Source organism: Cupressus sempervirens, chromosome 9 (genome assembly GCF_028749045.1).
Source record: "Cupressus sempervirens isolate cs-2001-9-10 chromosome 9, ASM2874904v1, whole genome shotgun sequence".
Taxonomy (NCBI): Eukaryota; Viridiplantae; Streptophyta; class Pinopsida; order Cupressales; family Cupressaceae; genus Cupressus; species Cupressus sempervirens.
In genome coordinates this window covers 427,204,727-427,276,815 of record NC_143126.1, presented here as the reverse complement: position 1 = coordinate 427,276,815, position 72,089 = coordinate 427,204,727, and positions in this window count along the sequence as shown.

The window sequence follows — 72,089 nt, the reverse complement described above, 5'->3', positions numbered from 1 at the left end:
CAAAACAAAATATTGCAGAGAGTGCATTAGGCTAGTATTACAAAATACTATTGTTAGACTAGACTGAATATTGATGGCAATGGTGGATAATATACATAAAATACATATCCTTATTAAAACCAAATTGATACAAGTTTGAGATTCTATTTCAATCATTGTTTTTTCACTGAGGTCAAACCTGTTACTTGGTTTCAATCATTGTTTTGGCATTAGTGTCAAACCTATTACTTGGTGATAAGACAACTACTTAGTTGATTTGAGTACTATCATTTGTTTGATTGATGAAGAAGATTTGATCAAAGAGGTAACAAAAGCACCTAGAGAAAAGGTTGAGTTATGGTATGTAATAAGGAGTACAAAAATTAGTTAAGACAATGATGATGTAGTGTATTCATTATCTACTTAAGGTTGCAAATATTGGATACACTTAAAAAGTATAGAAGATCAAGTAAGAAGAATTGAGTTTGCCAAGCTTGACTGAGTGGAGAGTAGTTGCTAAAAAAGGTTTACTTGAGGTCAAGCACAAGTTAACTTTAGTGTTTGTTGAGTGATCTAGTTGAAGATGAGTGGAAGAATAGTATAGAAGCTAAGTGGTATCATATTGATGCCAAGTACTAGTATTCATGTTAAATCATGGATTCAACTAATCTTAGCCAACTATTTTGTTTTCTTGAATTTTGTGAAGCATGTAGAAGATAACTATGATGATTTGGTGGCACAAAATTCATGTTAAACCATTTTGAGGAGAATTCAAAGAGGATTGAAGGAAAATTTTCTATAAGGGACTAAAGTGAAAAAAGGGGTAGATTCATTGAATCCTATGTAATCCTACCTAACCCTAAAAAGGATGATAGAGCATGTTAAAAAAAGGTCTTAATTTTTTACTTATAGAGATGGTCGGTGAGAAGCAAGGTTGGTCAATATTCGAGAACCTAAGTTAGAAAAGAGATCTAAGGTATTGCTTCATTCAAAGACCAATCAAAAAAGACGACAATTGGCAAGAAAAGCAAGAAGGATTCAAAGTTTGAATGCTTGAAGGGTGAACAAGATATCAAAGATAGAGTGTGTTAAAGCCAAGAAGAATAGAGAACATACATAGAGATCTATAACCTAAAAGTGAGTTGTAATTTGTTATCAGATCAAGCCTTATTGTTACTTTCTAATCATTGTACAAGTCTAGGGTAAATCCTTTAGATTAAGGTTGACTTAACAATCATTTGTCAATACTTTAACTAGGTGGCATTCCAAGTGAATAATCTAAATTCCTCTAACAAAGCTCTCTCCTAATAGGGTGATTGAAATCCTCTATCTATATCACATTTAATAGTTTGTATTGTAACCTTTAATAGGGTTATCCTTTCATAGGGCATCACTTGAGAAAAGTGAGAATGAATAGCATGTTACTGGTGGTTTTTTTCCAAATTAGGTTTCCATGTAAAAATTATTGTGTCAAATGTGTTATTGAATCTATTATATTTCATGCTTACATTTCTAAAAATTTGATTTGGTAGTAATCTACAAAGTTTAAGTGATTACATGATCTAATGGATGCATATTTCATGAATATGTTTTATGGATATGGGTTCACTAAGCTATGAAAAGTTTTATTTGTACATATAAACCTTGGATAACTAACTCACCCCCTCCCTGGTCTAAGTTATAATAAAGAATTCCAAAAATTTGTATTAGAGGCATCTGCTTAAGAGGAGTAGTTTAAAGGTACTAGAAGCAAAATATCAAGATATCAAAGGAAGAGGTACCCAAGCTTAATAGGGACAACTTTCCTGCATGAAATTTTTTTATGAATCTACATCTAGGAGGTCTTAGAGACCATGCACAATCTACCATCACCACTAAGCATGTTCATCCTACTACATCCCTAACTGTCAAATATCTAAAAAAGAAGAAAGAACACAATCGAGCAATGTTGGAGATTGCCATTGTCCTAAGTTATGCTAAGTTTGATGACATAAAGGGTTGTGATAGTACAAAGAAGATGTGGTATGCTCTTCACACCATATATGGAGGTGATGCAAATATTTTGAGAGTCAAATCTAAATGACTTAGAGGTAAGTTTGATGATATGAGGATGCAAGAAGGTGAGAATGTTGCTCATTTATTGCTTTAGGATAAAATATGTTGTTAATGCTATAAGAGGATCTATTAGTAAGATAGATGATGAGATTTTACTAAGAAAAGTTTTGAGAACACCATTGCCCATTAATGCTATTAGAGTTTTTGTACTACAATAACTAAGATGTATAATGTTGGATAAAATTGATTAATTGTGTATTGTTTTTGATGTTACACAAATGTCATATCATTATCAGTCAGTGTATGCCAAGCTCACTCAGGTAGTGAAGATAGTTTTTTGTGTCTACTAAGTGTTCTTGTGTTTGCCTACTTTACAAGTTATTGTCTACTGAGTTCACTTGGGCATCAAAGGAAAGTCTATAGAAGATGAGTGTTAACTAAGCTCACCTAGTTAATGAAGAAACCTTGGACGTAACTAGTGTTAACCAAGCTCACTTTATTACCAAAGGATCTTTGAAAGCTTACAGTGTTAACTAAGCTTTTGTTGGTTAACACAAGAAATCATTTCTAATTCAATGTCTACCGAGCTAGGTTAGCTAATGAAGAATTTTCTTGTTTTGATATATTAAGCTTAATTAATTTATCTATTGGTTCTAGCCAACTAAGATGATGAATATTAATTATTCTAAATTGTATATGAGCTGACTTGAAAATATGAAAGATGTAAGTATAAGGTCAAATTGTGGATTCAATGTAAGAAAAGAAGTTATGAATCAATTGAAGATTTAATGATGAAGAGAGGAAGTAAATTTGAAGGATAAGTAGAATATCCTTGTGGAGTACAAAAGATATACTCGATTAGGAAGGATCAAGTACAAGCTAGAAAAGAGTTTGTAATCAAAAATTTAGTTGCATTCAAATCAAGTCATTTGATTGTTTGTCTCTAATCATTATAACAGTGATCTAAATCTCTTAATAGAGTTGGCTTAATAGTTATTTGTAAATCCTCTAACAAGGTGACAGTTCTATTGAATTTTCTTAAGACCTCTAACATGACCACTCCTAACAGGGTGATTAAATAATTTAATAAGGTCACACCTAATAGTGTGTTTTGTAACCTTTAATAGGGTTAACTCCTAACAAGGCTCACTTCAAAAGAGTAAAAATAGTAACTAGTTGCAATTGGTGGTTTTTTCCAAATTTTGTTTTCCACATTAAATCTTGGTGTCAAATGTATTCATGCTATTTTATTTTATGTTTTTGCAACTAAGTTAAAATAAGGGTAATCATAGATAACATTTAAAGTTTTTCATAATCAATACTTAGCAAGTTACAACATTTTATGTATGTTTATCATGCATTAGTAGTATTCAATTTTCAAACTTTATTTTGTACTGACATCTAAAGGATATGGGATTTATTTTATTAGTAACTAATTCACCCCTCCCCTCTTAGTTATTTCTCTTATATTTCTAGCAATTGGTATCAAATCTTTTGGTGCTTATAGAGAAGGTCTCAAGGACCTAAACTAAAGATTAGGAGGTCTTACAGAAGAGAGATTCCCAAGTTGAATAGAGACAACTTTACAACATAGAAAGGACTTATGAGGTTACAATTGTTTGCTATCAATGATTCAAGGTGCAAATATCTTGATACTAAATACAAGACTCCCATTGGAACATTATTTTTTGAAGATATTGTTGAAAAGAAGAATCATAACATCATGATGAGTAATATTGCATCTACTCTTAGTTGTGTTGAATTTGATGAAGTCAAAGACTGCAAAAAAGCTCATGAGATGTGGACCAAAATAAAAGACATATATGGAGGAGATGAAAATGTAAGAATAGATAAGGATGAATTTTTTAGACATCATTTTGATTAGATGAAAATGAGAGAAGATGATAATATTGCAAAATATTTGGAAAGAATCAAAGCATCTAGAGGAGATGTTGAATAGAAAATAGTTGTAAGAAAGGTGATTATAACTCTTCTTCCTATCTATGCAATTATATTGAGTTCTATTCAAGATATGAGATGTGATCCAAATAATAAAATATCTTTGGATGCTCTAGTTGGAAGATTGATAGCTTTTGAGTTAGATAACTTTGATAACTATGTTCCTAGTTCAAAGGTTATAGAGTCTTCTTTTAAAGCTAAACTCTCACTCAAAGAAAAGGAGAAGAAATCAAAATTGAGTCAATTAGGAATTGAAGAAGAAGAGATAGAAGAAAGTTTAGATAGGGATCTTGATGTTGCTGAAGCCCTACTTGCAAGAAAGTATTCCAAAGGTAGAGGAAAGTACAAATGTAAGGTTCCTCTAATCTATTTCTCTTGTGAAGAAGTTGGTCACATTGATACAAGGTGTCCAAATAAAGAAATTAAGGATGAAATGAAAAGAAATAAGCACAAAGGCAAGAAGGATTCCAAGAACTAAAATAACTTCAAGGACAAAGGTAATAAATCTTGTTTTATAGCTAAATATTTTGATAATAGTGAAGATGAAATGGTGTATATTGTTGTAAAAGATGAATGTGATGATGAAGAGGATAAGATGGCATTTATCTCTCATGTTAGCATTAATGGTATATGGATTATTGATAGTGGTTGTTCACATTATATGACTAGAGATAAAACAAAAGTTGAGCACATGGAATATTATGATGGAGGTAGTGTGAGATATGAAAACAATGAACCTTATAATATAAAAGGAAAAGGATGTATTTAATTGACTAAGGAACTTGTATGTAACAATGCTTATTGGGTTGAAGGACTAAAGAATAATCTAGTAAGTGTGGCATATTTGAATAACATTAGATTCAAGGTAGAATTCATGAATGGACATGCTAAACTATTGGATGGAAAAGGAAATTTGGTTGTATCTGGCAAGAAAACAAACCATAATCTATTTTATCTTGATCTTAATGAATGCTCATGTTTTATTGCTTAATTAGAAGAAAGTTGGTTATGGCACAAAAGACTATGTCATGTAAACTTTGATAATCCAGTTAAAATAAGAAAATATTGAAAAGTAAGAGGTTTTCCTAGTTTGAAGAAACTTGATATGGGATTATGCAAGAATCACCAAATTGGTAAGATGGGAAAGACTAGTTTCAAAAGCAAAAACTATCAGTTAAAAGAAGTCTTACAAATTGTTCATACAAAATTATGTGGACCTATTAGAATAGAGAGTTACAATGGAGAAAAAATTTTCATTCTTTTTGTTGATGACTATTCTAGAATGATGACTGTAATGTATCTAAAAGAAAAATTAGAAGCCTTTCAAAAGTTCAAATGGTATCTAGCAAGACTAGAAAAAGAAACTAGAAAGAGGTTAAAATTTTTAAGATCAGAAAGAGGCAGTGAATTCATGTCCAATGAATTCAATAATTTCTACATTGAAAGAGGAATTAAAAGATAAGTATCTACCCCAGGTACACCACAACAGAATAGTATAGTTGAAAGGAAAAATAGATCCATCATGGATTGTGCAAGAACTCTTATGGTTGAAAAGAATGTTGCAATCAAATACTGGAACAAAGCTATTAGCACTGTAGTTGATATCTTGAATAGATCAAAGTTAAAGAAATATTCAAATAAAACTCCTTATCAACTATGGTATGGCTACAAACCTAATGTAAATTACTTGAAAGTATTTGGCAGCAAATGTGATACATTGAAAGAGTCTAGAAAAGAAAAATTTGATGTAAAAGGTGATGAAGGCATATTTCTAGGATTCTCCTATAGAAGTAAAGCATACAAATGTTTGAATTCGTCTACTCATAAAATAATAGAAAGTGCATATGTTAAAATTTTGGTGAGTTTGTAGAGAAGAGTGGAGAAGAAAGCAACAAAGAGCCAAAGGATTACATAAGATTTTTTTACTATGAACCTGATACCTTGGAAAACCTATCTGAAAGAAAGGATGCTTCATCTCTCGAGTCTCCAAAATCTCCAACAATTACCAAGTTGTAGACAATGCAACCCAAGTCATAGTTTGAAGGACCTAATTAATAGTCAGAGAGTACTGAGCTAGTCCAAATTAAATCTAATGGACTCAAGTCAAAGACATTGGGACCTGAGATTGATACTAAAATTCTTGATGAAAATAGTGGAACTCATTCAAAACCCAAAGAATCTGTGTTAGCAAGATAGATCAGAAGGCATCATGCACCTAATCGGATCATTGGAGACAAATATGATCAAATAATGACAAGAAGCAAATTATAAGGTACATGTTTACTTATTGAATTTGAACCAAGAAATATTAAATATGCATTAGATAATGAAATTTGTGTTGAAGCAATGAATGAAGAGATAAAATAGATATAAAAGAACAAAACTTGGACTCTTATTCTTAGACCCAAGGATAAAAATATAATTGGTACCAAGTGGATGTTTAGAAATAAGCTGAATGAAGATGGAAAAGTTTCTAGAAACAAGGCAAGGCTGGTATGTAAAGGTTATTCTCAAGAAGAAGGTATTGATTATGGTGAGACTTTTTCTCCTATTGCAAGATTAGAAGGTGTTATAACTTTACTAGCATATGCATCACATAGAGGATTTAAAGTATATCAAATGGATGTTAAATATGCATTCTTGGATGGAATTCTTGATGAGGAAGTCTACATTGAACAACTAGAAGTCTATGTAGATCCTAGAAAAAGAGACATGGTTTTCAAGTTACACAAAGCATTATATGGTCTGAAGCAACCTCCTAGATCTTGGTATGAAATACTTCATAATTAGTTGGTACATATTTGCTTTTAAGGAATAGATGATAATAGTAGTCTTTATATCAAAGAACGACAAGACAAGAATACCAAGTTGGCAGAAGTATTTATTGATGATAATTTATTCATAAGAAATTATGACTTGTGCAAAGCAGTTTTAGAAGAAATGAGTAAAGAATTTGAGATGTCCATATTTGGTGAGATAAAATTCTTTGTTGGGTTGTAGATACAATAGAACAAAAATTGTATCTACATCACTCAATCTAAGTATATCAAGGAGATATTAAAGAAGTTTAGAATGGAAGATTGAATACCAATTGGAACCCCTATGTCTATTGGACATAAGCTTTATAAGAATGATGATTCCAAAGAAGTAGATTAGACCACATACAAATAAATGATTGGAAAATTGCAGTATGTAGTACATGCAATGCTTGATATTGCACTAGTAGTTAGAATGGTGGCAAGATTCTCAGCAAATCCTAGAGAAAATCACATGATGGGAATCAAGAGAATCATGAGATATCTGAAAGGTACTGAAGACTATGGCTTACGATAAAAACTTGGAGGCAATTTCAACTTGAAGGTATTTACTAAGGATTATTGGTTAGGAAGTATTGATAATAGAAAAAGCACTAGTGTTGGAGTATTCTTTCTTGGTAAGAAACTAGTTTCTTGGAAAAGAAAGAAACAAAATTACATCTCTCAATCCACATCAGAGGTAAAATATGTGGTAGCAATAGTTAATTGTTCTAACATTAATTCATTAAAAAAATTATTGGATGGAATGAATATAGAGATCAAGGATCCAATAGTCATATACTGTGATAACACCAGTGTAATCAATATTTCAAAGAATCCAATGATGCATACCAAAAAAAGCACATTGCTATAAACTATCACTTCTTAAAAGAACTGGTGTAGGATAAAGAAGTTAGATTGGAATAAGTAAATACAAAATAATATATTGTGGACATATTCACCAATCCATTACCTAAGGATGAATTTTTATTTCTAAGATGTAACCTAGGGCTCATTCCCTTATCTAAAGCTCATTAAATAAAGTTTAGTGATGCATCAACCAGAGCAAGTTGAACATCAATCAATTGGTGCAAAATTGACAAGGGCATATTGCAAACAAATTAGTACTTAAGGTACATTGATATTAATATAATTTTTGTCCTTGACATGTGTTGTCAAAGAGGGATAAGTTTACTATCATATCTCATAGAAATTTTTGTCAATCCAAAGAAGAAAAAGTTTCCTGTAAGAGGGAGAAATTTGCTACCATAGAAACTTTATGAAAAATTATCTGTGAATGAACTTGGTAGAAATTGTGGCAGAAAGAGGGAGAAACCAATGAAAGAAAGAGCTCATACTGACATAGGGAATTTCTATGAATAAAACTAAGGATATTTTTCTTACTTTATTCTTGTTCAAAAATTTCATTGTGCTATGACATATTGTGTTTCCATCAGTGCCAAAGAGGGAGATTGTTGGATACAATTGATTACTTGTGTATTGTCTTTGATGTTACAAAAATTTCATATCATCATCAATCAATTTTCTATGTCTATTAAGTGTTCCTATGTTGCCCTAGTTCAAAAGGCAATGTATACTGAGTTCACTCGATGGTCAAAGAAAAGTCTGCAGAAGATGAGTGTTAACCAAACTCACACAGTTTATGAAGAAAAGTTGAATGGAACCAATGTTAAATGAGCTCACTTGGTTGACAAAGGATCTTTGCATGTTTTCAATGTTAAGTGAGCTTCTATTAGTTAACATAGTAAATTTTTTCTGAGTTAGTGTCTACTGAGTTTGTTTGGTTAATGAAGGATTTTCTTGTTTTGGCATATTAAGCTTAATTAATTTATCTATTGGTTCTAGTCAATTGAGATGATGAATATTAGTTATTCTAAGTTGTATATGAGCTGAATTGATAATATGAAAGATATAAGTATAAGGTCAAATTGTGTATTCAATGTAAGAAAAGAAGTTATGAATCAATTGAAGATTTAATGATGAAGAGAGAAAGAAAATTTGAAAGATAAGTAGAATATCCTTGTGGAGAAGAAAAGATATACTCAATTAGGAGGGATCAAGTACAAGCCAAAAAAAGGATCTATAATCATCAACTTAGTTGCATTCAAATCAGGTCATCTCATTGTTACTCTCTAACCATTGTAGCAGTGATCTAAATCTCTTAACTGAGTTGGCTTAATAGCTATTTTGAAATCCTCTAACAAGGTGATAGTTACATTGAATTTTCTTAAGACCTCTAACAAGGCCACTCCTAATAGAGTGATTAAATCCTTTAATAGGGTCACACCTAATAGTTTGTTTTGTAACCTTTAATAGGATTGGCTCCTAACAAGGCTCACTTCAAAAGAGTGAAAATAGTAACTAGTTGCAATTGGTGATTTTTCCCAAATTGGGTTTCCACATTAAATTTTGATGTAAAATATGTTCATGCTATTTTATTTTATGTGTTTGAAACTAATTTGAAATAAAGGTAAACATAGCTAACATTTAAAGTTTTTCATAATCATTACTTACCGAGTTACAACATTTTATGTGTGTTTATCGAGCATCAGTAGTATTTAGTTTTCAAACTTTATTTTCTACTAACATCTAAGGGATATAGGATTTATTTTAGCAGTAATTAATTCACCCCTCCCCTCTTAGTTACTCCTCTTATATTTCCAATAGTATACCAGGTTCTAATCTAACTCTTGGAGGTCTAGCACGTAGGCTCACTACTTTTGAGTTATCTAAATTTTACAACTTCAATTCTAACAATGTTGAATTTACTTTCAAAGCTAAGCTATCATTGAAGGAACCTAATGAGAAGAATAAAAAGGTAAAATATGTTTCTAGTGATAGTGATATAGATGAGGAGGATTGAGAAGAACTTGAAGCACTACTAGAAAGGAGATTTCATAGAGGTGAAATTAAATTCAAAGGTAAGTTAGCTATTATATGTTTTAATTGCAATCAGGTTAGTCATATTGTTGCTAGATGTCCAGAGAAGGAAAACTATAGAGGTGGAGACAAGTACAAAAGTTTATGAGATGAGAACAATAAAGATTAAAAAGATAAAGGAAAGAATTCTTACTACATTGTAGAAGAGGAAAACAAAGATGGATACAATGATCATGATGAAGAAGTGGTGTATGTTGCAATGAAGGATGATCCTAATGAGGGTGATGCAATTGCATTAGTGTCTTGTGTGAACAAGAATGATAGATGCATCATTTATGGTGGGGTGTTCACATCACATGACTAGAGATAAAAGTAAGTTCATTATGTTGAATTATTATGATGGAAAGAGTGTAAGGTTTGGTAATGATGCACCTTGTTTGATAAAAAGAAAAGGTTTTATCAAACTCATAGAAAAGGTTTTATGTGCCAATGCCTATTACTTTGGCTATAATTTGTCGAGTGTGTCACAACTGAATAGTTCAGGTTGCAAGGTTGAGTTTGAGAACATGAGTTCTAAGATATATGATACTGATGGAAAATTAATCAAAAAAGGTGATCAAACTAAAGGTAATATATTCTATCTTGATATGGATGATGCTACTTGTCTAGTTGTAGAATTTGATGATTTATGGTTATGGCACAAGAAGTTATGTCATGTTAATTTTTATGACTTGGTTAGTATCTATAAAATGAAAAGAGTCATAGGTTTTCCTAAGTTGAAGAAATATAACAATATAATTTGCAAGCAATGTTAGTTAGGAAAAATGAAAAAGTCTAGTAAGACTCACACCTCTAAAGGAATTTTGAGATTGTTTATACTAACTTGTGTGGACCAATTGATGTGCAAAGCTACAAAGGTGATAAGTAGATTATAATATTTTTTGATGGTTATTCTAGGATGATGATAGTTATGTTTTTGAAATAAAAATTTGATGCTTTTCAAACATTTAAGTAGTACTTAGCAAAAGTTGAGAAGGAAATAGGTAAAAGTATGTAATGTTTGAGATCTAATAGAGGAGGATAATTTTCATCAAATGAGTTTGAGATGTTTTGTAATGATAGAGGAATCAAACGACAAACATCTACACCTAGAACCCCTCTAATGAGGCTAATTATTGCCTCTATTTTATGATAATTTTAACACTCTATTTTAATACTACTAAGACATTTGTGGACTTATGTCTATCTGAATTGATGATTAAAACCCAGAATAGAACCATTAACCTATGGGTAGATAGTTTGTCATATTTTGCCAATATTATATTTATAATGTATTATTTCATATAACCATCAAAATGTGTGTTCTAATATTTGGATTTAATTTGATTATTCTTATTTTCAAATATCTCTACATTATAACTAACCTATTAGCAAGGGAAGTAGAAGATGCTTGAAAGAATTTAAGGGAGAATTTTGAGGATGGCCGATGGCATTAAAGGAGAAAACATTAAGGTTTAGCCATGGCAGAGTGAAAGAAGTCATAACGGTACCAAAAGACACAGTCACTACCAAAGAGGAGCTATGAAGAATGGCTATATTTTCTTTGCATTCACTATTATGTCAAATTAGTTGCTCAAACTTTATTACTCATACAGTGAACTATTTTCTTCTTTTTCTCTAATAGATTTGTAGTTAGTTTGATTTTATTTCCTATTTTGAATAAGTATTGATCCTCTATTAATAGGGATCAAATTAGTGGTGTTAGGAGGTTAGAAGAAAGTTTGTAAAAAGAATTTTTTGACTATTGCAATGAGTTGTTCTTATAGTTTTATGTATTGTTCTCATGTACAAAATTTTTGGAACATAATGAAATAGCTCTTGGTTTACACTCTTTGTTAGTATATTAGCAAAAGCTTACCAAGGGGGCCCACTTGAAGGTGGATTAGCTTAGAGTATTATAGATTTGTTTTTAGTATTTCTAGTATTGCAAGTAGAAGTTATAAGTTTCATCCTGTTATAAGTTCCTTCCTGTAGCATTATACTTTGTGAGTGTTCTTGCAGCATTTGTAAGAATAGTTATAGTGGATGAATTGAGTTGGAATATAGTTTAGCATTTAATTTTATTTCCAACATTATTTTTATTGAAAATTTAAGTGTGTTAGTTTCCTACAACACTAGTGTAGGTTCTTTCCATGCATTTTACTTTCCTATAGCATAAACATAATCACTAATTAAGAAACCTAGTACAAATATTGTGCCAACCATTTCAAGTATAGGTCCCTGGATTGAAAAATTAAATGTACCTCATGGTGGGAAAAATAGTCCTTAGATCAAATATATTATTCCTACGTTTGGCCTTGGGCATGATTATTATACACCTATTGTGAGGTAGATCATTTTTGACATTGCTGCCAAGGATGGTGTCAAGCTGGGAGCATTTTTGACTCATAGTTCTTAGTTTAATTTTTTTAAAGAATTTGTAGTCCTAAAATCTTCTTTACTAGTGTGAAAAATTCAAATGCATGCATCGAAGAGGAAGACAACAAGATGAATATGGTAGATTTCTTCTATGGGAGTCTATTAATTTGAATGAAGACATTGAAGAACAAGAAGTTGAGTTTCCTTTTGAGGAGGCAAGCCCTATTTTTTCTAAAAAATCATCCTCAAGAGTAGAACCTATAGATATAAGTGGTCTTCAACCTTTTTCTAAAATTTTGGCCAGTTTCCTTGATAGTACTGATCCAAATCCACCAGTTGTTAACAATCTAGTACTTAATGTTCCTTTTTAGCAGCAACCTCATAATATAATACTGCTAGTAATGGTACAACCTACTTTTCCATTTCCTCTTCCAAGCCTCATAAATAATGCTAATCTCAAGAATATACCCATAGCTGCTCTTCCAAAGTTCTATAGCCTTGCAATTTAAGACCTTGATACTTTCTTGTTTGAGTTTGACATACTTTGGCATAGCTTTGACTACAACACTAATGCCCATAACCTCAATTTGTTTCTAGTAATACTAAAAGAATTAGCTCTATGATGGTTCATGGGCTTAGTAGTTGACATAGCAGAAACTTGGGATAAAATGCATACTCTATTTTTGGATAAATACAACGAGTATTGCAAAGCATCTAGTTCATGACAAGATGAAATCTTCAAGATATCACAAAATGAGGAAGAAACAATGGAAGACTATGTTTCACATTTCTTTTATACACTGTAGAAGAACCCTCAACAAGTATTGTCTAAAGATTCACAAAAGCTAGTCTTTTTGAGAGGTGTGCATGATAATTGTCTACAATCACTAGACCTGATGGTTGGTGGTGATGTATATCAATCTTCCTTGCATGACCCCAAGAAAATATATCAAAACTATTCAAGGTCAACTATGAATAAAAGTCAAGGACCTCATTCCATAGTCACTAAAGGAACCAGTCAGAGTATTTCAAAGCTCAAGATATCTAACCTATTGTCAGATTTCAAGCATAGGTTACTCATGGATGGCTCAAGGACAACTCTCACAGTGTTACAACTTATAGATAGTTCAATTGTCACTCTATATGGTCTCATAGAAGATGTGATAGTGACTTTAGATTCATTGGAGTACCCTGTTGATTTTCTCATTCTATCACCCACAATCAAACTTACTGGCTATCATGTCATATTAAGAAGACCCTAGTTACCCACTGCTGATGAAAAAATTAGTTGTAGATTAGGCAATATGAAAATTTCAAATGGCCAAAATATAAGGACATTAAATCTATATCCACTTGCCCAACCCCAACCAATTTTGGGAGAACCTATTTGGATAGATTTAAAAGATGAAGAGGAAGAATTGAATTCTATAGCCCAGCTCATGATGTTGCATAAACAATCTTTTCTATAAATGTAGGAAGAAGATAATATAGTACAAAGCATTCTCACCAATGAGTGTATAGTGGCCAAAGATATTGATGGAAGTTCTATCTTACAACTATGTACCTATGAAGATTGTGTTTACCCAACAACTCCTAAAATAATTGACCAGCTATTGCCAAGAGAAATATCTACAAGACTAGTACCAAAAGTGTCAATGGTAGAATTAACAACTACTGTCGAACTTTCCCCTAGTCATAATCTTCGTGTAAACAATAAGTTGCCCATATCCCAATTGGAATTGTTAACCAAGCTCCTTAATCAACGTGAAAAAACATTTTCTTGCATTAATAAGGATATTGTAGGATCGAGTCCTAAACTTTGTACCCATAGTATATATGTCAATGAAGAAAGCTTGTCACTCCGACAACCTCATAGGAGAATAAACCCAGCATTGCACATAATAGTTAAGATAGAGTTGTAGAAATTGTTGGATGTTGGATTTATATATGCAATCTCTTATAGTAAATGGGTATCACCCTTAGTTATTGTACCTAAGAAAGGGGGGAAGTGGCAGATCTATGTAGACTACAAAGAATTAAATAATGCCACAAAGAAAGATTACTTTCCTTTTCCTTTTATTGATCAGGTTTTGGATAATGTGGCTAGAAATAAATATTTCTCATTTTTAGATGGATACAGTGGATACAACCAAATAAGAATTGTTCTACAAGATCAAGAGAAGACCACATTTACATGTCCTTGGGGTACTTATGCTTATTCTATATTACCATTTGTTTTATGTAATGCACCAACTACTTTCCAAAGAGTTATAATGAGCATCTTCACTGATATATCACATGACTACATGGAGATAAACATGGATGACTTCACTATATTTGGTGTCACATTTGTGGAAGCTTTGAAAAACTTGGAGAAGGTACTCATCAGATGTGAAGAGAACAATCTATCTCTCAACAATGAGAAATGTTTCTTGATGATGTAGGAAAGAATAATATCAAAAAAAATTATCTTTGAAGCTAGAATCCAAGTAGACCCCACAAAAGTAGAGGTAATTCTCCCACTCCCCACTCTTAAAAAAAAAAAGCATCAGATCTTTCTTAGGACATGCTGGTTATTATAGAAGATTCGTTAAGGATTTTATTTATATAGGTAGTCCTCTTTATACCCTACTAACCAAAGAGGCTAAATTTACCTAGACAATGGAATGCAACAACTCTTTTCAAAAGCTCAAATCATTGTTGACCACTACGCCAATACTTAGGGGTTCTAATTGGAATTTTCCCTTTCACATACATATAGATGCTTCTAACTATGCCATAGGTGTAGTCCTAGATCAAAAATCCCAACATCTAGAAAATGCAATCTACTATATTACCAAGAGCTTGCATGCACTATAATTAAACTACACAGTCACAAGAAAAGAACTCTTAGCAGTAGTTTATGCTCTGAACAAATTTTGGCATTACATAATTGGTTATCCCATATTTGTTCATACTGATCATGCAACAATTAAATACCTCATGAACAAACCTTCCATTATAGGTAGGTTAGCAAGATGACTACTATTATTTCAAGAATTTGATATCACCATCATTGATAGGCCTGGGAGAGCCAATGTGGTAGATGATTATCTATCAAGAATTCACCAGGATGAGAATGAAACTACTCTAATAGATGATGCATTTGCAAATTAGCATTTATTTCATATTAATGTCCAAACTCCATGGTATGAAAATATTGCTAACTATATTGCAGCTAATAAAATACCAGCATATTTCGCTTACAAGGAAAATAAGCTCCTAGTAGAGAAAAGTTTCCATTTCTCTTGGATTGATAACATCTTATTTTACACTAGACCTAATCAAGTTATGAGGAGATGTGTTAGAGAAGATGAAACATATGAAATTCTACATGCATGTCGTAATGAACCATGTCGAGGACACATTGAAGAAAAGCATTGAAAATTTTAACTAGTTAATATTGGCCTATGCTTCATAACAATGAAGCTAACTATACATGAAAGTGTGATAAATATCAAAGGATGGGTAGACCAATAAGAATAGATGAAATGCCTCTCAATCCACAACTAGTATTAACACCATTTGATAAATGGTGCATGGGCTTCATTGGTCCAATTGATCCTCCATCTAATGGGATATCATATATCCTTGTGTACACTGACAACCTAACAAAATGGGTTAAAGTCAAAGCAGTGAAGCATGCTCAAGATCACAAAGTTGTAGAATTTTGTATGACGAAATCAGTACTCACTATGGTGTACCTAAAGAACTTGTCACTAACCAAGGTCTATGCAGAATATGAGAACCTACCTTACTTTAGCTTTCAAAGAGCCATGGTTGGTGCTACAAGTAGGTGGTCTTGATTACCTAAGACACTCAAAATATTAGAGCCACATAGTCCTATCAATTTATAATTTTCCCTTCATCAAATTCCAAATTAGTATATACAGTTGGGGAAACAGGCTAGGCAAGAACTATGGTGCCCACTCACAATGAAACCTCCAATGCTCATGTGGCCCTTGTATGATATTAATGTTGATAGACTTCACAAGCTATAAGAGGATAATAGAAGGGAAGTTTGGGAGAGGACATGAGGATTCTACTACACCTTCAAAAGTAGTAGGAGAGGAAGGACTGATGTTGGAGAATTTAGATCACTGACCATGAAATGCAATGCTTGAGGAATAGCATCAGTTTACAAGAGGGAAAATGATAAGGCTAATTATACCTTATATTTAATGATAATTTTAATACTCTATTTTAATACCACCAAGATATTTATGGACTTATGTTTATCTAGAATGATGATTAAAACCCAAAATAGAACCATTAACCCATGGGTAGATAGTATATCATATTTTTTGAATATAAATATATAATGCACTATTTCATATAACCATCAAAATGTGTGTTCTAATATTTATTTTTAATTTGATTATGCTTATTTTCTAATATCTCTGCATTATAACTAACCTATTAGCAAGGGAAGTTGAAGATGGTTAGAAGCATTTAAGGGAGAACATTAAAGATGGCCAACAACATTAAAGGAGAAAATGTTGAGGATCAGCTACATTAGAGTGGAAGAAGTCATAATGGTACCAAAAGATACAACTACTACCAAGGAGGAGCTATGAAGAATTTCTATATTTTCTTTGCATTCGCTATTGTGTCAAATCTATTGCTCAAACTTTATTACTCATACTGTGAACTATTTCCCTCTTTCTCTCTGACAGATTCATAGTTTGTTTGTTTTGCTTTCCTATTTTGAATAAGTATTGATCCTCTATTTATAGGGATCAAATCAGTGGTGTTAGGAGGTTAGAATAAAGTTTGTAAAGAGAAGCTATTGACTCTTGCAGTGAGTTGTTCTTATATTTTTAAGTATCATTCTCATGTAAGGAATTTTCGGGACATAATGAAATAGCTCTTGGTTTACACTCTATGTTAGTATATTAGTAGAAGCCAACCAAGGGGGCCCACTTGGAATGTGGATTACATTAGAGTAGTATAGATTTGTTTTTAGTATTTCTATTATTGCAGTTATAAGTTATAAGTTCCTTTTTGTAGCATTATACTTTGGAAGTGTTCGTGCAACATTTGTAAGAACAATTATAGTGGATGAATTGAGTTAGAATTTAAGTTAGCATTTAATTGTATTTCTAGCATTAGTTTCAGTGAAGAGTTAAGTGAGTTAGTTTCCTATAGCACTAGTGTAGGTTCTTTCCTTGCATTTTACTTTCCTGTAGCATAAACCTAGTGACTCGTTAAGAAACCTAGTGCACATATTGTGTCGACCATTTCAAGTATAGGTCTCTAGGTTGATAAATTAAATGCACCTCATGGTGGAAAAAATAGTCCTTAGATTGAATATATCATTCCTAATTATGGCCATGGGCATTATTATTATACACCTATTGTGACACAGATCATTTTTAGCATTGTTGCCAATGATGGTGTCAATCTAGGAGCATTTTTGAGTCATAGTTCTTAGTTTAGTTTTTTTTAAAGGAATTTGTTTTCCTAAAACTTTCTTCACCACTGTGAAGAATTCAATTGCATGCATCAAAGAGGAAGACAATGAGATGAATATGGTAGATTTATTCCATGGGAGTCTATTAATTTGAATGAAGACATTGAAGAACAAGAAGTTGAGTTTCCTTTTGAGGATGCAAGCCCAATTTTTCCTACAAAATCATCCTCAAGAGAAGAACCTATAGGTACAAGTAGTTTTCAACCTTTTGCTAAAATTTTGGCTAGTTTCCTTGATAGTACTGATCTAAATCCATCAGTTGTTAACAATTTAGTACCCAACGTTCATTTTTAGCAGTAACTTCATAATCTAATACCTCTAGTGATCGCACAAGTGATGGCACAACCTACTTTTCTATTTCCTCTTCCAAGCCTCATAAATAATGCTAATCTTAATAATATATCCAAAGTTGCCATTCCAAAGTTCCATGGCCTTGCAACTAAAGACCCTAATACTTTCTCATTTGAGTTTGACATACTTTGTCATATCTTTGACTCCAACTCTAATGCCCATAAGCTTAAGTTGTTTCTAGAAACACTAAAAAATGAACTCTATGATGGTTCATGGGCTTAGGAGCAAATATAGTAGGAACTTGGGATGAAATGCAAAATCTATTTCTAAATAAATACAAAGAGTATTGCAAAGCATTTGGTTCAAGAGGAGATGACATCTTCAAAATATCACAAAAGGAGGAAGAAACATTCGAAGACTATGTTTCACATTTCTTGTATACACTGCACATGAACCCTCAACATGTATTATCTAAGGATTCACAAAAGCTAGTCTTTTTGAGAGGTGTCCATGATAATTATCTAGAAGCACTACACCTGATGGCTGGTGTTGATATATATTAATCTTCCTGGTATGACCTCAAGAAAATCTTTCAAAACTATTCAAGGTCAACTATGAAGAAAGGCCAAGGACCTTGTTCTACAGTCACTAAAGAAGTCAGTCAAGGTATTTCAAAGCTTGAGATATCTAACCTACTATCAAATTTTAAGTAGGACATCATAAATGATGTTGCTAGACATATCAAGACAATGATTGCAAAGAAGAAGCATGCAGAAGGTAAATCATGAATGGTTGAGTACTATCCTCATTGCTATAAATAGAAGCAATACTACACATGTAAACTGGTAGCCAACCTGGAGAACTAGTATTTTTTAACTGAGTACATGAAGATGGATGAGGACAATGATCAAGTTTTCTTTTTTGCTCAATGTCGACCATGGGCCTAGAGACAAGGTATGCCTCAAGACCCTCTACAATTTTAAAATCCTTTTAATAATCAATGGTAGAAGCAAAGCTATTAGAATCCCTCCCAGTACTCCCAACCTTCTTGGCCAAACTAGTATAATAACTAGTGGCCTAATCAGTACAATCACTAGTGGAAAAACCAACAAAACAATCAATGGTAAAACCAATAGAACAACTAGCAACCACCACAAGGAAATTGATAGCCTAATAATCAATGGAGGGGACCTTTATAATGACCTAACCAAAATCCTGGTAATCCACAACTACTACCTCCAGTTGTAACTCCTACAATAATTCCACCTCTTGTAGCAACTAATGTTAACCCTAAGCAAACTTAGTTGCCTATTTAGCCTCATCCAAATCCAAACAACAAGAAACCACAATAACAAATGCACATTATAGATACTCAACAATCCCCTACATATTCCTTAGAAGTATCTAATATACATGTAAGGTTGGGTAAAACTTTGTCTACACCAAAATACCCTATTATAAAAGAAGTTGTAGATACTCCTAAAGAACCCCTTCTAGAAGTGATACTACTAGATATCAACCTAAAAACTGATATATCTAGCAAGACTACTCACCATACCATAGTGAATTGTCCTTTTCCACAAAGGCTAGATAAAGAGAAATCTATACCCCAAAAGCAAGAGACATTTGATATTATTGAGAAGCTAAGAAACATGAATGTTCAAATTTTTCTATTTCAAGCTGTCAAGGATTTCCCTCTTTATGGAAAGACTATTAAGGAAGCATGTTTTAAGAAGCTAGGGTAGAAGAAGAAATATCCTAAAATAGTTCATGTTATCAAGAAACTAGAAAATATCATGTTAGGGAAGGTAGTAACACCAAAGTATTTAGACCCCGATAATCTAGTGGTTAACTTGAGCATAAATGGATAGGCTATGAAAAATGCTTTAGTTGATATTGGAGCAACAATAAATGTAATGAACAAAGATACAATGCATAGGTTATGCATGGAGGGCTTAAGGACAACTCCCATAGTGTTATAACTTGTAGATAGTTCAATTGTCACTCTAGATGGTCTCGTAGAAGATGTGATAGTGACTTTAGATTCATGGGAGTACCCTGTTGATTTTCTTATCCTATCACCCATAGTCAAAGTTGTTGGCTATCCTGTCATATTAGGAAGACCTTGGTTAGCCACTACTAATGCCAAAATTAGTTGTAGACCAACCAATATGACAATTTCAAATGGTCAAAATATAAGGAAGTTAGAACTATATCCACCTACATAACCCCAACTAGATTTGGAAGAACCTATTTGGAAAAATTTAGGAGATGAAGAGGAAGAATTGAATTTTATAACTAGCTGATGATGTTGCATAAACAATCTTTTCTAGAAATTTAGGAAGAAGATGATATAGTACAAAGAATTCTCACCAATGATTATATAGTGGACAAAGATATTGATGAAATTTTTGTCTTACAACTATGTACCTATGAGGATTGTGCTTACCTAACAACTAAAAAAATAATTGACTAGCTATTGCCAAGAGAAACATCTACAAGACTAGTACCAAAAGTGTCAATGGTAGTATTAATAACTACTATAGTACTTTCCCCTAGTCATAATCTTCATGTAAATAATTAGTTGTCCATATCCCAATTGGAGCTATTAACCAAGCTCCTCAATCAACATGAAAAAGCCTTTTCTTTGGATTATAAGGATATGGTAGGATTGAATCCTAATTTTTGCACCCATAGGATATATATCAATGAAGAGAGCTTGCCACTCTGATAGCCTCAAAGGAGAATAAACCCAACATTGTGTGAAATAGTTAGGACAAAGTTGCAGAAATTGTTGGATGCTAGATTTATCTATCCAGTCTCTGACAGTAAATGGGTATCACCTTTAGTTATTGTACCAAAGAAAGGAGAAAAGTGGTGGATCTATGTAGACTAAAGAGAATTGAATAATGCCACAAAGAAATATCACTTTCCTTTACCTTTAATTAATTAGGGTTTAGATAATCTGATAAGAAAGAAATATTTGTCATTTTTAGATGTATATAGTGGATAAAACCAAATAAGCATTTCTCCAAAAGATTAGGAGAAGACCACATTTACATGTCCTTGGGGTACTTATGCTATTTTGTATTACCATTTGGTTTATGTAATGCACTAGCTAGTTTCTAGAGAGCTGTAATCAACATCTTCACTGATATATCACATGACTACATTGAGATATATGTGGATGACTTCACTACATTTAGTGTCACATTTGACAAAGCTTTGGAAAACTTAGAGAAGGTACCCATTAGATGTAAAGAGAACAATCTATCTCTCAACAAAGAGAAATGCTTCTTGATGATGTGGGAAGGAATAGTATTGGGACATTTTATCTTTGAAGCTAGAATCCAAGTAGACGCTACAAAAGTAGAGGTAATTCTCACATTCCCCACTCCTACACAATATAAAGATGTCAGATATTTTTTAGGACATTCTAGTTATTATATAAGATTCATTAAGGATTTTAGTCAAATATCTAGTCCTCTTTATACCCTTCTTACCAAAGAGGCTAAATTTACCTAGACAATAGAATATGACAACTCCTTTCAAAATCTTAAATCATTGTTGACCACTGCACTAATACTTAGGGGTCGTGATTGGATTTTTCCTTTTTATGTACATACAAATTCTTCTAACTATGCCATAGGTGTAGTCCTAGGACAAAAATCCCAACATCTTGGAAATGCAATCTACTTACTATATTAGTAAGAGCCTGTATGGACAAGAATTAAACTACACAGTCATTGAAATAGAACTATTAGTAGTAATTTATGTTGTGAACAAATTTTGGCATTACATACCTCTTGAACAAACATGCCATGATAGGTAGGTTAGCAAGATGACTAGACTGTTGTTGTAGGAATTTGATATCACCATCATTGATAAGCCTGGGAGAGCTAATGTAGTAGCTGATTATCTATCAAAAATCCATCATGATGAGAATGAAACTACTTTGATAGATGATGCATTGGTGAGAAATTATTTCATATTTTTGTCTAAACTCCATGGTACGTAGATATTCCTAACTATATTGTAGCTAATAAAATACCAACACATTTCTCTTACAAGGAAAATAAGTTCCTAGTAGAGAAATGTTTCCATTTCTCTTGGATTGATAACATCTTATTTTACACTAGACCTGATCAAGTTATGAGGAGATGTGTGAGAGGAGATAAAACATATGATATTCTACATTCATGTCATAATGAACCACGTAGAGGACACTGTGCAACATAAAGAACAACATTGAAAATTTTAACAATTGGTTACTATTGTCCTACACTTCACAAAGATGCAGCTAACCATCCATGGAAGTGTGATAAATGTCAAACGATGGGTAGACCAACAAGAATAGATGAAATGCCTCTCAATCCATAACTTCCATTAAAACAATTTGATAAATGGGGCATGGACTTTGTTGGTCCAATTGATCCTCCATCCAATGAGAAATCATATATCCTTATATGCACTGACTAACTAACAAAATTGGTTGAATTCAAAGCAATGAAGCATGCTTGAGATCACAAAGTTTTAGAATTTCTATATGAAAATATCTTTACTCACTATGGTGTACCCAAAGAACTTGTCACTAACCAAGGTCTATGTAGACTATGAGAACTTACCTTACTTTAGCTTTTAGAAAGCTATGGTTGGTGCTAAAAGTAGGTGGGCTAGATTACTTGAGACATTCAAAATATTGGAATGACATAGTCCTATCAATTTAGAAGCCACCCTTCACTGAGTTCCAAATTATATATAGTTGGGGAAGCAAGCTAGGTTAAAACTGTGGTGCCCACTCACAATGCAACCTCCAATGCTCATGCAGCCCTTGTATGATATTAATGCTGACAAACTCAACAAGTTTTAGGAGAATAATGGAAGGGAAGTTTGGGAGATAACATGAGGATTCTATTACACATTAAAAAGTAGTAGGAGAGGAAGGACTAATGTTGAAGAATTCAGATCACTGACTAGAAAATGCAATATATAAGAAGTTTTATGGATTTGATTGTGTGTGTTTTCTTACCATCAACATTTCAGATCGTACTACATGATCCATCATTAGGATGAGAAAGATAAGGACAAGAAAATGCAATGCTTGAGGAAAAGCATCATTTCACAAAGGGTCAAATGATGAGGCTAATTATTGCCTCTATTTTATGATAATTATAATACTCTATTTTAATACCACCAAGAAATTTGTGGACTTGTGTTTATCTAAACTGATGATTAAAACCTAGAATAGAACTATTAACCCATGTGTAGATATTATGTCACATTTTGTTAGTATTATATATAATGTAGTATTTCATATAACCATCAAAAATTTTGTTCTAATATTTGGATTTAATTTTATTATGCTTATTTGCAAATATCTCTCCATTATAACTAACCTATTAGCAATGGAAGTTGAATATGGTAAAAAGCATTTAAGGGAAAATGTTGAAGATGGTCAATGGCATTAAAGGAGAAAATGTTAAGGTTTAGCTATGGTGGAGTGGAGGAAGTCATAATAGTACCAAAAGACATGGCCACTACCAAGGAGGAGCTATGAAGAATTGCTATATTTTCTATCCATTCACTATTGTGTCAAATCGGTTGCTTAGATTTTATTACTCATATAGTGAACTATTTCCTTCATTCTCTCTAATAGATTTGTAGTTACTTTTTTTTTTTCTTTCCTATTTTGAATAAGTGTCAATCCTCTATTTATAGGGATTAGATTAGTGGTGTTAGGAGGTTAGAAGAAAGTTTATAAAAAGAAGTTGTTGATTCTTGTAGTGAGTTGTTCTTATAGTTTTATGTATTGTTCTCATGTAAGGAATTTTTGGAACATAATAAATTAGCTCTTGGTTTACACTCTATGTTAGTAGATTAGCAGAAGCTAACTAAGGAGGCCAACTTGGAAGGTGGATTAGATTAGAGTAGTATAGATTTATTTTCAGTATTTCTAGTATTTCTAGTATTTCTAGCATTAGTTTTAGGGAAGACTTAAATGTGTTATTTTCATTGCAACACTAGCATAGATTCTTTCCTTCCATTTTACTTTCCTGCAGGATAAACATAATCTCATTAAGAAACATAGTGCACATATTGTGCTGACCATTTCAAGTATACATCCCTAGGTTGACAAATTAAATGCACCTCATGGTGGGGGAAATAGTCCTTGGATTGAATATACTATTCCTAAGTATGGCCTTGGGCATGATTATTATACACCTATTGTATGGTGGATCACCCTCCACAAAATGGAATTGGTGAAATGAGGAATATACCTATAATGGACCATGCTAGGGAACTTATAATGGTGGAAAATGTTTCTTCAAAATATTGGAAAGAGGTTGTAAGTACAACTATTTATACCTTGAACTATGTGCAAGTTAGGAAAGGTACTTGTTGAGCTATCATTTTGGATGATGCTTAATGATAGTAATCCTTTCTAACTCCTCTCTTGAAAAGATAATCTAGAATCAACTCCAAGTTTACAAGTGATCTTGCAACCTACAAGAATCTGCTCTCTTGAAGATAAATGTATTTGTTCATAGGGAGGCCTTTGTTGGTTTTGATTGATTTAAGATTTTGAATCTGCCTGCTATCTCAAAAGGAAAAACCACAGAAAAGGAAATATTTTTTTCTATTTTTATGTTTTTAATGAATGTAGCTTTAACTATGCAACTATATGGATTCCTAAATTAACGAAGTGTTTATAAAAGTAAATAACAAAGATAGGCTAACAAGAGGTTCAATTAAATAACTAGAAAAGTAAATTCCTAATAGATATAAGCTACAAAAATAACACGTCTATGAGTTAAGCCTTTGTATAGATCAGTACATATTCAATGAAAATAGGAGCAACACTTCCTTAATTCCACTAATGTAATCGTCAATGGGAATTTAGTAACTGTAATATGTTTCACTTTTCATCAAATCACAAGGCCACATAAAGTGCACTCATGTGAGACCAAAAGCTATGTAGGAAGAATAGGGTGATCACTTCTCAAACTAAGCACATCAATGGAATTTGTAAAACAATAGTAAACACCAAAATCAAAAGATCACTCAACCAAAATAATGTAATTAAACTATTGGCTTCATTACATTCCATGAACATACTGTTGATCTCATATTGGTTTTGACAAGTGAGCATCAACATACTTAAACAATTTATTTAGTTCATGTCAAGCTAGTAATGCATGTTGAGTACAACATGTAAATATTAGACCATGCCGAGTTGCAATGAGTGTCTAGTCACTCAAGTGCCAAACAAATAGAACATACTGAGTGATTCAAGTGTCGAGTGAACAATAGATGTCATGTATTTCAAGTATCAAGTTAGAATAGAATTATAGTGTATGTCGAGCATCAGAGACTTCATATGTTGAGTGACATAGATTGGACATATTTATTTGTAATGACATAAACAACTATGTAAACTATTTTCACGCCAACCTAAAGATAGATTTTGATCTTTTAGAGATAAGGATGAATCTATATGTGGATTCCCTAGGCAATTACATGTATCCAATCATAAAATGGGAAGGTTTAAGTAGAAAAATGAATAAATCTCAGCTATACATTCATACCTAACCCTAAGCCACCTAAGCCTTCTTAAGGGGGATGAAGCCCTAAATTTTTTAATGATGTTGAGAACATTGTAAAGGGGTGAATGATCAAATTTGAAGGGCAAAGAAGATAGTTTGTAGAGCATTTAAGGTGACTTAGTAGTAAGAATAAATTGTGGAATTAGTTAAGCAAAGAATAGAGGATAGAGGATGCAACATTGATACATTAGATCGTGAAGGATCAATTAGAGATTGGATAGAGATTATCTAGTTTTTGAGTAAGCAAGTACTGACTACAGGATCTATGTGAGACATTTTGATAGGTGATTTTAGTTAAATCTCTTAATAGAGTAATCTTAACAAGTTGTATTAAATCCTTTAAAATGGTGCTTACTTAATTGTAAGTTGAAGTCATCTAACAAGGCACACTTCTAACAGGGTGTTAAAATCCTCTAACAAGGTGGGACTTAACAATTCTTTGTAAGCTTTTAACAAGGTGGGCATTTCACAAGGTAGACCATGATTCATGGTAAAACCACTATAACCTTATTTAGATACACTTTATTACTGCAGTAATGAAGATTTGTGGGTGTCAACCCCACCCTAGTTTTACTTCTCGTTTGGAGGGTTTCTAGGTAATAATATCTAGTGTTAAATGTGTGTGTGTTTTATTACATGTTTATATGATTGATGCATATGCTTTATGTGTTATTTCATTATGTGCATGGTAAAAGTTTTATGGGTCCAATTTTAAACTCTTGATTCACCCCCCCTCAGAAGTTTACTCCTTTCCCACTTGTAATTCCAACAATTGGTATTAGAGACTAGTTCTCTCAAAGAGATGCTTTGTAGTTTAGAGGAAAGATCTTGAAATGGAAGTCTATAAATTGGGAAATAATATTGAGAACTAGGAGATTAAAATACATCTTATACTACATCAATTGAATGAAGCTAGAGATTCTTTAAAGAGTTCTTTGAAGAGAAGGAAAGAAATTTCTATTACAGAGAATGACACACTATACAAAGAGATAGACACCATCAAGCTATTTGCAAATGGTAACTCTAGTGAATTTGATGCAGTAGTGGAAAATCTAATGAAGAAAAATAAAATCCAGGGTGAAGAAATTAGAAATCTTAAGTTGAAGCAAGAATCACAAGCTATATTGCTATGTGAGGTGACTGAACAAAATAAGAAAGCCATGGAAGACAAAGCCATGATTGAAGAAGACAAAAGTATTCTGGCAAAAAAATTGGAGAAAAAGTCAATAGAGCTAACCAAGGTCTCCAACATGCAATTAGATGTTCTAAGTCAAATGATGAATGATAACTATGAATTGAATGCCAAAGGCATTGAGATAACCACATTGAAGTTGCAAAATGAACAATTGCAGAATGATCTGAAAAGAGAAAAGAATTTTTTTGAAAGTTTTAAAAAGCCAAATGAGGCCATCAAATACTTTGAGTAATTACTAAGATCCCCTAGATCTAATAAAGATACATCAGGATTGCACTACACAAGCACTGACAAAGGAGAATCATCAGAAGTTACTAGAGAAAGGAACAACATAGGTAAGAAATCCAAACCTACTTGTCATAGTTGTGAAAAGAAAGGGCATATTGCTAATGTATGTAGGAGAAATATTATAAATCATAATTTCAAGACTAAGAACTTGGTTCATTGCCATAAGTCCAAAAAACAAGGTCATCAGGCACATGAATGTAGAACTAGGACCATGAACACACAAAGATTTGAAGGATATTAGTGCAACTATCATAATTATGGACATAGAGCCTTTGAATGTAGATCCAAATCCATATGGTCATCAAACAAGATAGCAAAGGTAAGAAACTATGGAAACTCTTATAATTGGGATAGCAATACAAGATATATTGCCACTATTGTCAAGAATACGAAAACATTCCTAAGAATTGTATTAGAACACGCATCAATGGTAACTACAAAAGGTGGTTGAATGAAACCACATGCTTTAGCTATTTGAAGACTGGTCACATTAGTAAGCATTGCCCAACTAGGTCAAAGGCACCAAGTTGTGAATTTCATAAAGGCAAGGAAAATTTTGAACACATCAAAGATGGGATGAACAAGACATCAAAAAAGAAAGATGCTTGCATTACATCAAATGCAGAAGGGATCACTTCACCCCATGGCTCAAGTGGTCACACCTCATCAAAATGAACAATCAAGAGGCATGTGGGACTGATATTTAAAGTGTTATATCATACATTAGTTCCTAAAGAAGTTAGTACTAAAAGGACTACATTAGCATGAATGAAGATGCAAGATGTTAAAAATTCAAGATTAAATCTTTAAGTTTTCATGTTATTGTTGAGCATGGAAAGTTTTTAATGGATGCCAAGTGGAATGCTAGATGATTTTGAGTTTATAGCTATACAAGCACTAAGCATAAAATGCAAGGGTTTTGAAGGTTATATGGTTATTTTTCACTCATTTCAAATTTGAGCAAGAATAGACAGAGAAGAAGGAAACTCAAAAACTTGTTCAAAGGGACGATCTCACTCTAGCATGTAGATTTTATAAGGTATTTATCACAGGTTGAGCTATGCAATTTTAATTTGTACAAACCCTAGTTTCACAAGAATAATGTGTATTTCAAGGAATGTATAAGGGAAAGAAGTTTTAAATGTTAAGCTTGTAAGTAACAAAGTCAAACAACCCATATTACAGGCGATCCCTGACATAGCATACAAACAAGATCCCTTTGCCACACATTCATTGATCTCACCTAATGTTATTATGGTTCATGATGTAAGGAAATGTTATAATTGTAAAATTGGTAGTATTGGACACCTAGAAATTAGAAAAGCTTATGATAGATTGTGTGATAATGGTGTTCTGAAAGAAGAATATAAAATTGTTGAAAGGGTTTTTCCTATGCCCTAGATTTTCCTAGTGTTTTCAAAACTGAATGGATTAAAATTGTTGTAAGTTGAATATATGATTGATCCTTGTGGCTAGAAGGAAGACTAATTAAGATATCAAAGAGGATAATTCATAGGATTACTCACTACCCAACCCTAGATCAGCACAAGACTATAAGAAGCAACTCCAAGGAGGTAATATTGAAAATCACAAGGGAAAAAAGGAACAAGAGAGGGATGACAATTCATACTATCATTGATCCACTTTGACACTTTGTTATTAGGGTAATCTCAAACAAATTCTATCAATCTAGAAAATTGAATAGTGTACTCTATATTAGTAGATGTTGGCTACATGATTGTGAAGAAAGATCACACATATGATCTAGTTGAGCTAACATTGCAATATTTGATGGAAAATTTCAAAGCTATAAGGAAAACCAAAAGTGCACAATGCAAGCCTAGTGCAATACTTATCTACATATTCTTTTATGTGTAGAATACATTCCCCTCTTTTGATACAGTTGGATGGAAGACCAATAGGTCAATTGTAATTTAGATTAATGAGTATATTGAACAAATGGGAGAAAATTTTGACACATTGATGACTAGCTACTTTAAGGACTTTAAGAAGTCAATGAAGCAAAGAATGAGGATACCTATTTCACTAGTTTAGCAATATTATAATGATATATGTTTTCTAGTTGATTCTGTCTACACCTTTATAAAGGCTATGACACTAAGGGTCAAATGGATAAGACTACTTGGATATGAGATCAATGTTGACGAAGCATCAACAACAATCACAACACTCCTAGTGGAAGAAGTTGACAAGACTGAAAAACATATTTGGGAATTATGATGTGATGAAATCAAATATTGAAATGGAGTTAAAAACTACCTCCACACTTAAGAAAAAAATAAGCTAGTAAAGAAGCTAAAGGAAAAAATTGTTGAAGGTGTAGGTGAGGAAGAAGATGAAGAGGATGAAGTAGAAGAGCAAGAACAAATAGAAGGACCTCTTGCATTGACCCAAGGCATGGGAGAGGACAAGGAAGAAGAAGAAATAAAAGGTGTTGAGGAAGAAGGAGCCAAGGAAGTAACCACACAAGCTAAGCCAAAGAAGAGAAAGGCTAAGGAACAACCTATGCCTAAGGCAAATAAAGTTGTCAAACCTAGCCCAACCAAGGCTACTACTCCTACCACTAAAGCCATCATGTATCCAAACACATAGAAAGCCAAGGAGAAGACTAAGGGTATAGATCAAGGAGGCCAAGTACAGAAGAAACAAAGAAGAAAATATGTTGCACAACTTGACTCAAATGAAGAAAAGATTGAATCATTTGATTTAAGTTAATTCAAAGTCATAAGTCACAAACCACTTTGTGATATTGAATTTTTTTTTGAAAATGTTAGAAATAATGCAAATTTTTTTGGATTTAAGCATATTGATTTTTAGAAACTTGAGAAAGAATAATAGAAGTTAGTTGAAGAAGCCCTATATACAATGATGCCTAAATTTAAGACTATGCCATTAGAATTTTCTAACTCGATACCTACGAAGTTATATGATTTAGTTGAGAAAAAATGGCATTATTTTCTAAATTTTGAAAATCAAATAAGGGTAACTAAAAAAAGGTCAGATTGCTAAGGCTACTATGAATTATGGAGTTAGGTTTATACCTAAGTATAGAGCCTTCAAAATTCTTCAAAACAATATTGAAGATGTGGTGAAGAAGTCTACCCAAATATGGAAACTAATCTATGGGTTGTCCACTATAAAACAAGGAGAAGCTAACCCTTTTGAGGATAAAGATGATGATAAAGAAGATAATGAAAAACAATAAGATGATAAGGAAGATGATAATAAAGATAATATAGTTGGAAAAGAAACACAAAAGAAAGATGATGACATAGCTATAGCTGAACAACAACAAGATGAACAGAGTGTGCAGGACACACAAATGTTGAGTTTCAATCCCCCACATGACATAGTCAAGTCAATTGAAACTATTATTTTCAAGGATATTCTTGATTCTTCAACCCAAAACATCAATCTGCTAACTGCAAATGACTTGAAAAAGATATTGGATCAATCTACACTTCAAGAAAAGTTATGTGAAAATATATTTTTGGTTAGTGTGGATGAGCTCCAAAAGGAAGTAACTAACATCAAAAGGGACAAGGTGAATCCACAAGAACCACCTTTTGCCATCCCTTTAGTTACTCAAGTGCAACCTTTGTTTCAAACTATAGTAGATAAACCTACTAAGGTTGATACACTTGTGAAAGTTGTTACTCTTGAGAAGAAGTAGGAAGAAGAAAAAGATACAAATGTACAATAGGAAACAAGACAGATAGATTCATCTGTACCTAAAGCACAAGGACTAGGTGTTGTTCATGTCATTGTATTAGACAAGAGCCAATCTAAAAAATTTGAGGAAACACCTAAGGTAAAGGAGCAAGAAGCCATCTAGACACTAGTAACTTTACCAACATCTAGCACTTCTCCTACAAAAGTTCTTCAAAAGCCAAGCATGAAAGCTATACCATTGCAAATGTCAATGGTAGGCTCAAGCTCCTCAAAAGCTAAAAAGGTAATTCATTATGGTGATATTACTCTTGATGATGAGATTATTATTCTAAAGTTTGATTATGACACAATGACATTAGATCAAATAAGCATTTTGTAACAATTCTTTTGAGAAAAAAGCATAAAAAAATGATTAGGAGAGAATACAAGAAGCAAGCTCTTCAAGACATAAAATGCATCTTTCTAGATGAATTTAGTCTACCTACTCCTAAAGAGATCAAGCCACTACTAGAGAAATTGTTAAACATAGTGGAAAAGGTCAACAATGAAGACATTGATACAAGTGGTAAACTTTTAGAGTTGTTAGAAAGGAAATTCCAGAGCAGGGTCAATGAAAAGATATCTGGTGATATAGCACTTACTCAAGTTGCACTAGCAACAAAGGTTGAGGATGTGAAGAAGGTGCTTGGGAATATATTCTCATTATACACCAAATTTCGTGACCTTACACTCTTCACCCAAGAGACCAGACATCATATTTTGAGCCTGGAGAGAAATCTCAACATATCAAGTACAAGGTTGCCTCATAACCTAGCACAGAGTGAGAAGCATTTCAATACATTACTTCAATCCCAAAGTCAATTAGTTATATTAGTAGAAAAAGAGACTAGCATAAGATCTAAATTGACATGCATCTAGGCATCTCTCACCCCTCATATGGAGATACTACACAAGGAGATAAGCTATGTAAAAACTTTGATAAAGAAAGACCTTAATCTTTCTACTCTAGATGGTCTAGTACACCTTGCTGCCGAGCTTGCCATCCAACTCAAGTCACTGGATGTTACATATGACAACTATGATGCAGCTATTAAAATTATGATGGAGGTCCATAAATCATTTTTTGAAAAACACACTATACATGTATAACCCATTTGACATAAGTGTCAAAAAAGGGTGAGAATATCCTATGGGAGAGATAGATAAAAAGGGGGAGATGGTGAAAAGGGAGACAATAATGAGGGAGAGAATTAAGAAAGAGGGATAAATAAATGTAGAGACAAAAACATAGTAGCATGAAAGAGTATAAGTGCATTGAACTCAAAGAGTATCAGTTAGTAGAGACAAATCTACTCACAATGGAGTATAGATTTTGGATATAGAACATTCATATTAACTCAAGGGGAGTTATAAATTTTAATGTATATAGGTTATTACAAAATTTTGAAAATTTTGAAGAATTGTATACAAGCCGAGTCATGGATATGTTATACTAGAGAAGATTAGATTGATTATGTATATTCAAGCATTTTTCACACTCATGTCAAAGGGGGAGATTGTTGATCTCAAATTGGTTTTGACAAGTGAGTGTCAACATACTTATGTCATTTAATTAGTTCATGTCAAACTAGTAATGTATGTTAAGTACAACATGTAAATATTAGACCATGCAAAGTTGTAATGAGTGTTGAGTCACTCATTTGCCAAGTCACTTAAGTGTCAAATAGATAGAACATGCCAAGTGATTCAAGTTTCGAGTGAATAGTAGATGTTGATATGTTCAAGTGCTGAGTTAGAACATAATTATAGTGTATGCCAAGCATCAAATAATTCATATGATAAGTGACACAAATTGGACATATTTATTTATAATGGCATAAATAACTATGTAAACTATTTTCAAGCCAACGTAAAGATAGATTTTGATGTTTTAGAGATAAGGATGAATCTAATCCATAGATTCATACCTAACCCTAACCTACCCAAGTCTTCATAAGGAAGACGAAGCCCTAAATTTTTAATGATGTTGTGAACATTGCAAAGGGTTGAATGATCAAATTAGAAGGGAAAACAAGATAGTTTGTAGAGCATTCAAGGTGACTTAGTAGTAAGAGTGAATTGAAAAATTAGTTGAGTGAGGAATAGAGGATAGAGGATACAACATTGATACATTAGATCATGAAGGATCAATCAAGGATTGGATAAAGATGATCTGTTGTCAACCAAGAAAGTGCCAGCTATAGGATCTATGTTGAGACATTTTGATAGGTGATTTCAGTTAAATCTCTTAACAAAGTAGTCTAAACAAGTTGTATGAAATAATTTAACAAGGTGCTTATTTAATTTTAAGAATGAAGTCATCTAACAAGGCACACTTCTAACAAGGTGTTAAAATCCTCTAACAAGGTGGGACTTAACAGTCTTTGTGAGCCTTTAATAGGGTAGACCTTTCACAGGGTAGACCATGATTCATGGTGAAACCATTATAACCTTAATTGGATACACTTTATTGCTATAGTAGTGAAGATTTTTGAGTGTCATCCCCACCCCAATTCTATGGGTTTATGAGTAATCATATTTGGCATTAAGTGTGTGTGCTTGATTACATGTTTACATGATTGATGCATATGATTTATATATTATTTCATTATATGAATGTTGAAATTTTTATGGGTCCAAGTTTAAACTCCTAATTCACTTCACCCCCCCCCCCCCCCCCCCCAACATTTTACTCCTTTCCTAGTTCTAATTCTAGCAGATCCATTCACAAAATATAACACATTCAGGCAAGAATCACTACAGTCCAAATACAAGCACGAAAAGCATATATTACTACATCAAAATAATGGTCCAAAAGATATATTACATTCCTAAATTAATAACAAATCTTCTCCTCTATCTATGTTGAGAGTGAGATATCCTTTTATGCAAACATATGCTTCTAAACTAATAAAATAAATCTATTTATGTGCAAACTGACTCTCTAACTAGTGCCAAGTCTAGATACCTAAATCTAATTACACCATTAGGTAATCTTATTTATTCATCTTCTAGGAAATTACTGATTAAATTTTTTATTATTTAATTAATTAATCATCATCCCCTAGTTAATTAATTAATTAAATTATCTATAGTCCAATTGATAAAATAAAATGATAACCCAAAATCAAATTATCATTTAAAACCCTAGTCCCCTGTTAAATTAAATAAATCCTCAAATCTATTTAATTTAATCCTATATCCCCCATTTATTAAATAAATCAGTTAATAAATTATCCAAACCCCTAAAAAAATCCTTGAACCCAACCTTTACCCCTATTCAAACCTATTCACCCATACTAACCTCACTTGGCCACCTAACTAACCCATCCCATCAAAGCTATGCCACTTACCACCTTGACCCCCTTTCTAAACTAAGTCTAATCCCCCTCCTAAAAATGTGTACAACTTTAAGAAAGCGTTAAGACTTGCTAACCAAAGCTAAAGTCAACAAGTCTTCCTTATCCTCTTCCATCCCTATCAAAGAACATTTATGGCTCTTACATGCCATTAATTCCTTTTACATCCCTCTTTATGTCTCTTACATTCCTCTTACACTCTCATCCTTCCTCATTACTCCCTTTGACCAACCCTTATCCCATCCCCTCACACTCATCCTCCTCGTGACAAGTATCACTGCCTTATTGGCTCTAAACAAGCACAATCCATGTGCTTTCCTTTGAAAGCCTCTTGGCCCTCGCTCACCATTCTTTCATCCTTACATCCTAAAGCTCCATTTAACTACCTCTTGGCCTATAAAAAAACACCTTCCCTCTCACAATCCATTGATCTACTTTTATGCAAACTTATAATGCTATTTTGAGAGCCTAAAAACTACCAAAATACAATCATAATGTTGAAATCCATCCATACCTCCATTGTTAAAACCCTCACCCATATACACACTTGGTAAAAATTCCCACCTATCGGAAGCTTGAGCACACCATGAGCATATATCCCCATCCATCAGGGAAATATCTACCTCATCATATGTTATACGATAAGGAGCCTACCATTCTTGGTTTTCCTTACTTCTTGGTGATAACCTTTTTCCTATCATAAGAGTTAATATTTTAAGTATTGTGAATGCTTTTGTTAGTATTAGTTTTCAATATTACACTACTAGATTAGGTGATACATTTTAGCCTGATGATACTCTTTGAGTGTCAAGTATTTAAAATTGAACCAATGCAATGAACACTTCATTTAAAGGCACAAATGAACATTATGTGTGAACATCTCAAATTTATTGCATAAAATGAACTCATAAAATCTTGAATCCCTTAATGATAAACTCATTCTTATTCCCTCTTTTCAAAGCTTCCAAGTGTGATTTACCTTTTTTTGACCATCATTGTAAAGTTGGAAATGAACAATTGAATGCTAAGATCATGTGTGTCTTCACAAACTAGCTTGTTAGGATATACTAAAGCATCTAGATAGAAATAAATAAAGTGTCTTGCATGTTTTGAGATTGTGCCCTCTAGAACATCTTGGTCTTCTCTATTTTCTACAACTTTAGACCTTAAATTACATGACACATGTTGCAAAAGTTGTTGGCAAGATCATCCACAACAACCTAAGAGTTCTTCTAGTGAGCTCATCCACCTTTGTGAAGTACATCCCCTTTGGTGAGAAGCTCAAATTGATAAAAATCTAGCTAGTATATAAACAAGGGGAAAGATAAAATTTCTCACTCTATTACCCAAGTTCGAGCAGTGTATTTCTAGGGGTAGCCTAAGGTGGGAAAAACTTTTCCACAATTTCAACATGTTTGGAATAGATTCTTAAGTGGATCACATATGTAACAACCAATTGGCGAGACTCTATAGACCTATTTACAACCCTATTTAGTCATTCTTGATTTTATTAATGGTATGTTCATTCAAAGTGCAAGGGAAACAATATCCCTCAAGATTACTCACCATCATGCTCCCCTAGTAGAGGCATAAGGCCACTTGGGTTACATCTCCAAGGGTTTTTGTTCCCACAAAAGGGACATTCTATTTGTCATGCCTTGAAGATTCTTTTATGTGTATCATTTTTTGATCGACTCTTGTATCAACTCACCTCTTTGATTAGAGGGAAATATTGAACTAGAATTAGGAGACATCAAGTTGTAGGCCATTGAATAGCATACTACAACCAAAATTTGACCTTAGGGATAAATAGTGTGTTTGAATTTTCTTATTTATGCTCAAGACTCGTGAAAACCATTTGGAAAAACATACATAGTTTATATAGTTACTATCAAATCCTTTTGCTAAAGAGATCACTTGTTTGTCTTTCTCAAAGTTGCTTTGTCCTTTGAGAAACTGTTTCCTCATAATCCTTTACATCAGAAAGATCCCATCCTTGTTATTTCAAAAATAGTTGTTAGCAAGTCTATTCACAACAACTATTGTCTAATTGGTCCAACTATACCTTTTCCAAAATTGTTCTTGTTCTCTCAAAAACAACTACTAGCAAAATCCAGTTGCAAACCAATATTTTTCTCATTGGTCCAAATTTACTTCTTTTTATCTTTGTTACCTATCCTACTTGACCAAAAATAACACATTTGTCTTCAAAAGTTCTCATCCTTGTTATTTCAAAAATAGTTGTTAGCAAGTCCATTTGAAACAAATTTTGTCTCATTGGTCCAACTTTACCTTTTCCAAAACTATCCTTGTTCTCTCAAAAACAACTACTAGCAAAATCTAGTTACAAATCCTTTTCTCCTTAGTCCAAATTTGTCCCTTTCAAAATATCCTTGTTACCTATCCTAGTTGACTAAAAACAACACATTTTTCTTCAAAATAGGTCTTCTCCACCTTGGTTCAAAGAATTGTTAGCAAGTGTATTCACAACAACTCTAAGCCTAGTTTTCCCCACTTTACTACTTTACCATTTCTAGAAACTTAGCTATTCCTCAACTAATTTATGTTCCCAATCCAATGTTAAAAGTTATACTTAGCATAGTCACTACCTATAAAAACCCACAGTTGTGATCAAATATCTTAGTGTTATTTCATGCCAGGCTAAACAAAGACCAAGTTCAAAAAGGCTAAACTTCCACATATACCAGCTTATAAGGAAGTAGAAGTAGAACACAAGAAATATACTCCCAACCAAAGGATTAGCAAACTAAACCAAATTGAGAAAGATGGTGTAGAAATTGCATTACAAACTAAGTGGGATTAAAAAATTTAGAACCTAACTCTCTAATGAGGTGTCAACCATAGCCTTATCAAAAACTCTAGTGTTACTCACTTGAATTAGGTCCTTCTTTTTCTACACACACTTATGCACTTATCTCCTCATACATTTACCCTTTCACATAAAACCACCACCCCATTCAAAGCATTTAAAATAAACTCATTTCCTCCCATTTTGACATCAACCTTAGGTTTTCAAGAATCCTCCAAATATATCATTCATCCCTAGCACCCTCCACTATTTACTCATCTACTTAGAAGCCTTTATCATCACTTCATTAGAGCTTTGTTTCCCTAAAAAGAAATTTCTATCCATCTCACCATCATAGTAATCCTTAAAAAGCATTGTCTAGGATAGGCTATCACTTGTGTCCCACATCACCTTGAGAAAAAGGTTTGGTTACACACTTGGCCCTTCTTTGTCTCCCAAAAATGGCCACAATTCTACCTTATAGTTTAATATCACCATCACATTTTCAAGATCACACTTAAGGGAACCACATCTCCTTCACTTAATACCATATCATTTAGGCTCCTAAAATATCATTAAACACACCTTCACACACTCTTCTTTACATTTTAGGAAATCCCTTTACCCTAGTCACACTTAGGAAAATCACCTTTTCACATACACTTATCATCATCATTTTTGCATTTCCTCCATAAGGAAGTTATCCTTCGATGCCACCCACCACATGTTTGGGTAAGAACAGAGGAAAAAAGGACATAGATCCTAGTCATAGTAGTAGCACAACTTAAGCTTAGCCATACCCCATAGTGTCCATGCAAGCACTAGATCCACCACCACAAACCCTTGAAGAGACAAGTTCTTCTATTGATATTGATGCTTTCATGAACCAACTTGGACATGCAACTATTCTTAATTCCATCATAGATCAAAATAAAGAAACCATCTTAGCAAACTTCTTAAGGGACAATGTTGGCATATTTAAGTTTGGACACCCACTACCTACCAAAATTATAGATCCTACATATCCTCTATTTGGATGGAAACCACCATTTGCAGGGCCGTCTATCCCTCTTGATCCTTTGTTTTACCCAACAGTGGCTACCAACCAACATAGATAGAACTAGTAGACCCTAATATCCCCTCAACCCGAGTGACTACTCCCATTCCACAAAACACCCATTCCATCCTCACTAAACCTTTAGTACATATCACATCCCAAAAAGCCACAAGTGTGTCACTTGCATTTGCTTCCACTATCCATATCCTTGCTTTGTGAAATCCCCCTTTTACACCTAGCAACACTGCATTTTCCCTTCCATTTCAAAACACATCCAATCCACTCACTACCAAAATGCATCCATTAGGTTCAAATACTTCATCTTTCATCCCACCCAACATCACTATCAATCTACTTGTCACTAGCCAAATTACTTTGGCTACATTTCCTTTAGGACCTTGGAATTTTGGTATTATGCAAGGACCTACTGCTAGCCTCCCCTTCAGCACTACATCCATGTCCATACCCCAATGCCTTTCATCCCTCACTCCTCGAGTCTATTCATTACCTCTCATAACCAACTATTTTTCTATGCCACCCTTAGGACTTAGCCAAACCACCCCTCCCTTGCAATACCCAATTGTGAACACTCTTCCTCACATCAACTACTTAGCCCTCGTTAATACTCAACTACTTTCTCAAGTACAAGCAAAACCAACATATATTGAGCAAGGCATACACTCCCAAAGCATGGCCTAGTTCTTACCTACACTACCATCTTTTCAACCACAATCATCATGCTAGCAACATACTCAGGCATCCCCATAGAATTATCTAGTACAACAACAACCTCATACTTAGCAATATTCCTTGTAGATGCAATAGTATGCACAAACTACATCCCAACAACCCATAACATCCATCCAAATTTTTTAGCCTCCACCTTATGACAATCAAGGTTTCCCATATTAGCCTTCAACATCTACTACATATCCTATGCTAGGGACACCTAGACTGAGGGTACCTTATACCCTACTTGTAAACTCTAAATGGGAAGAGATGAAAAATTCTCTTAAAGCCCTCAAATATGGGATTGACTCCAAAACTTTTAAATTTGAAAATGATTGTCCATATCTATTTGACAAAACCATCATGATGGCACCCTTTCCTAAAGACTTTGAGATCCCCAAAGTTTGATAATTTTAGAGGGAAAAGTGATCCAGTCACACATGTCAAGGAATTCTATATGCATTACCAAGAAGTAGCCTATAATGATGTGTTCCTAATGTGACTTTTTCCAAAAAGCCTAGGGGGTCCTACCCTTGAATGGTTTTTTTGTATACCCCAGAGTACCATTAAGACCTTTGTTGATTTTTTTGAAGCATTTATGGCACAATATGCTCATCTAGTTGAGATTGAACTATGAATAGTTGACTTAGTTCATACCAAGCAAAACGGAGGAGAAAGCCTTGACAAATATTTAAAATGTTGGCAAACTCTCACCACTAGCATCTCATGCACTATCTTTGAATATCACCTTGTCAAAATGTTCATTAATAATGCACATCCTAGTCTTTCTTGTCACATGGTTATGAACTGTTTACAAACTTATTGAGATATCAAGGAAAAATGGATGTGACTCGAGCAAGGGCTTATCAAGGATGGTGCCATCAAGATTTACAAAGAAAACACCCAAGACCGAGGGCCAAGCAATGACAAACCATGTTATTTGAATAAAAATAAGAACATGATTATAGATGGCATCACTAACACTCAAATTGTTCATGTCATCATGGAAACTACTAAAATACCTACAACATTTTTTGAACAACAACCTTACCAACAACAACCACAAATCTATTAGCAACCTCCTATGCAAAACAACCCACACAATGTCCAAATACCCAGCCATAAAAATTAGACAAATGCTATCATACATTTAGCTGGACCTAAACCAAATGTTCAGTGACAACCATTTTTTTGCACCCCCTTGGGGGAGCCTCTTGATGAAATCTTTGAGAAACTAGCCAAGGATAATCTTATTCTACATCCAAAAACACAACCCTGGGAACCCAATCAGTCTTGGGCATCCTAGTATAAGGATAATGAGTTTTGCAAATTCCACCCAATCAAAGAGGATACCACCCTCAAATGCATGCAACACAAGGACTATGTCCTAACCTTCTCAATCAAAAAGAGATCATAGTGGGGACATAAGCCTCACCCAATGCAAGATTAATTATATATCAAGATGATTTTCCTCCTTACAACACAAACACAGGAAAAGAACCTACAAACACCCCTACTAATAAACCAAAAAATAGTAAAAAAAGATAAGGTGACAACCAAGATAAGTCTCAAAACTATACCTCAACATACTTAGACTATGGAAACTTTATCGTCTACATATCAAAAGTTGAGCTATCTATCAATGTTATAAAGATCAAAGGCCTAGATGCCCAATTTGTAGTTATTACTCGACAAACTCAACTCAATATAGCTACTCCATCTATATCTACACAATATAGGCCACCTCCATCAAGAACACCTTCATCAAGGTCACCCCCATTAGGACCACAATATAATATCTTGGAAAACATTACAAACACACCTACTTAGATTTCCATTCTAGATCTCTTATGAATAAACCCACTTTATCAAGAGATCCTCAACAGTACTCTCCATGAGTCACACATCCTAGTGTAGGAACACCAATGGTTAAATTAAATTCATCATTTTTTTATGTAAGTCCAAAGTTGGGAAAATGAGACTAAATCCAATGTCTTGCTAGAGTCAATAATGTAATGAAATTGCATAAATGGAAGGGTGAGGAAAAGTTTTAATTTTTCCAAATGTAATATGGAAGTTGAATAACCAACTCCATATAACTATCAAAACCCTTATTAAAAGGCTGAATGTAATTGAAGGGAAGGATGGTCAAGGGTGAAAAAGAATGTATATTTTAAATCCCTCTAACTATTGTTGGGTATAGTTAGAGAGGAAGTGAATTTAAATATTTTCATTTATGTTATTGGTAACCATTTTTTTCTATTTAAGAAAACCAATTTCAAGAAATTTTTATGCTCCTATTTTATTTAAAACTACACTTTCTTATTTGTTGACACATTGCATAATGTTGTTTCTGTCAATTGCATGTTTCTTCTTTAAACTGATAGTCACTTTGTAAAGCTGATACATTTGGGAAGCCAAATAATGGCATGGGTGATTGATTTTATTTGTTGAAAACAAACTATTAGATATGGTAGTAATGAGAGTAGCTGATATGCAAAAGAATGACATAGAGAAATGAAACAACCTAATTCTATTTTTAATAGATTTTGGAAGGGAATACATTTGTATTGAGTATGTTTTGATGTTGCTGCATAATATAAAAGAAATTAAAATTTTGTTCAAAGCTGATGGTAAAGGAAATCAGATTTTAATATGGGCTGAAAACTATACTTAGTAGTATGAGTTTGAAAATAGATTTTTGATATATGAACTGATTCATAGATTTAACAAAAGTGAGGTGAGTATGGTGGTTTGGCAAAAGAATCAGTTATATGTTGAATTAATCCAAATTCTCAAAGGTTTTTAGTATTAAATCACTTCATTTTTTAAGAATAGAAATTGATGGAATTCAATTTTAATTTGTGTGGTATAGTTCTAGCTGGGAAGGTGAAAATTTATATATCTTTTGAAGAGGGATTTTAAGTTGAATGCTCTCGATAGGTTTGTGTAGATTCTACTTTAAAATAATAATCTAATTTTAATTGGGATTTAATAGATTCGATTATAAATTTCATAATGTAGAAATATTTGGGTATGTACAACCAATATGCATGAGTAGCCAGAAAATGCTTATTTCTAGATTTCATAGATTGAGAATACTAACATTTTCTTCAGAAAGAGTGCTGGATTGAAAGCTATTGGGTTGAATAGAGTGAAGAAACTTCAAATTGCTTATTGTTGGACTATTTTACCATGGTAAATTCAATTAAACATGCAGATTTTTAGATGTTTGAATTTCATCCACATCAGATTGGTATCAGAGCCAACAAAATTTATGCTGATTTGGTGGGTAGAATTGATAACTAGTTTCCAAAAAAATCCATCAAAGCTTTAGTACAACAAAGATGTTCTTGTGTGAAGATCCCCTGAGAAGAGGTCTTAGTATTATCTTTGTTAGATATACATCTAGAGTAGGATGCTAAAAGTGACCACTGAGCAAGAGTGGGAAGTGCATCACTAGACTAAGTCTGCTATCAGGTAAGATGGAAATAAGGTGATGCTATGAAGTAGTATTAAGCAAGGTGGATAGTAGCCAAGTTAGTTGCAACATTAGAGTGAGAAGCCAAAGCATGACCCAACCAACATTTCCATGGGACATGGAAATTTTTACAATCCTAGAGTATGGTGTAGGAGCACCAATGGTTAAATTAAATTCATCATTTTTTTATGTCAATTTTATGTAAGCCCAAAGTTGGGAAAATGAGACTAAATCTCATATCTTGCTAAAGTTAGTAATGTAATGAAATTAGATAAATAGAAAGGTGAGCAGATGGAATTTTTTATTTTTTTTTCCAAATGTAATATGGGAGTTGAATAACCAACTCCGTATAACTATCAAAAAACTTATTAAAGGGTTGAATGTAATTGAATGGAAGGATGGCTAGGGTGAAAAGGAATGTAAATTTTAAATCACTCTAACTACTGCTAGGCATAGTCAGAGAGGAAGTGAATTTAAATATTTTGTTTATGTTATTGGTAGCCATTGTGTCCTATTAAAGAAAACCAATTTCAAGAATTGGTTATGCTCCTATTTAATTTAAAACTATACTTTCTCATTTGTTGACACATTGTGTAATGTTGGTTCTATCAATTGCATGTTTCTTGATTAAATTAATAGTCATTTTGTAATTTTGATACATTTAGGAAGCCTGATAATGGTGTGGGTGATTGATTTTATTTGTTGAAAAGAGACTATTAGATATGGTAGTAATGAGAGCAATTGATATGCAAAGGAATGACATAGAGAAAGGAAGCAACCTGATTCTACTTTTAAAAGATTTTGGAAGGGAATACATTTGTATTGAGTATGTTCTGATGTTGCTGCATAATATAAAAGAAATTCAAATTTTGTTCAAAGCTAATGGGAAATTAAATCAGATTTTAATATGAGCTGAAAACTATACTTAGTAGTATGGGTTTGAAAACAATTTTTTGGTATACGAACCAATTCATAGATTTAACAAAAGTGAGGTTCCCATCCTTCCGTATTTAATGTGTATGGTGGTTTGGTAAAAGAATTGGTTGTATGCTAAATTAAATTCAAATTCTAAAAGGTTTTTAGTATTAAATCAACTCACTCTTAAAGAATAGAAATTGATGGAATTTAGTTTTTATTTGTGTGGTATAGCTTTAGCTTGGGAAGTGCAGATTTATATATCTTTTGAAGAGGGATTTTAAGTTGAATGCTCTCAATTATTTTGTGTAGATTCTACTTTAAAAAATAATTTTATTTTAATTGGGATTCAATAGAGTCAATTCCAAATTTCATAATGTAGAAAGATTTGGGTATGTAAAACCAATATGCATGAGCATCTAGCAAATGCTTATTTGTGGATTTCGTAGATTGAGAATGCTGAAATTTTCTTCAAAAAAAGTGCTAGATTGAAACTTGTTGGGTTGAATAGAGTGAAGAATCTTAAAATTTCTTATCGTTGAACTATTTTACCATGGTCAATGACATTAAACATGTAGACTTTTAAATGTTTGAATTTCATTTGGATCACATCCCCACTAACATAAATTTTACTGAGTTTCACAACTTGATTAGTCACCTCTTCGCATCATGTGCTTTGTCCTTCAAAATATTTGACATCCCAGCTATTGAATCTGATCATGTGCTTCCACTTTGCATAGCTATCATAGTTTTTGACTTTGTGGTCAAATAGGTAATGATAGATAATGGATCAAATTTAAATCTGTATACTTTAAAATTCATGAAACAAGTAGGATACACTGAGGTAGATATCTTTAATGAGGTAATTACAGTCAAAGCATATCATAACTTGGAGCGCACTACTAAAGGGACCATCTTGCTACCTCTCTAAGTCAGCCCAACAAATCAAGAAATAGTTTTTCACATAGTTTATCTTAACCTTCCATATAACATCCTCCTTGGTCAACCATGGATTCATACCATTAAGTCCATTTCATCCACATACCATTAGTGCATCAAATTTCCACATAATGACACTATGGTAACCATCCACATAGATCCTAAACACTTTTCTTATTGCAATGTAGTTGAAGCTTCATACACCAACCATTGTCCTAGCATCAAAATTAGCCACATTGTGGCTAGTTCCTCTAGCACATACCATGATCTAGATACCATATTAGCCTCCCCCCTCTCCATAGTTAAGATCAACTACCAAGGTTGTGGTGAATATAGTCTTACAAATGCTTTTGTTATCAATGCTCTACCACTTGATCAACATACTCAAGGGTACTCAATGCATCAAGGGCCAAGGCCAAATACCATATTTCAGCTTAGATGGTTGGGACCTACCACATTTATTACCAAGGGTATCATTGATGGAGCGAAAACCACTCTAGACATTAGTACATGGCTATATAAAGAGCCACCTCCAAAAAGTGAAGAACTTCTTGATCACCTTAAACAAAAATACCCATGGTCACATTGCCTTGCTATTGAGCAATGGGATTATCAAGGATGTGGTCTAGGCCATCCAAAATTAGGCATTAGGTAGCCTATGGAATCATACCAAGAAAAATAAAAGAAGGGCTTAAGCTATGGACTCCCCATAGCTAGGGCACCACACAAGAAGGTTATGTCTTCATGAACATACAAAATAGTCCTATTAAGATAGAAGACATTCCTAAGGAGGTAAAAAAGAAATTCTATGATGATATATTCCTTGAAAAAATCATCCTCAAAGCCTTTGTGCTATGCCAATTATCCCTAAATCTCATAGACCTACTACTCACTCACCTCAAACTCATTGATTGGGACCACCCAAGTGTTGTCCATGTTGACAAATTCTCTATAGAGCACGAGCTTCTTAAATTCATGGGGGAAGAAACATAACATAAATGGCTACAACCACCAGCATTATAAGTCTACAAATTGGATCTAGTAGGTTACTTTGGGGAGGTGGAAATCTCAAGTTAGAAAATTGAACCGAAAAGTGAAAAAAAAAAAGCAAAAAAGAGAATTAAAATCATCCTTTGGTGAAAACTCCTCTAGAGTGCCATTAAATGATTCAAAAAATGAAAAGAAAATAAAGAACATATCTAGTAGTAAAAACCTCTTAGAGGCAATCAAGGATGGAGATTTCATCCTTTCCCCATATAATCATAGGCCTACTATTTCATCAATCTTGATAGAGGAAACTAGACTAGTCAATATCAGTCTGACTAAGGTATGACATATCACATATATCTTGATATCTCTTCCACTTGAGTAGGTAGGAATTCTCATTGAAGTCCTCCATGAAAATTTTGGACACTTTGCATGCTCCTATCAAGATATGCCAGGGTTGGACCCCAAGTTAGTGGTATACCATTTGGTCATGGATCCAAAAGCTAAACTTGTCAAGAAAAAGCTTCGTAAGATGTACCCCAAAGTTGCTTTGCTGGTTAAAGTAGAGTTAGAAAAATTTCTAGAAGCAAAGATCATTTTATTGATTGCATACTCAGAATGGATCTCCAACATGGTACCTATCACAAAGCCTTCTAGTGATATTATAATTTGCATAGACTTATAAGATCTCAACAAGGCTTTCCCGAAGGATGATTTCCCATTACCAAACATAGACATGATTTTTTATCTCACCATAGGCAATGAGCTCTTATTGCTCATGGATGGTTTCTTTGGATACAATTAGATTTATATAGTAGAGGCAGACCAACATAAGACAACATTTACCACCACTTGGGGGACATTCTATTATAGCATGATGCCATTTGAGTTAAAGAATGTTGGGGCAACATATCAGCATGCCATGATAGTTATCTTCCATGACCTCATCCATAAAACTTTTTAGGATTAAATAGATGATATCTTATTCAAATCTCTTAATTCCCTTTATCATTTATCTCATCTCAAGTAAGTGTTTGATCGACTAGCTAAATATCATCTAATGCTCAACCCTAAGAAGTGTGTCTTTGGTGTTACCTTAGGAAAGCTCCTGAGATTCATTAAATCATGGCACCGTATTGAGATTGATCATAAGATGGTCAAATTCATCCTAGATATGGCTCCTCCTAAGGCACTCAGATAGCTTTTCTCTCTTCAGGGGAATCTATAATCAGTCAAATGATTCATCTCCTACCTTGCTGACAAGTGCCAACCATTTACACAATTACTCAAGAAGGATCAAAATTTCAAGTGGGATCCCATTTGCCAATGCAACTTTAAACTAATCAATAAGTACTTGGCCAATCTACCTATTTTGGTTCCTCTAGTTGCTAGCCATCTACTCATACTATGCATTATAGCTACCCCAATAGCACTAGGTGCTCTTCTAACACAACTTGATGATGCGGGAAAGGAAAGGGCTATTTACTACATCAAGTGTACTCTAGTTGGATATGAACTCAATTATACACCAATGGAAAATTATTTCTTAGCTATGGTATTTCTACTCAAAAGTTGCATCATTATATGTTAAGCCACACTATGCAACTAATATCCAAAATTGATCCTTTAAAATATCATGTATGGTGCTCATAGGGTGCTTAGCTAAATGGGTCATGCTTCTTAGAAAATTCAACATCCAATATGTCAATTGGAAGGCTATCAAAGGCTAGGCTATAGCAAATCACTTGGCAGATGCACCTTTAGTTGTGGATCACCCTCTCATTATGGAATTCCTTGATGGATACCTTTGTTTAATAGAAGAACAACCATCCTAGAAGTTATACTTTTATGGATCATACACATCCCATGCTTTTGGAGCTAGCATATTCTTGGTCACATTTAAGGGAGATTACATTCTTAAATCCTTCAAACTACAATTTTAGTGTACCAACAACATCTCAGAGCATGAGGCCCTTATTGCATGGCTTAGAATAGCAGTTGAATGAAATATCATAGAGCTACAAGTCTATGGAGATTCACAACTTATCATCAAGTAGCCTCTAGATGAATATCAAACCAAGGATGACAAGTTCTTGTCTTACAAGGAGTTGGTGGACTAGTTGAAGGAACACTTTTCTCAAATTTAGTTCATATAGATACCTAGATTACAAAACAAAGCAACAGATTCCATGGCCACTATTGGTTCACTTTTGGAGATACCACAAGAGGCTACATAGTATGAGTTCTTAGTCAAACAACTACACAAGCTTGAATATGAGAATGATGAGTCAACATGGGTATGCATCTTGGTTGGTCCCCAATCCCCATGTTACCACAAAATTCATGCTTACCTACAAAATGGTATCATATCTCCCCATCTCACACAAACCCAATGCCAGAGCCTTATTTGTAGAGCCTCCTAGTATACTATCGTTACTCAAAGCCTATATTATACCGGTTATCATGATACTCTCTCTCTCTCTTAATGTTTATAACAAAATGAGGTTGCAATGCCTCTCAAAGAGGTACATGCCAAAATTTGTGGTGCTCACATAAGCAGAATAATTCTAGCTAAGGAAATCCTTCAGGCTAGGTATTATTGGCCTACACTAGAGCATGATGCATGCAACTTTTTGAAATGGTTTCTACCCTATCAATAACATGCTAATCTTATCTAAGCCCTAGCTCAAGATCTATAACCTATTGTGCTACCATGGCCATTTGCCTATTGGGGGTTCAACCTTGTTGGTGTTATCACACCTCTCACTTTAGAAGGACACAATTGGATAATCATCACCAATGATTATTTCACTAAGTGGTAGAGGCAATCCCCCTTGTCAGTGCCATAGTTTTTCAAGTGTCTAAATTTATCTTATATCATATCATATGTCACTTTGGCATACTAGCTACCATTTTTACTAACCGTGGGGGTAATTTTGAAAATCTCAACATTGAGGAATTATGCACTTCTCCTCATATCCATCACTATTTTTCTAGCCCATACTTCCCATGATGTAATTGTCAAGTAAAGGAAACCAATAAAACCCTACTCAAAATCCCAAAGAAAGTTGTTAATGATTCTAGCTATGATTGTCATTTGCAAATCAACCCCACTCTATAGGCATACTGTACCTCATATCATACATTCATAGGGACAACCCCATACTCCCTAGTTTATGTCACTAAATTAGTATTACCTATTAAGGCTGAACTCCCATCCTTGGGTATTTCTTTATGGGGCTAGATATCAGATGAGGATTATAGAATGGCTAGACTTACCCAACTAGGTTTACTCAATGAGAAAAAGCAACAGACCTATGACCACCTCATGGTCTACCAAATTACCTCAAGTGTAACTTCAACAAGAAGTTACATCCACACGAATTTCAAGAAGGAGACATGGTCCTTAAAGAAAACATGAAGATCCAAGTAGATTGAGAAAAGAAAGGCAAGTTCAAGCCCACATGGCTTGGCCCTTATGTGTTCACAACCTCTTTTGGCTCCAAATCCTATCAACTATCCACACTTGAGGGTGATGTCCTAAATGATCCCACCAACATCATTCACCTTAGGAAATTCTATGCCTAAAAATCATCAGTGTATTCTGCTCCGTCAAAACAAGAAATTGGAAGAGAAAAGCAATGAAAAATAATATTAAAGAAAAATAAGCATCCAATGGTGAAAACTTGGCAATTCAAGCATCTTGGATAGGTACCCTAGTAAAAACCTAGTAATTAGGCACCGAGTGTCCTTAGCCTTTTTATTATCTATCAATGACATACATCTCCCCCATCACCCCTTCATACTACATTGCTCATCTTCCCATTCTCCAAGGTGTTCCCCATAGTTTCACCTTCACACTCCCAAATGACTCTTGGCATCTCATTTCAGCATCCATCAATTTGAGTACCCTACCTATATCCAATATTCTATTTGTAGTTCATGTATCTATCTTATCCTTATACTCTATTGCATGTGTCATATCAGGTGTATTTTATCCTTGTACTCTACCACATGTATCATATTAGGCATATTTTGTCCTTGTACTCTATTTCATGTGCTATATCAGGTGTATTTTATTTTTGTAATCTACTGCATGTATCATATATGGTGTATTTTATCCTTTTACTCTACCACATGTATCATATTAGGTGTATTTTTTCCTTATACTGTATTGCATGTGTCATATCCAGTGTATTTTATCCTTGTACTCTACCACATGTATCATATTAGGTGTATTGTGTCCTTGTACTCTCTTGCATGAATTATATCAGATGTATTTTGTCCTTGTACTCTATCGCATGTATCATATCAGGTGTATCTTATCCTTTGCACCATTTCTACGCATCATAACAACACTATCATATCCTTATAACAACAACAATACTTATGTAACATACCCATATAAAAATAACTATATTACATCACTGTTATCTTGCCATCTTGAGCTTCTCCCCATCATACACACACCCACTACTATATTCTATCATATATCCTTGCCAATTTTGCTACAATCCTAAGCATCCTATCACTAGGTCCTTATAGGCTTCCTCGTATCTAATATTAGCCCATTGATACCCAATTATCCTAATCCCTTTGGCAAGAGGTTACTTTATCATATATTTATTATTTCTTCTAATTTTGGTTTTTCTTATATATTTTGGTTCAAATGGGTCATTTCCATGTGATTTAGTTGTTCCCTCCTCACAGTCGCTATGGTCTTCTATATCATGGTGTGTAGTGACTAGGACAACTTGAAAGCATGGTTTTGACCAAGGCCCTTTTCTGCTTGTGAGTCATCTAGATATGACCCTTGTATTTTATAAATATGTGATCCCTTGTGGTTACATGGTGCACTTGGAAAATATCATTTTCTTGTGGATCACCTAGCATCATTTCCATGATGATTTCTCTAGGACTCATGTGTGATGCTGGGGCAATCCTTGCATGCTTGTTTTAGTTAATCATATGTAATATTGGGGAAAAGGCCTTGACGTTCCTAGTAACCTTGGCATATCCATAATATTCCTATATAAAATAAAGTGCTCACACTAAATGGTGGTACTTCTTTATGAAGTACCCCATTCTCAAGCTTTTAATGTATCCCTTCACTCTCACTATACAAAACCAATTACTTATTCCTATCATCCTCACACACCTTTGTACTTTACCCTTCCTACACATCACATCTATTCTCTCTACCCCCATTACCTCATAGATATTATTCCTCACACCTATCCTCTCTACCCCTCGAGTCTTCTACACATGTTTTGTTTAAAATTGTGCATACTATTCCTCCCCCTTGACCAAGGTCATGACCAATTATTGATATGCTACACTATTCTCCTACAGCCCATGTTTGTTTCCCTATCATTCTACTTACCTTTTATATCATAATTTATCATCATCCCTATGCCCCCTTGAATCCCTTCTCCTATTTTTTTCTTTATCACTTGCCTTAGCTACACTCTTTCTTCACATCACCTACCTTTCTTAGCCTTCAACTCCTTCCATCATCAGAATCTTTTGATTCAAATTCTTTATCCTCTAATCTTAGGTTCTCTTCATTATCCCCCTCCTACAATTTCTAACTCTCTAGGCTAAGGATTCACCATCATAAAGTGCGTTCTCTATCATAGGTCATAATCCCAGCCCTGAATTCATATATCCTCTTTTGTATCATCCTAACTAAGAGTTTGTGGGAAAATCATTCTTTGAATATCATATTCTTAATAGTCAGTATCTCATACTTTTCAAAATTCATTCTTTATAATAGATCATTATCCTAGATTGAGTTTTATTAATCATATCCCACCATCATATTGTTTCCTACATCATCATAAATTATGTTTATTTCTTTTTTATTTTTCCACCATCATAGTGCTCCATTTATTTACCAGGTTGCATCATCATAAATTGTGTTCATTTATCCTCATTATAGTTTGGATTTATCTTATAATTTATACATCATATGTTATGTGAATGTATCGTATTTCATCATCCAAATATTTTAGTTCAATTATCATATGTTATTATCATAGACTTTTTAGTTCATTGATCAAATTTCCTCATCACAATTGGCCTTCATTTTAAAAATATGCTTCTTCATCATAAAATTCACCTTCATTTTATCATAGTTTGTGTTCATTTGAAATCATAAGCCATTATCATAGTTTATGTTCTTTTTATCACCTTTTATCATAGCTTAAATAGTTTTCTTTTAACATAATTATCGTCATAAGGTTGTATCCATTTTTATTATTATTGTTATTATACACATCATCATAAGTACAAAATTTTAAACATTTCATCATAAAGTATATCACATCTTGCATCACAAAAAAATTAGTGCCATCCAATCAACTCACATCATAAACATCACATCCTGCATCGCAAACATATTAGTACTATCTAATCAAATCACATCATAAATAACATATCCTACATCACAAACTATTAGTAACATCATATCTCTCATTAACATCATATCTCACATAAAAAATAGATCAATCTCTTGTATACCTCTAAAAATAGCCACATCATAAACATAATCATGACATCCTAAATCCACACATCCATGTCCCATCTCAAAGGATGATCCACTCTATGTTTGTGTGTGTGTGTGTGTGTGTGTGTGTGTGTGTGTGTTTGTATATATATCCTAGCCATAAAGAATAAAGAATAAATCACCCCCTGCAAAAATATCAATGTCCATCATAGTCCAAATATCTAGTATCCATATCATACAAATACACATATCAATACATTGGTTCTACAACCACAAAAATACATCCTATGATAGATCCAAAAATATAACTTATCAGAAACTAGCATATCCCTGATCTCCCTCCTCTACCACCTCCTCATCATGGGACTCATAGGTGTCCCTCTCTACCACTAACACTACTAGTGGTTGAGGTGGTGGCCCCATCCATCCTCCTCCCATCCTCAAGCTTTCTGCCTCATCCCTCCTCCCACTCATCCTATTGTCTTGCATTTGGCTTTGCCCTATGTGCTGAGACCCACCTATCCTCTGTGAACCCCCAGTACTCCATCCATAGTCTCCTTCTGCTCCCTGCATGCATGTATGGGTCCCTCCTATCCCTGACCATGTTGGTAGTCTATAGTGCTCTATCTAATACACTTGCACCATTACATGATACTTCCCCTAATAAAACCCTACTCTCTCTCTCAAATCCTCCACCTCCCCTTGCAACCTCCTCAATTCCTCCATACCTCCACCAACTACCATCTATGCTCTTAAGGTTGCCACCTCCACCACCAGTATATCTCACTCGTACTGAATATTGTCTAGCTTCACCTATAATACTTGCCTCTCTAGACTCACCACCTCTAACCTCCCCTCCAACTACCCTCCCTCCACGCATAGTGTCCCCACCTCTATCCCTACACCACATTGCACTTTTGTCATAGCTAATCCTACTCTATCCTGAGCTGATCTCTCTCTTGTTACATGTCTTGTAGAAACTAGCTAGTCACCTCTTGCACCTATTGTATGGATGGGTATTGGCCCACCAATCCATCATCTACTCCCCCTAAAAATAAGCTCCCTCTCCCACTCCCATCTCCTCCACCTACTAGCCCCTAAGGCCTGTACTCCTCCCTCCTCTAGTCTCCTTCCACCACTAGCTTCTCCTTTCTCCTCTCAGGCTATGCCTCTCTCTCCTCCTACATCCTCTCTCCCCTCTGCCTCTATCTTTCTGGCCCCTCCTCCTCTAGCAACACATCTACCCTATCTAACTACATGGGCTATCTCTCTTATTACCACTACAACTCTTGTCACCTATGCTCAACCTATTGGCCTTGGTCACTGAAACTAATCATGATGATCCTATGTGGAGCCTACATTTTCTGCTCTATTGAACTAATCCCACTATTGTGGGGCTAATTCTTGCTAGGCCTATAAAAACCCTCTCTGCATAGTGCTAGACCGTACATCAACACTGGTTCACATGTGACATGTTGATACTAGTTTGGCTCCCCTAGAGCCACCTGTACCCATCCAAACTATCACAAGGCCCTATCTAGCTAGTATTTCTTGGATATGTACTCCCACAAACCAAAAATGAAGCATGGTGATGTGGTGTATGGAAGATGTTGTGCCTCCTCCACCCATGGCCCCAACCCCATAAATTGTCTCCATATCACAGCCTTGATCTCATCTATCTAGACTTGCTAGTAGTTAACATCCTTTGTATGATGATATGTCAAAGGCTCTCCCTAGTTGTAAGCCACTAGCTCCTCTACCTGCCTATCTCTTTGACCAACTAGCCTGAAGGCTATGATATATTCCCATGTTGAAACTTGTAATAATGTTAGGAACCCTATGCTCCTCCCCTATCATCATACCCTTTGATAAACTATCTTGTATAGATCTCGATATAGTTCTACCAACATCAACAACCCCTAGATCATAGGCATTCCTACATTGACTATTTGCATAATCACTAGTATTAGTACCAAGGTGACTCCTCACTTGCCTATATCTAGGGAAATGTACCCCAATACTAGACCACATATATAAAAATAAAATTTCCTACCCATGACTACCTAGTCCAAGTGTTCATCCAATGCAAGCTATCCCCTATGGATCTGGTACACTACTCCTGGCCCAACCAGCCCCTGCATTGTTATCTCCTGAGTCATCTTCCTAGTCACCATCACTTGTGTCCCTTGCACAAGTAATCTGAATATCTTGTACACATTCTCCAATGTAACTATCATCTCCCCTATTGGTAGCTCAAATATCCTAGTCTCACTATACCATGGCTTGCATAAGGTAGTCACCATTTCCATGTAGGTACATGTGTGGGGTAATCTGGCTAAGTGCCCTAAGCTAATGGCATCAACCCTTGCCCACTCTATCAGTATAAGCTACTCTCTAGCATGTAATATGGTTGCTTGTCTCTCACATGATACCAAAGCATCTAGAGACTACTACATGCAAACCGGTCATAGGTCAATTTTCATTTTTATATAGTTACCTTGCCTACCCTTCTACTCACCTCAGTCCCTCTACCCAATCTCTCATGTCCCTATGCACCTTTCCCTCTTTTTCCATTTTTTCCCTTTTTCCTATGTTCCTGCCACCTAATTCCTTTTTGACCCTTGCAACCTGTGATCCCACTGACCAACATTCTCACAGGATCTCTTTTTGACCCTTAGACCCTAACCAAATTCTCCTACATGACTTGACCCTAGCAATCCCATTGATCCATCTTACCACATGATCACATTTGACCTTCACCTATAGTAAAATCACATCCCCACCACGATAAGTGCATTTTTTCTGATGGGATCACTTTACCGCTACCTTATCCTCATTCTTGTAGAAAATTTCTACCCAAATTTGCAATCTTATGAAATCTATTAGATATGCCTTTTTTTCCCCTTCCCTTAACAATTTTTCATGGGATCATGATCTCATTGATCCCACTAGCAATCCCATTGAACCAATGTCTGCAAGATCACATTTTCTCCTTCACAGGAATGCAAAAATATGCTATAGAAAAAAGAAGTAAAGATTAGTTTTTGACCTTACCAATCAATCTAGTGTCCATCGCACTCATATTTTCCATACCACATCCACCTTATGCTTTGGTTTTCCAAGTGCAACCATCGTATCATTAAAATTAGAGCTCCCAGTAGCAATATCTTGTTATCTATATGAAAGAAAATAACTCTTTCCAACCCCCTTCTAGCCCCTTATAGGCCCCCTATAGTGACCTCCTTTTCCTCCAACCTTATTTTCTTTTATCATTTCACTATCGTTTTCACCCTCTTTTAAGCCCCTCTGTGTCCTCTACTCCCTATGGCTTCTTACAACTTTTCAAGAAGTCATCGAGCCTCATTTTCTTCCCCCACCACCTTCTTGATGGGGCATCACATGGTACATGTTCTCCTCTTTTACTCAAAACTAGGGCAACCATGTTGATTAAAAATTCTTCTTCACATCATTTATATTTCAAACTTCTTTGAAATAGTGCTTTCCCGACACCATGTCAAAGAGGGGCAAAATGTAGACACCTAAATCTAATTAAACAATTTGGTAATCTTATTCAATAATCTTCTAGGACATTACTAATTAAAAATTTATTATTTAATTAATTAATCATCATCCCCTAATTAATTAATTAAATAAATTAACTATAGTCCAATTTATATAATCAAATGATAACCCATAATCAAATTGTCAATTAAAACCCTATTCCTCTATTAAATTAAATAAATCCTCAAATCTATTTAATTTAATCCCACATCCCCCATTTATTAAATAAATCATTTAATAAAATATCCAAACCCCTAAAACATCCCTAAACCTAACCTTTACCCCTTATCCAACCCATTCACCCATACTAACCTCACTTAGCCACCTAACTAACCCATTCCATCAGAGCTAAGCCACTTACCCCAAAATCCCCTTTCTTAACTAAGTCTAATACCCCTCCTCAACATGTGCACAACTTTAAGCAAAGGTTAAGACTTGATAACCCAAGCCAAAGTCAACAAGTCTCCCTTATTCTCTTCCATCCCTATCCAAGAGCATTTATGGTTCTTATATGCCATTAATTCCTCTTACATTTCTCTTTATTTCTCTTACGTCCCTCTTACATACTCAACCTCCCTCATTATTCCCTTTGACCAATACTTATCCCATCCACTCACACTCATCATCCTTGTGAAAAGTGTCACTCCCCTATTGGCTCTAAAAAAGCACAATCCATGTGCTTCCCTTTGAAAGTATCTTGGCCCTCCCTCACTATTCTTTCATCCTTTCATCCTAACCCTCCATTTCACTACCCCTTGGCCAATAAATAAAGCCCTTCCCTCTCACAATTCATCAATATAATTTTATGCAAACTTATAATGCTATTTTGAGAGCCTAAAAACTACTAAATTACCATCACAATGCTAAAATCCATCCATACTTCCATTGTTGAAACTCTCACCCATATACACACTTGGAAAAAATCCCCACCCATTGGAAGCTTGAACACACCGTGAGCATACATGCCCATCCATTAGGGACATATCTATGTCAGTGTAGGTTATACCATAAGGAGCCTACCATTCTTTGTCTTACTTCCTTCTTGGTGATAACCTTGGTCCTATCATCATTCTTAATCATTTTAGTATTGTGAATAATTTTGTTAGTATTAGTATTCAATATTACACTACTAGATTAGGCGATATACCAAGTAGGACTCCATCCTTATTTATATTGTTAAATGGATGCATGAGCCTTTACATGTCTCAGAACAAAGAAAGCATGAGAAAATAAGAAGAAGAAATCCATTAGATGATGTAAGAGTGTCTAGAAGTTCCAATAATAGAAGCTCAACCTTCACTAAATGTTTGTAGAAGTTAAAAACCATCATAATGCATTTTCAATGCATGAAAAGCTCTAAATATGAAATTGAAAATTAACTGTTGGTGCACTCTAAATATGTGCACCTTGAAACTAATGCACCTACTCCACCTCAAAAGCTTGCACACCTTGGAGGAGGGTCCAAAAAATGCAAATTTTACCAAGTGTCAAAACTAAAATTCTAGCTTCTAGGTTTTCTTCCCCTTTATACTATAACTATGTCTTGGTATTTGTTTTTTAATTTCTCTCTCATATTCATGACTTGGATTGCATCCAAAAACTCTAAAGTTTCATTATTATCCCTTACCTTTTTCTTATAGTTTCCCACCTCGATGTGAGTTTTTGCAAAATCTCCTAGTTTTACATCTAAATCTAGAAATGCCTCTTTTGCCTTAAATGCCTATCTAATATCATCATCATTGGAAGTTTCTTCAAAAGTGTTCAAAAACTATTCTACAACTACTTCTATAGTCATCAACTTATTCCTTGAATCATCATAAAAAATGTCTAAACACACATCACTCTAATGCCTCTTTCCCTCCCAAATTTCCTCTTGGGTTTAATCCTTGAGCTTATGAATATCTATGTGTAATATTTCCAAAACTTTATTACCATCCACAATCTTCTCTATCCAAATCTCTATTTTATCTACCTCATCCATTGTATATACGTCCATTAACATCTGATACCTTTGACCCTTTATGGACTATAACACTTGGAGGTCTTTACCCTACGTATGTACTTCATCCATTAACCCAAAATCTTGGTTCAATATAGCAACTAGCTTATATGCAATATTCTACATATGGTGTAGCAATTTAAGATTTCCTTGTATGATCTATACACCTTTCTCTTCAAAACTTTCCCACCATTGTTGACAAGCCTTAAAAAATGGATCAAGTTGCACATTGTCCTTATCCCTTTTCTCAAGTGCCACATCTAAAGTCTCTTCAAGATTTTTACGATGCAATAGACCAACTAATTCACTTAGATATCCCCTTAGGATCTCATTCTTCTTCTAAAGTTTTATCAATTCATTCTCATCATGTTCTGAGTTCCTAAACACTCTTTTGATTCCCATTGTCACCATTAATTTGATAGTGTCCATAGTAGGTTTTCCAAGAACCACCTCTGTGATTTGATAATCTTTTGGGGTCAAATCCTCCATATTTACATGTGGAGGTAGGATAAAAACATGGGAAAACAAGTCTTGATTTTGATCACTCATGATAAAGGCCAATGTTTGTGCATCCTTTGTAGGTGACTCAAGTTTCTTGAGATCTTCAATTACTTCTCCTATTCCCTCTTCCTCAATTGAATACCACTACCTTTTGTTTCTAATAATCACCTCTTTCCTCAACCATCTTAGAGTATGTTCTATCAGAGATTTATCCTTAGATGATGATGGGGCCCGTATTGCTATACTTTTCCCCTTATCACTCCTCTTCGAAGTCTTCTCCTTTTGTGAGAGATCCACATTAGGCACCTTTATATTAGTCGAGTCCATAGTCCTCAACTCTATGTCTTGGGAAGTCTACTAAGGTTTCTCATATATTTTCCCTTCCTCTAACACTTCATCAATATGTATTTTTTGTGGCTCTTCTTCATGTTTATTTTTAACCAATTTTTCATTAGCTAGAGGGAGAGGAGTAGCTAAACCTTTATCCAGGCAAGATAAATCTTGAGTTGATGATGGTGGAACACTTAAAGGTCCTAGTGATTGAGGTGGAAATTGACTCCAATCCTCTTGTGGAGTTTTATGTTTTGGAGTATCCCTTATCTTATCACCAACAAACTAAGTGTCAACCAACATGAAATCAAAATTTGACATCTAAAAGACATTATCCCTTTCATCTTCTTGCTCATCAATCCATTGTTGCAACTCATCTACTGGTCTAATGGTGGAGCTTCTTCTCCATTCTAAGTCTATCACCCTAGCAAGATGAGTCCTCTAACTCAAGGGAAGGTTATATTCTTCATTTTCATCATCCTCTTCTTCCTCTTCTAGAATAACTTCTAGAACTGATGAAAATGGAAAAACCTTTCTTATTACCTTTTATCTCCTTTTAAATAGAGTTTTGATCTTTCTTCTCTTAGGAGCCAATGGGAAGGCTTCTACCTTTTTTTTAGGTGGAGACACTTCTTGTATTTTTATTTCAGCTCCTCCTTACCCTTGTTCTTGCAATTGCACTTGGGTATTATCCTAAGTTTGTGTGACTTCTACATTCTCTACTACTAGTACATTCTTTGCCCCATGATATTGTTTTGGTGCTTAAGTTGTTCCTTCTTCTAGCTTGGCTTGTTGGGGAAAAGTTCTTTTCCTCTTTCCCTTACTCTTTGGAGCCCTATAGTATCCAACTTATCTATCAAGTTGGTGCACTATTTCTATTCTTATTAGGGACCGGGCTATGAAAGTGGGCATAGTCACCTTGGCTCCTCTACCTTTCACTGGGCAGGTTGTAGCTTGGAAAACTATAGTTTGAGGAATTGAATACATCTTGAAAGGTCTTTTAATCCAATCCTTGGTGAATTGAATGACATGCCTCATCCTATGATTAATATCAATATTTTGTTCTTTATTGATCTCTACATTCATAATAGGTCAATCAAAGATATTATTTCTATTATATGATGGATCAAGGACCTCCTTAGTATCTTGTTGCACTATCTTTAAAGGAACCTTTATATTCAAGGAACTACCTACCTAATAGAGAGTCATCCTGAAATAATCCCTTATATGGACTTTGTAGTCATCCATAGTGTTCATCCAATGGTTCTCAATGACATCTTCATGTTGGAATTGTTTCCCCGCTAAGTACTCCACTCTTCCAATGTTATCAAAATAGGGACAAGGAGAGTTAAATTCCTTCAAGGGATACAAATCTCACTTAGACTCGAAAGTGAGAATTTCCTATTTTTGAACCACACTAAATGGTCCTATAGCAATGGGGCGTACCTAGTTATCTTATGTTGCTTCCTTACTCACTCATATGCCAAAAAGAGTTGTCATGCAATCTCTAGTAATATTAGCCTTTCAAACAGATGCCTACATGACCTAGAGGATATTTTCACTAAATTTTGAAGTATCTCCAAAACTCCAATAATTAGTACCATGTTGAAGTCCTCACAATTTTGACTCCAATGCAACTGAACGAGTAAAATTGGAGTTTAGATGACAAAGTTACGACCAACCAAAGTTTGGACAAATTGGGACCAAAGACCATAAAAAGGTGAAAAATAATCCTGTCAAAAGTGGTCAAAAATGGATTTCAAATGAAAGAACTTGTCAAAAATGGAGATCAAATGTGAAAGTTATGACAGTTTGAAGTTCAGGTAAAAGTGTGGATTTTGATGATGTCAAAATGACATCATAAAATCTTAAAGAGAGGGAAAAAATTAAAATTAAAATTAAAATAATTATTTAATTTGAATTAAAAGAATTAGTTGATGGGTGTTGAACTCTCAACCATTGCCCTCCTAAAATTAAGGCCAACCAATGGGCTATTTATAATATATGTAATATTAGAGGAAGAGTTGTTATATAGCCATAATTAATCTACCATCCTTATTATAAAATAAGGTTTTTTGGTTATTTTGTTATTGTTCTAAAGTCCAAAATTGATGTAAAGCCAAATTTATTAAATGGCTAAGGGGTTATTTCAAAAAGGAGATTTTTTAAAGGGCCTATAATTAAATTATTTTGTTTTAGCCTATTTTAGGCCATTTTTATGTATAAAAAGTGGGGTAGGAGGCCATTTTCAAAACATGAAGATTATGAAAATTATTGTGATTATTCAATCTTTGAGAGGAATTAGAAGGATGAATTATTGCTGATTTGGAGTTAATCAGATAGGTCCACTAGTTAGAGCTGGACCTAAAGAAGTAGTCCTAATAGGGTGAACTCCGAGATCAAATCGTGTTGTGCCTCTTTTCTCATCTCTCTTTCTATCAATTACGTGATGTTCTTTTATTGCATTTTTTAGTTACATTAATTTTCTTCAGTAAAAGAATTAATTAATTTTTTGTAATTGATTTAAATTCCTTTATATCAATCCTTATTTCTTCTTCTCTATAATTTTAGTGGTTTAAGAAACATAGCCACACATTTATTGCCTAGATCAAGAAATTAAATCTAATTGTCAGGATTAAGTCAAATCTTATAAGTCCTAAATCATATCAAGTTTGGTATCAGAGCTTGTGTTGTAGATAAATTGTAGGTGGTGAATGTTAACTAGGTTGAGGTTAAAACAAGGAGAAGGTGAACTTGAAGAGTTCAACCTAGAAATTGGGAAAGGAAGGAATTTTCCTCAATTAGAGATGGCATCTAAATAAAATTTTCTCGAGTTTTATGCAAAGGCATTCCAGAGATCTTTTGCAGAATTGAAATCTTCAGTCGACATTCTTCTCCAAGAGAGACATGAATGACAGTTGAGGAAAGTGAATAAAGCTAAGAAGAAGGAGGAAGCAAAATCCTCATTAGAAGATGCGAAAGGTAAAGGAGTAGGAGGTGGTAGTGACCCTCTTGAACCTCCATCCCCATCTTCATCATCTTCTTCGTCTTTTCCATCTTCTTTGTTTACTTATTCTTCAAAGAAACTTGAGCATGTTAATGTGCCTTTATTAAAATTGGATGTTAAGTTTGATTTTCTTGTATATAGTGGTGAATTGGATGTAGAGAAATTGGATAATTGGCTTAAGTAGATTGAAGTGTACTGTAGGGTTTAGAAGATTTTGGATGATTCTTCCAAAATCTAGCTAGCTACTCTCAGAATGGGAGGTACTGCATTAGTCTGGTGGGAGATGAAGATCCAGGATGATCTTGCTACACATGGTAAAATCATTTCATCTTGGTATGAATTTACTTCTACTTTGAAGAAACAATTTTATCCATTGGGTTATATGCAACAAGCCATTATGGATTGGCAAAATCTAAGGCAAGGTAAAGGATAGTTAGTACAAGAGTATACACAGGTGTTTAGGAAGAAGGAATTAACTCTTATAATTCCTCTTTATATGCAAGATACTTTGTTAAAGTATATAGGTGGAATGCATTTTTATTTGAAGCATACGATATTGATGTTTAGTCCTTCTAACTTTGATGAAGTATGCATTCAAGCAACTCATATTGAAGCAGGTGAAGGAAACATGAGTTTCAATTCTAAGAAGGAATTTTCTCCCCCTGATAGCATCAAGAAAGGAAGGAAGGTAGCCACAGTGAAGAAAGTAGAAGGTGACAAGCCTACATGTTCACATTGTTAGAAGAAAGGACATGTAGAAGAGAAGTGTTGGAAATTGCATCTAGAGTTGAAACTAAAGTGGTTTAAGGATCACAAGGGTAAGAAAAATTCTATAGTTGTTATTCGGGATTTGTGATCAAATTTTGGTGATGAAGCAACAATATCAACTATGGGTTTGAAAGGTAAAGCTTTTGTTGATTCTACCACTGATGTTTCATGTGCTTCTACTTCTAAAAGTCATGTTGTTCCTGAACATGGTAAAAGGAGCGAACGTATTCATATAAGGGTGATTTCAAAGAATACTAAAATTGACACATTGGTAGATAGTGGGTCCCAAGTTAATCTAATTTTAGAGGAAGTCATGAAATAGTTGGGATTGGAAACTAAGTCACATAAGAGACCTTATCCATTAGGTTGGGTGTGCAATGATAATAGATTGTGAGTCACTAAGCAATGTAAGTTAAGATTTGCAATATCATATAAGTTCATAGATGAGGTTGAGTTTGATGTGATTCCACTTGATGTCTATGGGATTGTGTTGGGTAGCCTATACTTATATGATAGGAAAGCTATCTTCTACAGGGTACATAACAAGTATCATTTTTTTAAAGATGGAACTAAATACATTATAAGAGCTCACCGCATGAAGAATGAAGGATCAATTGTAAATATAGGACATTTGAAAATGTTGTAAATGCAAGTAGTAAACTAACTCTCTTGTCTACAGTAGCTAGTGAGGATCAAGTGCAAGTAGAATCAAGTCTTCAGCCAATCATGGTAAAAGAGGATTTGAATGATTTATTTTCTAATGGTGTTCCTATGCAGGGGATTTAGAAAGTTGATACATTTTCCATTTCATCAGTTATTTCAATTTTGTTGCTTCTATTTCTACTAGTTGGTACTATGTGGATGATGGATGTAATAGTGGAAATTGGTGGATGTATGGTTGGTTGTATTAGCAGTGTTATATCATTCTTCATAATGTGTTTGATGGTTCATAAATTCAAAATTCCAGCAGTTTGTGCAGATGATACTAGACAAGTGAGGCAAACATGCCCTCATTTACATCTTTTGTAAAAATAAACTTTTGGAGGTCAGAAAGCTTCTTTTCAGTGGGGAGGCCTGATCCGGAGGATATTTTCACTAAATTTTGAAGTATCTCGAAAACTGCAATAATTAGTACCATGTTGAAGTCCTCACAATTTTGACTCCAATGCAACTGAAGGAGTAAAATTGGAGTTTGGATGACAAAGTTATGACCAATCAAAGTTTGGTCAAACTAGGACCAAAGGCCATAAAAAGGTGAAAAATAATCATCTCAAAAGTGGTCAACAATGGATTTCAAATGAAAGAACTCATCAAAATCTTTCCAATGGCATTCATTTTGTCAAAAATGGAGATCAAATGTGAAAGTTATGAAAATTTGAAGTTTAGGTAAAAGTGTGGATTTTGATGATGTTAGCATGACATCATAAAATCTTAAAGAGAGGAATTTTTTTTTTTGATTATTTAATTCAAATTAAAAGAATTAGTTGATGGGAGTTGAACTCTCAACCATTGCCCTCCTAAAAATAAGGCCAACCAATGGGCTATTTATAATATATGTAAAATGAAAGGAAGAGTTGTTATATAGCCATAACAAATCCTCCAACCTTATTATAAAATAAGGGTTTTTTGTTATTTTGTTATTGTTTTGAAGTCCAAAATTGATGTAGAGCCAAATTTATTAAATGGCTAAGGGGTTATTTTGAAAAGGAGATTTGTTAAAGGGCCTATAATTAAATTATTTTGTTTTAGCCTATTTTAGGCCATTTTTACGTATAAAAAGGTGGGTAGGAGGCCATTTTCAAAACATGAAGATTATGAAAATTATTGTAATTATTCAGTCTTTAAGAGGAATCAGAAGGATGACTTATCATTGAGGAGCAAAGAGAAAATTCTGGAGGACATATTTTTTAGTTCCATACATTAGAGAAGTGTAATGTTGATTTTCTACAAGGGATTGATATTGTAACACGTTGTACTTGATTTGGAGTTAATTAGATAGGTCTACTAGTTAGAGCTGGACCTAGAGGCATGGTCCTGACAGGGAGAACTCCGAGATCAAATCATGTTGTGCCTCTTTTATCATCTCTCTTTCTATCAATTATGTGATGTTCTTTTATTGCATTTTTCAGTTACGTTAATTTTCTTCAATAAAAGCATTAATTAATTTTACGTGATTGATTTAAATTCCTTTGTGTCAATCCTTATTTCTTCATCTTTGTAAATTCAATGATTTAAGAAACATAGCCACACATTTATTACCTGGATTGAGAAATTAAATTTGATTGTTAGGATTAAGTCAAATCTTATAATTCCTAAATCAGATAACTAGGGGGCTTCTTTGGATTGATAGTTGTACCCACTACCCTCAGATGAGTGAATGTTTTAAATTGGATGTAATAAGTGCCAATTTTTGTAACCTTTGCAACTAGCACATTTGATATCCTTTTTCCATAATCCCCTTTAATGAATCGAATGACTGCAAAATTGAAAGCATCATTCACTATTCTATACTCCTTAATATGCCTTGAAATATTTTTCTTCACCAACATGGGGTATACTATATAAGGCCATGCATTTGCATCTTGCATGCTACCCCTTTTCAATAATCATAGATAGTCTGTTGCTCTTGTAGCTAACAAGTACACCAAATAATATGTCATATAAAACTTATGGTTGTTCTTAACTACCACTAGTTGCTCATCCAAATTCTCACTAAGAATTGAAGCCCAATCAATTGGCATCTTTATTGTTCTGATAGTCTCAATAAAGTGTACCATCTATATATCCATGTGTCCTCACATTGGTAGCCCCATGAATCTAGTCAAGAGCATTATAGAATATTGGATATCATCTTTCATATAGCCCCTTGTCATGTCTACTTTTCTTTATTTGCATTAAAGAGGAGTCTTATTGATAAGATATGAAGATTGGATGATTTCTGATACTTCCTCTCCATGTTCTCTGTACCACCTTTTTGCCTAATGATATGTCAATCTAATGTACTGATCCTCTCTTGGAAGATGAAATATCTTCTCTATGTTCTTAGATCTTAGATCTAGCACGATCTCTCTAGTTATGCTTTTCAAAACCCTCTTTTCTGAGACATAGTTCTCCACTAATGTCATGATCATTTTTGTTCAGACTATATCGATACCAAGTGAGACACTACATTGACTAACCCTAATCTATTAAGAGAAGATATCATTGGAGACCTCTTGGTTGGTTTGTTGCATAAAACTAGGAAGGTATTTGAATAAATATGGCCAAGCTCTGTGCCTTAGATCTCTGAATGTTCATCTTGGAAGCGTGATTTTGTTGGAACACCTTGAAACTTGAAAACTATTGGTTTTGGGGCTATCTTTGTAGTGATCAAGGATGAGGAAGAAGCCATTGAATATGGACAAAATCAACATCCATTAGTCTAGAGGTAGAAAAACTCACTAAAAAAAACCATAATGATGACAAAAGGTAACCCAACAACCCTCATTGTACAAAATTGTTAAAAAAAACATGAAACTCATTAAAAACCCTCTAAAAAAACAAAATTGCACACCTTGCAGACCTCAAAGGTGCACTAGGTGTTCCATCTCTTACACCAAACTTTAAACAAATAAGGATGTGCATCTAGTGCACCTCATGGGGTGTGATAGTTGCACACCCTTATATCACAAAGGTAAGTGCAATATAAATAAAAGTATTTTCACTTAGTGCACATCATGGGGTGTACTAAGTGTGCACCCTTTTACTATCCTTAGGGATGCTTGTTCTTCATAAAAGTGTTGACCTATGCACCTTAGGAGGTGAAGCTTTGTTTGTTAGTTTTTAAAAGTTTTTATGGTTTAGTCAATGTTGAAATGGTGCACATGTTTTCCTTATCTTATATTTAATGTGTGTTGTGTGTGTGTGTATATGTAGGTGGTGGAGCAAAGAAATGCACCTCAAGTAGTGTGGAATGTGAGAGACTGGACTGAAAGGAGAAAATGATGAGGAAAGGGGTAGGGTTCTTGGGCTTTATAGACCCATGATATAGCACACCTCTTGGAGGTACATAGCTATGCAAGTGTATAGTTGTACATTTTCAATTGGTGTACTCTTTACTTAGGTAACTTAGCATACTAGTGCACCTAGTAAGGTGCAGTAGGTGCACTACTGCACCTACTCATATGAAAAAATGGCTTTCCTCCTTTAGAACATAGTTTTTGGGAACTTAGTTTATGGGTTGAATTAGGTAGAAACATTAGGTAAATCCCTAAAAAATATTTACTCAAGACTAGGGATCTACAAAGATAAAAAAATAAAATATGGGGTCCCAATTTCTAGGAGAAATGGGGCATGCATTGTGAACTGATAATAATACTCATTCAACACCTTTTGAACTATGTTATGGATACTCAACCAATGTAAAATATTTTAAGGTATTTGGAAGAAAGTGTTATATTCCCAAAGATTTTAGGAATGGTAAATTAGATGAAAAAAGAGAGGAAAGTATATTCCTTGGTTAGTCGACATGAAGTAAAGCTTATAAGTGTTTAAATACTAATGAAGTTGTGGAAAGTGCCAATGTGAAATTTGGCGAATATATAGAAGTACATGAGGTTGAACCTATAAAGGAACTAGAGGGATTCAAATCATTTGTATAATTTTATGAAGGTATGTGTGTTGATGAAGATGATATTTATCAAGTTACAAATCAGCAAGATGTTTTAGTGTCTGTCACGTCACATATAATGAATGTCAAGTTACATTCATGAATTGAGCTATAGTTAGGTGCTGAATTATATAATGAATTTGAGGTACATTATAATTATTCAATTAGTGTGCATGAAAGAGATGTTGAATTACTTGATAGAGAAGCACATAGTGATTCATAAGTTGACATACCTAATTTAGATGCTCGAAAATGGTTCGCATCTATGGTTTCATCGCTTCTTTCATACTAATTCGTCCCATTTTTCTTATTTCACTAACTCTTATCTTTTGGCCAAACTGATCATATTTTATCATTGGTATCCTCTTTCACATAAATTTCACATCATTTTGGAACCATTCCAACATCATCAAAAATCATATCAAATCAACCCAGAATCACCCCAAATCAACTCAAAATCACCCAAAATCAGTCTGAATCATCACAAAACATGTCAAACATCTAAAATCAATCATCATTTGTCTTATCCTAGGCATTTTTTTTGGCTTTCAATGCCTTGGAAACCTATCAATCTATCAGATTTTATCAATCTAGCTTTAGTACTGTCATGGCTATCAGTGCTAGGTTAAACTATCACTCATGTAATTTGATTTTTGACATTGTTGAGGCTTTCAATGTTAGATCATGACATCATCAAACCATTTTAATAATATTGACTGCATCCATCAATATTATTATGATCAATCCTATCAACCAATCTCGATCTTGTAGCGTTTACAATGTCAGTTAAATGTTGTGTATCTTTAATTCATGTCATGTGTCCTTGGCATGTTATCAATTTCAATCAACCAATCAATTTTTCCATGGCTTTGGTCTATCCATCATCATTCTAGTCAATTTCCATTATTATCACACTTCATCAAAGGATACTATCACACTTATTTAATCAATTGACCAATCATCTACTAATTTTCTCTACAGGATTAAATGACCCATAATTTAATCCTATGTCATTTCACTAATTATTTTTCTTAACTAACCTTCTCAATTAATTGATATTTCATTAATTAATTGGTTCATCATCCACAAACCATGGAAATTCACAATTTCATAAGTCATATTTTCCACCATTAATTCCATTGTCACTAATTTCTTTTTTGTGGAATAATGGATTTTGAATTCAAATATTTTATAAAATATCAACATCATCATGACACATGGGTGTGACACCTCATGGATTCTCATTTGACATTTGGCTAAGATATGTCATAACCCAATATTCTGATTCCATTACATATGTCTATCTTTAGCTCCCTTTGTTATAGAGTCTTGGCTTTAAGTGGGCTTGAGGTGTCATATGATGCATCATAGATTCTCTTCCCTCTTTAGCCAAGTTTGACTTTCATGCATCATAGAATTTTATACTTTGCATCTGGTGTCATATGCATCATGGATTCTTAAAGGAATCTCTTTCCACATCTCATATCCAAGGTGGCAAATCCAATGCTCTCACTTTATGCGTTGATTATAAAAGGAGCACTCTTTCTCTCATTTCTGGACCTTGGCTTCTTGGTATTTTTCAATCCATCTCACACTAAAATCACAACTTCAAGTATTCTCATAGCATTATCAGCATTATCATAGGCTTTTTCTTCAATATTGTGTGCATTATAGGAAATTTGGAGCTACATCATTTGCAGAAGAAAGAAGGACATGGGAGCTATAAATGAAAGAGGGGGTTTCTAAACTTGTGTTGCTTTCTTTATTAGTTTGGCTTTCATGGTATACTAGAGGATGTTAGCATATGATTATTGAGTTTGTGATTTTCTCATAGTATGCTAGACATTAGCCCATTTTCTAGGTACTACATTTTGGTGAATGCTACGTGAACATGCTTATCTAACTTGGGTTTTCTTGTTTTGTGTTTGTAGGTGCAAGGAAGGAGGTCACTTGGAGTGGTATAATGCTTATTCTCTCTTGTTTATCTCAACTAGATTAATTAGGGGGTTCAATAACATGCTTGTATGCTCTTTTTTCATGCATTTTGTTAGCATGTTGTCCTAGGGTGCACTCTGCTCTGTTAGGTCACACTTGGGACCCCCACGAGGCAATTATAGGAGTCTAGAAGCCACCAAAACCTCTTTCTGTTGTTCCCAAGTTACCAACTATGACCAAAAACTACCAATTGCACCCTTTTGGGCCCCAACTACACCATGGGTACAGTCTATACTATCTAGGCGCACTTGGTAGTATAGGTATCAAAGTTTTGTGTTTTTGGGTCTTGATTAGGCACCATTTCCCCACAGTTTGCACCTAACCTCCCAACTATGCCCAAAAACTACCAATTGTGCCCAAACTAGCCCCAAGTGCACCATGGGCACAATTAACACTATCTTGGTGCACTTGGGGAATTCTGAGTCATTTTGGCTTTTTGGGGTGCAGTTTGCTCTCTTAGAGTGCACTTGGTTCACAAGAAAACACACACATAACACATAATCTACATCTAAGGTTTCCATTTGCTTCTAGGAAATATGTTAGATGATTTTGTGTTACTGATGGTCTATTTGTAGCATGTGGAAATCAATGGATGAAGACATGATCATAACAAACTACTAATACTTGTTTGTAGGACGTTGTCAAAGACCTTGTGTGTCTATCAAAACCATGTTTGTGGATTTCATAGATTAGATAACACTTTTTTTGGTGCTTAAAATAAAATTTTCTTTTCCATCTAGTGTGTCTATAGTGTTTAATCCCTAGGGGTTACATTGGACATATCCTCTTCCCTCGCCATTCATGGATCTTGGGTGTAAGAGAAATCCATGTAACTTCTATAAGAGGCCTACCTTAGACAAAGATACTCGATATTGGGTATGCTAGGGGATGACCTCAGAGTAGTAATAGGTGAAAAGCTAGGTCAATTTTCTAGCTATTATATAAAACTTTATTGCGAAGAAAGTTGTGTTGGTGGTATTGCTGAGTGATAGCTCTCCTCCAGTGCCCTTGTGGAGCATCAAACCCTGGTTCTCAAGGCTAGGAGACCTTATGAGGAAGTTTATCATTCACTTGCTAAATGGAATGCCCTTACTAAATACCATGTTTTAATGGCCAAAAACCTTTCTATCCACTAGCTCAAGGGGTCACCCATGCCCATGAAGACATCCTACGTTCTTGCAGTCCTTAGTAGAGACAACAATCCCTTGGGAAGTCACGCCCCTTGGGAAATGGATCTTGGTAGCCCCGAGAAGTGAGTGCACTATAAGGGGGAGGTTGTGGTGCCAAGGTCCTAAGTTTTTTTCTTTGGATAAGTGTGAGTAAACTTATGTTCAAGTAGGAATTCAATTGATATAGTCCTAAAGCCTAGGTTGTGGTGTGATTGTTCACTTTTAACAATATCTATTCTTGTCTTAATGTGTCTTGTGTGAGTGTAAAAAATTAATCAAGATAACAAACAAATCTCAAACTTACACCTTGAACCTTTTCAAAACATTAAAACTTTTGTCAAATATTTGCAAACTTTGCTTAAATACATTCAAGAGTTGGAAAACATGACCATTTGTGATCCTAAATGTGCTTGGCAAAACATAGATTTCATCCTTGCATTAACTTTACTTGCATTCAACCTATTCTAGGCTTCATACTTGCATCATATAGGTTTCATCTTGCATCCTATAGCACTTACTTAGTATCCCTCATTTTCACATTGCAATCATTAGAGTTTAGCTTGCATCCTTTGCATTTCATCCTCAAAATTAGCACTTTGCATCTCCCACCTTGCATCTTTGCATACCCAACCCTCATCTTGACCACTTTAACCATCATTATATGTGTCCTAAACATCATTTTGGACATCCATTATAGTCTTAGCATTGTCCCCTATTTTTTAGCTCTCTATGATATCAATCTGGAAATTATAGCACCCATAATTGCCTTAGTTTCAACCCAGTTTACCAACTGTGCCTTGAAACTACCAACTATGCCCAAACTAGCCCCAACTACACCATAGGTAGTTGGTACTATTTGAGCATTCTTGGTGGTCTAAGAACTCAGTTTGGGATTCCAAATAACATTTTGTGGCTTCAACATCCTAAGGTTCCTGGGTGTGTCCCCCTTATCTCTGCATGCCCTAATTTGCATTCTACATTTCCTAGTCTTCATTTCCTTCACTTAGGACATCATTCCTTAGCTCATAAACTCTATTCTACACCTTCTAACCCATAATAACATAAACCCCAACATCTTAGCTTCCTGGCATATCAATTTGGCAACCGCACTACTTATAATCAACAAACCTTTAACCCAGCTTCCCAACTAGGCCTAGAAACTACGAACTATGCCCAAATTGGCCTTACCTACACCATAGGAATAGGTGGTACCATTGGAGTGAACTTTACATTTTTAGAGCACACATGGGAAGTTGTATGACCATTTTAGGCCCTAAAACAAAATTTTAGGACCCTAAAACTACATCTAGTAGCCTGTGTACATCCTCATTCTACATTCGACCCAAAACAACATCTAGCACCCAAAATATAATTTTTCATCTTAGGAAATTTGCATACCACACATCTTCTCAGCATCATCATGATTTAGAATTCCAAAAACATCATTTTGAACCCCAAAACCTTTGAATTTAGTCAAAAATCTGAACAAAAGTATGAACCCTAGAGTATTACATTGTGTCAATGGATAATGGATCTTGACCATTTCATTTTATTTTATCATTTTCTTTGGTAAAATGCTACCTATGTCAAGTAGATCTGGCTTTATCATTTTGATCTTATCACTTTTTGTCTCTTTTTTGGTCAAGATCCAAAGTCTATTGTCATAACGTTAAACTCTTAGGTTAATACCTTGTAAAGATTTCACCTAAGTTCAAAAGACTTTCCATATACCCTTTTCATTGCATTATCATATTACTAGTGTCACTAAACATCATTTTGACTTACCCTAGTGGCATATCCCTTTCATTTTGCATTATTCAAATCCTTGCATCATTTTCACTATCAAACCCTACCAAATTATCTTCTTGATCATTTACTCTCCATTTACATATCCCAAATGTCATTATCAACCCTTGGACACCATCCCTTGCATAGTTTATGTTTCATACATCAACCTTTAGCGTCGTTAACAAGTCAAAAAAATAACCCTAACCTTCATTTTGCATACCATAATCTTCATTTTGCATACCTTCAAAATGTCACCTTGCATTTGCATTTGCATAACATCCCTAGGACATTTGCAATTTTCATAAAAAAAATCCTAGTTCATTTAGCATTTCCTCACATTTTATAACATCCCTAAACACTTAAAAATCCCAAAAACACTCATATCTTGCATACCCACATCCTGATTATCAAGTTTTGACATGTTTTACCAATTGCAACCCTATTTTACCAACTGCACATAAAGGTGCAAGTTGGTAGTTTCAGAGTACACTTGGTAATTAGGGATTCCATTCTAGGTTCCAAAACCCCAATCTACACTCCCATAGCTTGCATTGCATCCCAAAACCTTATAAATCACTCTAAAACACTTAGAACACTTAAAATTTTCATTTTAGGCACCCTAGCACCTCTGTTTTCCCATTGCATACCTCTTACTTACCAACTACTTACTTTCAGGCCCCCAAGTCCACCAAGGGTGCACTTAGCACTTTTTGGGTGTAGTTGGTAGTTTAGGTGTGCACTTGGGAGGCAAAAAGTTCATTTAGGTCTTCTACCATTGCATCTGCATTCTTAGGTATCATGTCAGCACTT